Source organism: Mchenga conophoros, linkage group LG16 (genome assembly GCF_057382185.1).
Source record: "Mchenga conophoros isolate Kocher_MC1m ecotype Shallow Benthic linkage group LG16, M_conophoros_male_GT1.1, whole genome shotgun sequence".
Lineage (NCBI taxonomy): Eukaryota > Metazoa > Chordata > Actinopteri > Cichliformes > Cichlidae > Mchenga > Mchenga conophoros.
The window spans coordinates 2476422-2548510 of NC_140541.1; the positions used below are offsets into that span (position 1 = coordinate 2476422).

The 72089-nt window shown below is 44.2% G+C and overlaps 2 protein-coding genes across 3 annotated transcripts; both read right to left on the reverse strand.

Annotated features, from left to right (window-relative positions):
• Window positions 1–7866: 7866 nt before the first annotated feature.
• LOC146556088 (trace amine-associated receptor 13c-like) lies at window positions 7867–9195 on the reverse strand. Its single transcript, XM_085249005.1, has 2 exons — window positions 9023–9195; window positions 7867–8686 (listed from the first exon to the last, which is right to left on the reverse strand). The coding sequence occupies exons 1-2, from the start codon at window positions 9193–9195 to the stop codon at window positions 7867–7869; spliced, it is 993 nt and encodes a 330-aa protein (XP_085105131.1).
• Window positions 9196–12989: 3794 nt separating this feature from the next.
• On the reverse strand, window positions 12990–54442 carry parp4 (poly (ADP-ribose) polymerase family, member 4). 2 transcript variants are annotated; one of them, XM_085248479.1, is made up of 35 exons: window positions 54045–54442; window positions 53210–53444; window positions 52692–52785; window positions 51797–51875; window positions 51598–51702; window positions 50647–50805; window positions 49833–49970; window positions 49522–49689; window positions 48490–48641; window positions 46332–46460; window positions 40842–40940; window positions 40105–40288; window positions 39795–39936; window positions 38836–38978; window positions 38609–38740; window positions 36315–36401; window positions 36014–36178; window positions 35887–35933; window positions 35635–35716; window positions 34666–34803; window positions 34389–34578; window positions 34042–34112; window positions 30071–30258; window positions 29265–29364; window positions 28983–29150; window positions 22907–22987; window positions 22696–22776; window positions 19063–19158; window positions 18839–18970; window positions 18560–18607; window positions 16863–18247; window positions 16704–16773; window positions 15284–15386; window positions 14031–14163; window positions 12990–13801 (listed from the first exon to the last, which is right to left on the reverse strand). In XM_085248479.1, the coding sequence occupies exons 1-35, from the start codon at window positions 54168–54170 to the stop codon at window positions 13594–13596; spliced, it is 5658 nt and encodes a 1885-aa protein (XP_085104605.1). In that variant the 5' UTR covers window positions 54171–54442; the 3' UTR covers window positions 12990–13593. The 2 variants fall into 2 exon arrangements, with proteins under 2 accessions (XP_085104605.1, XP_085104604.1); XM_085248478.1 differs by having other exon boundaries at window positions 46332–46463.
• Between the last annotated feature and the right edge of the window lie 17647 nt (window positions 54443–72089).

A 72089-nucleotide genomic window follows, 5' to 3' on the forward strand; every position in this document is an offset into this window, starting at 1 on the left:
ACTTTGTGTATGCATAGTTACTAATATGAGTAGGCTTGGCTTAAGTGTGTGTGTATCTTATATGACTGTGTGCGCTGTCTGACTGATGTAAATGTGCTGCCGTTGAGCGCATGATTGTGCGTGATCGTGTTGTGCGTATAATGTCGAAATAAAGGATGTTGTTTGTGGATGAGTCTGGAAGCAGGTGATCGAAGCAGTGAAAGAAAATAAAAAAGAAAGAAACCAAGGACAGGGGTGAGCAGCATAAAAACAAGAGGGGGAAAAGAGAGAGAGAAAAAAAACGAGAAGAAAAAAAAAACAAAACGTAAACATTCCAATTAAATCACTGACGGAGAGTGACGGTGTTAATTCTGCTATGAAATCACACTTTAAGATGCGATTTGATACTGGTAAGTTAAACAGATGTTAATGCAAGTTAGCGTGAGTGGATAGGGAAAGGGTGTAGCTGATTCTTATCTGGTGTGAGGTTAATACAGCCACGGAGTGATGTTGGGGTCGCGGTGGAGCTGTCCGTCCACGTACAGCCGGTCCACAGCGATGACAGCGCGGGAGCCCTTCTGGATGAAGCCGCGTCGGATTGGGAAGAGGACCCTGCGTCGTTCCAAGATCTCTTTGGGGAACTGGTCGTTCACACTGAAGTCCGTTCCTTCTAATTCCCTTCCGCGGCTTTTCACATGTTGCTTTTGTTTGAAGTGGCCGAATTTGACCACGATAGGACGTGGTCTCCCGGCCGTAGCCTGAATGGGGCCGAGGCGATGTACCCGATCGAAGACGATGTTCTTCACAGTGTCCTCCGGCAGCTTCAGGTGGGTTTTGATGACGCTTTTTACCGTGGTCTCCGCGTCCTCTCCATCGGCTTCTGGAATACCAGAAAATACCAGATTATCACGCATGCTACGAGCTTGTAGATCAATAACTGCTTCTTTTATTTTTTTATTTTCTCTATTGAGCTGGGTAACATTATCTGTGAGACATTTCACCGACTCCCTTAGCGTGGCATTTTCAGCAGCAAGCGTTTCCACCTGCTGCTGGCTGAACTCCAGGGATTCTCGCAAGCATTTAAATTCCCGGTGAAGAATCTCCACCAAGGACAGCCTTGCGTCGAAACTGGACAATCGTTGGTCGATTGACTCCAGTATGTCGGCAATATCTTTGCCGGCTGGCATCACGAGATCCTGGAAGCACTGATCAATGTAATCTTGGAGAGCCTCTAAACTCTCCCCGTTGTTCTCCAGGGTGTTGGAGATGATTTAGACAAATATTGTTAGTTATAAGACAATTGATAAGTGTATTTGGTAATACTGAAGCTTAAAGGAATTTGTTCATTTCTAAACTACCATTTGTTTTAATTTTCCACCAAAATCTCCAGGGTCTGACGTCAGTTACAACATGAGTCGCTTACCTTGTCCGTCACTTACCTCCATGTCTGACGAACACTACTGCTCCGTCTTGACCAGTAACAACTCCCTTCCACTTGGGGCAGTCCACTCGCTTGTAATACACCTTGTCTGTGGCAAGAATGATGGACCCAACCACATTCTGGCACTTTCAACACTTGATTACAAATCCTCCCCAACATCAGACACTTTCAAAACCTGTTTGAAAACCCATTTTTATTCCTGGGCTTTTAAATCAGAATGAGTTTGTATTACTTTTATTTGTCCTGTTACGAGTTCAAATATTGAGGGTGAGCACAAAAACAACAATGGTCCAGGAGAGTTAAGTCAAACGATGATTTAATGAACACACGCGTGGGGAGATGAACACTGCACACCGACAGCATCGATCGCCGCCCAATGATACACAAGCAGTTGTTTTTATACCATCAGGGTTTACTTTTATGACGCCCCCTCATGCGTCAAAGCAGATACAACACATGCATAAGTTTCAAAAGCACAGATGTTCTGTTGACAACTTTTGACACATTTAAAAGGACATCTTCTCCGTCTCGAGGCCAGGTGCTTCCTATTAATCTTCCAACTCTCGCTTATCTCCTGGAGCAAACTGTCCCTTATGCAGACATCATTTTGCAGCTACAAGCTTTTGCAAACTATTATTTGAACTCTTACCTAAACATGAGTCTAACTACTGTTTGCGTCTCGTGTGTCTCGACCTCAAAATGCACTCGGCCTCACCCCGCCCGTTGACGCTTCTGACCTTTTACCAGACAGAAGCTCTCTGTCTCCTCTATTATCAGAAAACAAGGTCCTGACTCTCTGAAAACAGTATTTCTTATAACTCAGCAGTATAATGCATCATAAACAATATCATTCATTCACAATAAATCAGCAGTCTAATGTAATACAAATCAGTTTAACAAATGTAATAGTTATCACCTTCTTCTAATTCAGGAGAATAATGCAAACTAAAACTACATAATAATTTCACAATCATTAATCAGGGGTATAACATGGCATTAGATAATATCACAATCTCACAATCCTTAGACTACAATGACCTGGATGACATAGAACCTTCACAGACATTTCATTTGTCTCATTTCTTACTCAAATCTTCTCATTTCATGCTTCTTTTGTTTAATTTTTTATCATGTCTTCCTATGTTTTTCTGTCTTTTGATTATCTTAAATGTACAGCACCTTTGTCAACATTTGTTTTTTTAAATGTGCTATATAAATAAATTTGACTTTGACTTTATTACGGTTGCTGTTCTCACACTCGGCTGCAGCTCTCCAGCTGTCAGCCACACATACGTAACAACAACAGCTCAGGACTGAGTTCATTCTTTTTAAGCAGATGAGGCATGATTGCTGATGTGCTCCAGTGTGTCGGTTTCCCCTGCAGCTGCACCACAAACCACGCCTGCCACATACCCACATTGCCCAACTGAGACCCGCAAGCAGGAGAGGGAATCAGCCACCACCGTCGGCATCCCCAGGTCATGGACCATTAGCAGGGATGAATGGGATCTGGGGGCCGCCCATGGAGCTGGACCGGAGGCCACCGCGTGGCAGAGACAGGGTTCACAGGCTGCAAGGGGTTAGAGGGGTTAGCGCGGGGCAACACAGGGCACTGATCTCTGGCAGAACTGTGGGAGGTCCAGATGGCGTGCTGGCCTCTGGTGAGGATGGCACAGCGACCTCCGACTCAGGCAGAGCAGGTCCTCCTCTTCATGTGCTGACCACAGGCCCAGCCTGGACAGGTCCCTCCGGAAAGATGCGGGGGTCTCCTCCCTCCCCCATGTGGTTAAAAGACGCTGGTGGGGCCGGCAGGAGTGTTGGCAAGGAACAGAACCGACCAAGCCAAACTCCCTATCAGCTGCTTGGACCGGTCCTGCAGCTGTTCCGCCTGTCGGCGAGAGACCGCCGCCTACTCCCCCCATGTGGGTGCTAGCTCAGCCACCATTCAGGCTAACACCTCCGCTGGCTGGCCCGGTCGTGGTTCCGCCATGCTGCCTCCTGGGTTTCAGTACCAATGACGGACCCAACCACATTCTAGCTCTTTTGACACTTTATTACAGTTGCTGTTCTCACACATGCTGTATCTCATACCTTAAGGCTCATCAGTCACTGCTGTTAAAAACAAGCAAACAAACAAACAAAAACACTCTGCACTCAGAAAAATAAAGGTGCCAACTGGAACCAAAAGTGGTTCTTTAGACTGATGCCATAGAAGAACCTTTTTTGGTGCCACAAAGAACCTTTCAAACAATGGTTCTTTGAAGAACCTTTAAAGGTGCCCCAAAGAGCCATCAAGAAGTGGTTCTTTGGGGCACCTTTAATGTTTTTTCAAAGAACCTTTTTTAAAATGGTTCTTTACGAGCTGTGCTCGTAAAATAAATACGAGCACAGCATAGACATATATTAATGGTTTATTGCCATTTCGTAGTTACCAAAAGACAAAAAGGCATTTTAACCCTCAGCACAACATCACTACTAATACATGTCACATATTAGTCATTTAAACAGTAATAATTCAATATTTTTACTATATTATAAATAAATATATATAAATACTATATCTATAGATAACGCAACAATTAATACATGTATTGTTTAATTAATAAAACATCAGAAAGTGATAAAACACATTAGAAATAGCAATAGCTTCATAACAGACCATTAAATCAACACATTTTCATCAGCAGATGCTTGTATGTTCAGTAAAAATATTTCAACAACAAGTTTTTGATTAAAATTATCAATGAACTTCAGCATTATGTAAGGTAAGTTTCATGTCCTTTGTTAGACCAGTTTAGGATAATGTCTCTGACGTATGTATCATATCAAATATATCTCATATCAAAACAAGCCCACACCTGCAGTTGTTTCGGTTTTTCACTGGTGTTTCCTGTCAGCTGGTCAACCTCACTCAGGCGGACATCCATATCAGCCAACCAAACGACAAGTTCCTCCCTTTGTGCTTCAAATCCCTCCCACTCTGAGACAAGGAGCTGAGAGAGAGAGAAAAAGAGTCAATTATAAAGAAGAGAGAAAAGTGAAACCCTCCTCAGAAGGTCTGACTCGCATACCTGCAGTTGACCTGTGATGGACTCCAGTTTGGCGTTCACGTCATCCCTCGTTGTCGCCAGCAGCCAAGTCTGCAGGGTGCCCTGGAAGAGCTGAGTTAATGTTCGACTCCTCCTGGTCAGGCTCTCCAGCTGGATGTGCCGAGGTCTCCCCTCTCGCCGCCGCCTCTGAACACACAAACACAAATTGCATGTGAAGCAGGAGGTGCAGATTTTTTGCTATTCTTTTCTAAATCCAGGCTTGATCACGTGGAGGTATTTGGAAAACTTTTTTGGCCAGCGGACAACTGTTGTCTTGCAGAAAGTCAAATCAAACATATGCGATACACAATCAATTCACAAGAACACATTATAAAAAATAAGTCCAGTTCTTGCCTGATTTCAAGTGAATTCTGCATCAAAACAGGGTAAATCGAGTGTTTGCAGCAAATGTGAGCACAAAGCCTCACTTTGTACAATTAAAGTTCTCCTCTGTGCAGACGACTTTCCTGTTTTCAAGGCACAACTTGGATCTGCTGTATAAATCTTATGGATACACAATAAATGAAACAATAGTGTGCACGACTCCAGATTCTGATCCCTCGTCCTAATATGGTCCCAAAAGGCTCACAAAAAAACAACATAGCGATAAAGCAAATGTTGAGGCTTCAAAATACAAAGTCCATAAACCAATGGCTGACATGGGTTTTATCATAAGGGTGATAGATATATATATATATATTAATTTGTGCAAACAAGAAAAATCTACAGCTTTTCGGTCAGAGGTGCTCTTGTGATTTAAGCCGGGTAGATTTATGTGTTGATGCTTCAGCTCTACGACTGGCTGCTGAGTGATATTTACACCCCGGCTGGATTACAAACTTTAACCACGTGCTGAACTTTGGTCCGGCTTTTATACCTCCTGCTAGTATAATGACCTCTTCTTGGCTTAATGCAGTGGTTGCCAGACTTTTTACAGGAAAAATGTTGCCCCCCCACCCCCCGCGTGCACAAACACATCCTCCAACCACGCGCCCATATTTTGCTCGTTTGCGGTTTATTTCTCACCTCAAACATTTAGTAAACAATTAAGCAAATACCAGTAATCTGCAAAAAATTACAGGTAGTAATAAAATTAACTACTAACTCTTTTACGCTGCGTCCGCACCTACACGGGTATTTTTGAACACGCAGCTGTTTCGTCCACGTAAACGGCGTTTCGAATCACCGAAAACAGAGATTTTTTAAAACTCCTTTTTTACGTTTACGTGTGGACGAGGAATACAGAGTTCATCACGCAGTGTCACAGGTATGTGCCTTTTTTCACGTCAGCTGTGCGCCACGTTATTGTTTACATGAGATGAATTGCAGAATGGCAGATAGAGACAAAATACTGTTAATCTGACTGTCTGCAGTTTCTACCTCAGAATTAGGGAGACATTCAAAAGGGCTGTTGGGGGGGGATAAATATATTTTACAGGGTTTATTTATCGGATAAAATACGTTAAATGTCACCGTTATTATTGGCCAGCCCGGAAACAGCGGGGGTGTCCAAGTTCAGAGGCCGCTTCCACCTGAGGACCGGCCTTCGTGGTCTAAAGAAAGTCGGGTAGTACGTCACGAGCTCCCTCGGTGGAGTGAAACTGCCGTCTGCTCCTTGCTATCTCAAATATAACCGGGCGCTGGCGTAAACTCTCGACCATCTCACACTTTCTTTAATCAGTTTTCTGTTTAACGTTTACTCAGCTGTGTGAAAACCCCAGAGGACCCCTCCCAATGGGTTAATAAAATTAAATTTAATCTAATCTAATAACTTGGGAGAAATTCGGGATTCTCCCGGAAAAATCGGGAGGGTTGGCATGTATGGTTGTGGCAACATTAACCTCGTCAAACACCTCAGAGTAAATCATATCACAGAATATAACGAGCGTATGTTGAGACGAACTGAAGAGGAGGACAGGGACAGGTGCTGCTACGGCGAGACAGACGTCTCTCACGGAGTCCTTTAGTGCTGCAGGCAAGCAACGTGTTCAAATAGCAAATAGTCCAAATAACAACTTCAGTTTTTTATTTCTATATGATGAACTCTGCATCATTAAGTGATAAGAACAAGTAATCTGATGTCCTGTAATCATTATGATGGTATAGTTTGAGATACAATAAATAAAATAAGTTTTTGTACAAAGTATCGGATCAGTATCGTCGATACCACCCTGGATATTACTTGGTATCGGATCGGAAAGGAAATCAGTGGCATCACACATCACTAGTGTTCGCACGATCTGCCTGCGCATCCCAACGACTGACCCCCTCCGTCCCTCCCGGGAGGTTGCCATAGTACGACGTGTTCTGACGTCTCTCTCTCTCCCTGTCATTTGGGTTAAAAACACATATTAACAAATTGCTCAGTGATGAACAAGTGCTCAGATCCTTTACCTAAGCAGTGCGCTTTGTCATAACTCATTGACATTCTGTTGTGCAATTGTTATTTACTTGTATTTTATAATTTGACTTTACATACTGCTGGGTGGTTTGTAAAGTTTACAATAACTAGTATTATCATTATGCTATATTTTCTAAGATATATAATAATCTCAAAAGTAATGCCTTGAAGCAGAAAATAGTAATACTTTATTAAAACTTAAAACTAAAGTACAGTGTTTGAATGTGTGTATTGTGTCTACTGTTTGTTAACTCACCATATTCATAAACATCTTAATAATAAATTTCATATTCTATTACCACATTATTTGTGATCAATGGGTTTGCTGGGTTAGGTGTGTGTGTGTGTGTGTGTGTGGGGGGGGGGGGGGGGGGGGTCTTTAGGCTTTGGCCTCCACACCTGCCACCAGTATATTTTTAAGCAAGTATTTCTAACTTTATTTGAATATTCAGTTTCCTACCATCTGCTCTTAAAGGGTAATCACCAGGTAACCCGCCCTCCCCCCTCGCACACACATGCACACAAACAAAACACACAGTATAATTCACAGCCTCGTTATAGTGAGTAAATATTTATGCCATTTACACCACCAACTTAGACAGCTAAGGATGAAGAACCTTTTGTTCTTTAAAGAACCATTTGTAATAGCTAAGGAACCATCTACAAAATAAAAAGGTTCTTTGACGAGAGTGGAGTGAATGAAGATGAGACACAAGTCTTCATAGTGACTCTGGAGTATGCATGTGCATTTTTCATGAAGAAGTTAAAGGATCTTGATGAATTCTTGATTAATATTGTTTATTACAGCTGGTAATAATCAATATTGATACATTATTACAAATAATTGATGCAATTTTTCATTAACAGCTGAAGAAGATGTCAGATATCAACTTATTTTTTCACATTTTGACCTTTACAGTGTATTTGACTAACTGAGGAGTGATAGGATTTTAATTCTACAGTATGTTGGCATCACAAGAGTCAGGCTGCAAAATCTGCAATGTAACTATCAGTTTAACAGTCTTCCTAAACCAGGGATAGAAAAACGCATAGATAAGTGGATTTAGACAGGAATTACAATAAAGTAACCAGACCCCAAAAACTGAAAATACCACACTGGTTGATGTGTCCTGCCCTGCGAGAGAGGGATAAAAGTAAGGACAGAAACACATCAGAAACACAGCCACAACAACACCAATAGTTGTAGCTGCTTTTCTCTCAGACTTCTTAATGGCAACGTGAACTGAACCCTTTGAAGTAACAAAGGCAACATGAGATCTCATAGCCTGAGCCTGAGACACAGCCACCAGAAATACTCTCATGTACAGAAATATGATCACAGCAGTGGGGCCGATGAAGGTAACTACGACATCAAAAGCACCAGTTATGAAATTAATTACAACTATGCATTCCCCGTCACAAGAATTATATCTGTCTGGCTGCTTCAGAAAGTTGTTTAGTATTGTGCCGTTATACAGCAGTGAACAGGCCCAACACAGACAGACACTGATTTGGACTTTTCTCTCAGTAACTGTGGTGGGGTAGGACAAGGGGTCACAAATAGCTACATACCGGTCAAATGAAATAAGCACCATGTTTCCTACTGAGGCAGATGTGAGAACAAAAGAGGCATAGTAAAACAGTCCACACATGAAGGTGCCCAAAAACCAGCAGCCCCCTAAAAGGAGGATTCGAGGCGGCATCAGCAGGAGGCCAACAAGGAGGTCTGAGACAGCGAGAGAGAGGAGGAAGAGGTTGGTTTGGTTGTGAAGCTGCCTGAGAAGAAAAAAACAGAAAGAAAGATGTAACATAATATTAATAAACCTGCAGCAGGTGGAAGGCTACAGTAATGCACCAGTTCTGAAAGTAAAACAACATACAATAAACAATCCAGTGCAACAAAGTAGGGCAAACCTCTCGTTTCCACATCATTCTGAGAGGAGGAGGTCAGAATATAAAATCATTTCAGTTAAATAGTACAAACATTTATCACATCAGCTGTTCCTTTGTAAAAGAGAGCTATCACAGTTTAGTAAATGTGAAGTACTCTGTAGCTAATCCAAGTATGCTCAAGTCAAACACAATATATCACAGTAAAGTTTACTTTAACACCTGAAGTGGGAGATAGAGATGATGACCAGGACGTTGAGAGTCACTGTGAGCAGAGAGATGCAGCAAAGCAGAATGTAGAGAAAAATGGTCTGATTGTGATGTTGCAGCGGCTTCCTACAGGAGGTGTTGAGGAGCTGTGGAAAGCAGAATTGTTGTCCATACACGTTCTCCATGAGCAGAAAGGGAAAAGAAGATGAAAGCTGCTGAACACTGGCACCTTTCTGACTAAAGCTATCCGTGTAATGTGACTTACCTTACTCCTCCTACTCCTTTTCTCCATCCACCACAGAAAATCTCTTGTGTGATATTCTCTAACGCTTTCACTGGAAATGCACGTCCTGAGATTTACTTATGTTTCACAGCTTGACAAAAATAAAAACACACCTATTCCACCGATACATCATTTCATTTCCTGCTGTTTCTCCTGGATTTCAGGAGCACGAGTCTAAGAAGGGATGCCTATGCCTCCTGTCCAGCCACCTATGCTTCTTTTTCTGGGCTCCAAAGACATAATGTCACCAGCATGTCATGGGTCTACCACAGGGTCTTGTGATAAACATTCCCCAAACACCTCATCCAAGTGTCCGAGAAGCATCATATCCAGATGTCTGACCCATTTCACCGGCTTCCTTTTGCTGTGAAGGAGTAACAGTTCTCTTCTCAATCAGAATCAAAATCAGAAAACTTTATTAATCCCGAAGTAAATAATGTTGTTACAGTTGCTCCAAGAGAAAAAGAACAGTAACAGACTGAACTAATTAAATAATACAATATATTACAAAGTTACAAAATAAAAGAAATAGGTCTAATATAGCTCAATTACAAATATAAATACCAAAAGTACTGCACAAAGTTCTTCTTTTTTAGAGTCTTTTCACTAGAAAACTAAAATATCTTTGATATCAGCAGTAGCTCCCACTCGATCCTTGCAAAACCGCACAAGGACACCCAGAAGGCTGTTGTTGATATGCCTTGCATAAACTATTGTCTCATCCCAGGTCAATTCTTCAGCATTCGACTGAGTGAAGCAAGAGGGTGGCTGGCTTGCTGTCTGTTGTTGGGGAGTCGTGGTCTTGGAGAATGAAAAGGTGGTGGCGCTACCCAACTATTTGTTTCATCCTGGTAGAAATGCTTTTCAGCTATTTTGAGGAAGGCCAGCTCTTTTATGGAGTAAAACCCTTTTTCATCTGTTTGTGTCTCCCACTTTATCAAACGACCTATTATATGTTCCAGACTTGGAAGAGTTTGTCACTGAGCAACCTTGAGAGCTGAAGCTTTCCTTTACTGGGATGCTGTTTTGACATGGTAAGAAATAGCTCGATTTGCTGTTTCTTTTGAAAACAAACATACTGGACAACTGGACCCTCTGTGTTGGATTTGTGGGCTCCCATCTGGAACACTTGCCTTGGGGGTGTCAGGGCTCGGTAGCCAGCAGTGAGAAATGAAACCAAAAGCAGAGCTTAGTGATTAGAAGATTTTATTTACAGAAACAAAGTACAACACAATGACCAAGAACTAAGGCTATGAAACCGGATTCGAGCAAATGAACTATGAATGTGCAAGTGTGGGGATTATATCATTTTATATCAGGTTGATTCTTTTACATCTTTTTATTTAGCTTTGAGCAGTGTCATTTATTCCATTTATTAAACATAGTTTCAATCAGGTTATTACGCACATTGCATTTGTGCTCATGATAGAGTTGAGCATACAGTCTAAGGAAGGCTCAGCGCCATGTCTGAACTGATATGTTGATGCAATGACCTGCATGCTGTGAATGAAGGCCTAACACGCTTACATACACGTATGAAGTATCATTTCTAGGGTAAAGGTGAAAGACTTTGTCTCTGCTTAGCAACTAGTGATCCGGGGTCCACAGGAAACATCTGGGGGGACCAGACAACCAAATAAGGAGGAAATGCTGTTGAACACGGAAACTTGTTGAACTGTCGTTAATTATAACCTGTACATGTGATGTTTTTTCTGACGCCAGAAGGGGCGTTAACCCTGACATAATAAAACCACGCTGAAAGTATGTTTTGATGGAAGATCTGCATTGACAATATAGAGCTGTATCTTTCCACACACGTGTTTAATAAAATCATTGTTTTGACGCACTTGGACCAGTGGTCGTTTGTCTCACACCTCAATCACGGATCGGGACACAAGCTAGAGTATTAAACACATCTAACATGGACTATGAAACTCCAGACCAGGCAGACATGAGCTTAAACTGGCCAGCAGGAAAAGTGTGGTTCAAGAATCAGCGGTCTAGGGCACTGAAACACAGGGAAAGGAGAGTCAGGGTGGTTGTGGGAAGTGGTGAGCAAAGTTCAGCTGAAAACGTCTAAGCCTTAGTTGCCTCAGAAAATGGATATGACTCTGGCCCTTCCTGTAAAGTGCAGTGGTGTTTTTAACCAGTCCAGTTTACTATCAGTGTGTACTCGAGGTATTTATAGCCCTCCACAATGTCCACATCGACCCGCTGGATTGAAACAGGGGTCACAGTTTTCCTGGTCTTCCTGAAGTCCACTATCAATTCCTTGGTCTTTGCCACGTTGAGCTGCAGCTGATTCTGATCGCACCACCTGACAAAGGAGTCGACCACAGCCCGGTACTCTGTCTCATCACTCTCAGTGATGCATCCAACCACCGCAGAGTCATCAGAAAACCTCTGAAGGTGGCAGGACTCTGTGCAGTGTAGATGGTGAAGAGGAAGGGGTGCCCCTGTGTTATTGGTCACCTTATCAGACACACAATAAAGAAGACGCACATACTGTGACTTTCCTGTCACATACTCAACAATCCAGGACAAGACAAGCATCCACATTCATTGCTGTTAGCTTATCACCCAGGAGAGTTGGCACAGTGCTCGCCTTCTGGTCCAGTCTTCATGAGCCTGGACATGAGTGAAAGTGACAGGTGGGGGGAGGGGTGTCAGGACTCACAGGAGGCTGTGGCCATGTCCACACTAATACGTTTTCGTTTGAAAACATCTTTTTGTCTCCGTTTTGGCCTCCACACTGAGGTTTTCGGTCAAGGAAAACGGAGCTTTTTGAAAAAGCAGAAACAATTGAAAACGCTGTTTTCACGTGGCCGCAGACTTTTGGAAAGATGACGCATTTTAGTTATATGATGCAGTCATGTGACCAATTAAACTGAGACAGCGGAGCAGCAGTTGTTCTGTTAGCTCTCAGGTTTGACAGCCCTGTTAAAGATTAATATCAGTCTGCACATGCTCCAGAGAGCTTTTCTTCAAATGCTTTAATTCTCACTCGCTTTTGCAATTTGTGCTTTTGTGTTCCTCGCAGCAACAACTCCACCTCATTGTTAGTCCATTTAAAAAAACTCGGTGCTTTTCCTCCACATTTGGCCAATTTTCAAAGAGCCGGAAAGAAAATAAACGGCAGACAGAAATGAGGCGGGTCGAATCTTCTTACTTTACATGCATGCGCAGGACTGGAATGTAAGCATTTTAGGTCGTTTCAGTGTGGATGCACAACTCTTTGAAAATGATAGTGTGGACGCGGAGTGTTTCAGATTTATCCGGATTAGTGTAGACGTAGCCTGAGGTGCAAAGTGGAGAGAGAGTGGCATGGACTGAAGGATGACTACAGGTAAATCAGGAGGGAGGTGAGCATTTCAATCTGTTGAAAAACACATTCAACTCATTGCCTCTGTTCTCAGCACAGATGGGACGGCCTGACCATAGTGATGGTTTTCATGCCAGTCAACACCTCTCTCACCTAAATGACTGAGCTCCTTACTATGACCATCTTGGTGTCAGCCGGATGTGATAGCTTGGTGAACCTAAGAAAACCACTTCATCTTCAAAAAGCAGTGATAAGATCCCGAGACCCTCAAACCTGGTACCCTTTGCATGTATTCAATTTATTCAGCCTCCCTCAGCAACTTAACACGGCAGAAGCTGTAAAAGGCAGCAAGGTAAAGCACCGGCACAAACAGGTCACAGTAGCAATTTATTAACAACAACCCTTGTTACATGTAAATAAGTATCAAGTCACTGACTGTGTTACAATGTGCATCAAACACAAAGGACACAAACCTGGCTGATGCCCGTAACCAGGGGAGACTCCTACATTCTGCTACCCAATCACTGGAGAGTCAACATCGGTCCTCCAGCATCAGAGGTATTTACCCTCCACCATTATCCCACTGCACAAACAACAACTGCTGCCACCAACACCAACAGCTATGAAGTGTTTTAAAAAACCGATACTGTGCTATGCAATAAAAAAAATAACAACTTGTGTCTCAAATTAAGTACATTTTACCACCTGACCTGGATCAAACACCAGTTTGCTTTTCGGGCAAACTTCACAGATGACAAAACAACTGCTCTATGTGCAGTAAATGCTCCGTGTAAATGACCTGTATTTGTAACATTTGAGAAATTAGATTACAGCAGATTTGAGATTATCCATACATGTATAAACACACAGAGTACACAATTCTTAAAAGGAAAAGGAATACATGCATATTCATCTACAAGCATATCTAAAGCTACTGTAATCCCCTCTGAAAGGCTACGCGGTGTCCACAGCATCTTCTCACTGGACCAGTACTCGGGCCGTTGTCCTCTGTAGATCAAGACCACAGAGAGGCGAGAAGGGAGGGAGGCTTTCATAACCCAGTAGCTGACGGGTGGCGGACTCCCAGCTCAAACCAAACTCTAGCCGACAATAGACACAGGGGTACTGTCGGTCAGCCCAGCAAACCCAGTCCACCGCCTTCTTCACCTGCTCCCATCGTTCAGGCCTGAATGAAAAAGACAGTCACAGTAGTGAACAACCTTGTTAAAACCATCGTGGTGCAAATATTTCCAGACCTGCATTTCTAAAGTCATGCAAGGCATAGTGAAATAAGCTTCATTAATACATCAAATCACATTTTGTACAAAATGTTTTTCAAGCTTAATTTCAGCTGATTTGTAACAACTGCAGAGAAATTTTACTCTAAGCTGTTGTGCATCCTGTGTTGGACAGACCTGGACTGAGAAGCTTCTTCCAGACAGAACAGGGTGCGGAGCAGTTTGCCTTCTTCCAGTTTGTCCACTTTCATCAGCTGCAGAACCAGAAGAGTCGCCACCAGCCTCAGGATATCTTTGTGGGCTGTCACGCCTTCAAACACACATGCAAAAAAGATCCCAAAGTAAATCACAAAATGGTCCTTTTATAACCGAAGTGTTCCAGACGCAACGTCCAGACGAACAGAATCAACATAATGAATCAATCTCAAACAACAGCTGCCCATTTAAACGTCGCGCTGGGGAATAATCTACAGGTTTAACATGTGCCTGATTTTTTTAAAGAAATAATGAAAAATAAGGTTAATTAACATCTGAGCTCCTAGAAAACAGCATATAACGGGTTATGGATGAAATCCAATAGAATGACGCTTCTGCCATGTATTCCAGCCCTAACCTGATCCCAAACCATAACCAGCACTTCAATGACGTTGGATCGTGTTTTCCAAAGCGAGTAAAACAAACGTGTAGATACATTCCAAATGGTTTCCTCATTTTTCCGATCTCGTAATATAGGGACGTGTTGAGTGATCGGAAGCGTAATATATCGATGATTTGTCACTTAGCGCAGAATGTTGCGCTTTGTGAGTGAGAACGTGTTGGTATAAAATGGTTATTGCAAAATTTTTCTTACAGACATCGAGGTAAAGGGTTAAGTGTGAGCTCATAATAATTATAAAACTAAGTAAATTTATGTTTTTAGTAAACTTACAATAACTTGAAAAACAAGAAGCACTCAGAGCACAAATCTGTGCACCCATCAGTCTCTGGGCTTGTTTTAAAGGACCAGCATCGGCTTTTGTTGGGAACCACTTTGTTTTCTGCTCTTTGTAAACTTTAAGAAGTGCCATGAAAACAAATGCAAAGAATTAGGTTTTATTTATGTGGATATGTGTCATTTCTTTTTACTGTTTAGTACTACTTAGGTCAGACCTCAAATGTAACATGATGCTGTAAATCTTTATATGGCACTTTATGTACTTTAACAAAACACACATGTAAGAACTGCAGTTTCTAAGTTATTCGAGGCTTTTTGTCAATTTTCCACCAATAAATCTTAAGTTGACCTTAAAGACCTTGGTGGATGTGAGTCACATTTTATATGCATTGTTAACATGATCCCAAGTAAGCATACATACTTGTTAACTTTCATAAAACTTGAAAGTACAAAGCTAGTTTTTCCACCTCCAGATCAGAATTGAACGAGCTCTCACCGAGAGAATGGATGCCTTTGTTCTTCAGGAACACGTTGGCAAACAGGTCCACGTTGACATTAAGTAGTTCCCCCAGCTCTGTGGTTAGTTCCCAGTACCCTTCCTACAACACGCATAAAAATAACGCCATTATATCAAAGTGACATTTACATTTTTTCCAGTTGCATGCACTCAGAGTACAAAGGTGTGTGTTACAGTTTTGTCCTTGGTCATTTTAATAATTCTGTCCAGCTTTTTTGAGCCTTGCTAACTCTACCAAAGCACAGGAGCTAACCACATGAAACGTTCACTACGATAAAACACTTTTAACTCTATGACCAACTTTGAGCATCACTGTCATGACATATATTACCAGTTTAATATCTGTGATGTAGATTGACAGAAACGTGGCTGTTTTATCTGTTTTCTGATAATTAACTGGATACCATTTGAAAAACTGCATTCTGGGTAAACGTGATAGCAAGGTCTTGTTTATATCCCCATTATGATCCCACACTCATCATTAGCTGCGATTCTTTCTGCGTCAAAATGATTTTCACCCCTCGGCTGTAAAAGTGTGATGGGGTACCGTCTCCACCCTGCTGGGCAGGTGGGCAGCATGGGCACTTGAGCTTGTGAATGCAGTAACTCAAAAACAGGTGCAGCCACTACAAACCTCAGACCAGTTTGAATACCAGTGGCCTTTAGTATAAGGTAAAGGTTGGAGGTCAAGTTTTATGGAAATCTTGTGAATGTGACGAGTTGAGAACGAGGTGAGGTAGAATTTTCAAATTGATACGACAGGTGTGTCTACAAGGAGGCAGAGGGGCATCACTGGAAGCTTTCTTTACATATTCCTATCATAAAACTCTGAAATGTAGCTTAAAGTTTCAAAACAGTGGATGTTTGCATGCTCTGTTAATATCACACAGACTAAAACCCTAGTCTGAGCCTAACCTGACAGTTATGTTTAACCTCGTAAGACCTGAACTCTTACACGGCATTTTTAATTTCTCTTCTCGTTATTTGGGCTGATTGAACCTGATGAATGTAAAAACAAAGAATTATGCGATTCTTTGTTTTTACCAAAATTTTGTATTTTGGTCTAGACAACCCAGAATATGATGTCCACATGTGGACGCCAGGTCCTAGGAGGTTAAATTCTCTGTGTTAGCCTTGCAATACACTAGCAGTCTCTCCAGGGTCTACTCCGCCTTTCGCCCCATGACAGCTGGAATAGGCTCCACCCACCCATGACCCTAACAATGACAAGTCCCATAGAAATAAAACAGATGTTAACAAGTGATTCAAGTAAAAAAATTAAGCTTCCTTCGCAGTTTTAACCTGTCAGAGAGCCAAAGGAAGCTGTTGCTTTGTCCGAGTGATAAACAGCTATGTTTGCTTAAGTGAACCCAAGACTATAAAACCACAAAAAGCTCACTGAATGTTGCATCTGGAAGATCTTCATCCATTTGAGCTTCAGCGCTTCAGGAGATTCTGCTGCATTCGGTCTAGTTAACATACAGTCATTTCCATCTGTTAGACAAACACTTCTCATAGTTAACAAACAGAATGTGTGTAGAAATGTTCAGAGACTCACGCAGCTGACTGATGACGCAGGACAGGGTTAGTCGGGAGATCCTGATGGCCAGCGACGAAAGCTATGACGCGCGTTCTTTGTCGAACATTGCTCTGAGCTTCAAGTTCATGGTGAGGTTGTGATGCACTCTTAACTTTGGATAAACTATAAGAGGGAGCCCTTCCTCTGCGATGAAGCTGAGCGGCCTTCTCAGGAGCCCTTGCAGGGCTTACAGGAACATCTTTGTCGGAACAGGTGGGAGATAAAGAGGACGCAAGATAAGAAGTTGTTCTCCCGCAGGGTCTTCCCCTTATCCGCCTTAATGATCGTAAGCACAAGTCCGGTTTTGCTTGGTGCTCTAAATCTGATGGAGCTGACGTCACAGGAACCACTGTATATCCCGGAGCACCATCATAGGTGGAGCTTGAGCTACCTAACTGAGAGTGAAAGCCACTGGAAGTAAACTTAGCTGACCCAAAATACGGCCCTCTGTCTCTGGCAGTCTGTGCAACAAACAGAGGAGCCGTTTCATCAGATTCAACAACCATCTGAGACGGTACTGCTGCAGGAGCAGTGTCAGGAAGACTCCCATTTGTGCTGAGGCCGCACAATTCGGGAGACAAATAGGACTTCTCAGGAAAGACTTTACTCTTAAACTCGGGTCTTTTCCCTGCCTGACCATATATTTGGAGGTGAGGTTTTGCTTGGTGCTCTAAATCCACTGGAGCTGACGTCTCAGGAAGTTGTTCTCTGACTTCAAAGAAAGAACTACAAGAAAGACGGCTGAAAGACGGACGCCTGGCTGCTCCGTCTTTGTATTTTTTAGGCTTTTTACAGGCCCTGTAAGAAACGCCTTCAACAGATGAACTCTGTTCTTCCTCATCAGACACAGAATCAAGTGCACTCAGTACCCGATTACTCATCGCTGAAGTGTAACCTTGAGTGTGGAGTGATGACCTGCTAATCTGAGTGCTACAGCTCTGGAATATTGGAATATCGATGTCCTTCACTGCCTGACTGTCTGATGATGATGAAATGCCAAATGAAAATGAATCCATGGATTGACTACGAGGATAGTAACCACAAAATGAAGAAGGGATGGACCGTCCTTGTGGAATAAGTCTTGAAACACCCTCTGAAGCACGCTTCATAAAAGAAGGAGGCGGAGGGGGAGCCGAGTGTCCAAGAAAAGAAAGGTGGGGAACATCGTCTGAAGCACGCTTCATAAAAGAAGGAGGCGGAGGGGGAGCCGGGTGTCCAGAAAAAGAATACATTGAAGCACCCTCCTTAAAAGAAGGAGGCGGAGGGGGAGCCGGATGTCCAAGAAAAGAAAGGTGGGGAACATCGTCTGAAGCAAGCTCCTTAAAAGAAGAAGGAGGTGGAGCTGGAGGAGAGGAGTCGGGACTCTATGAAAGGAGAGAAATAAGCAGAAATTTAAACTCCGACTCTACAAACCTCTAAATGTGTTGAGATGAATTCTATCAGAAATACTGTTGGTAATGTATTTTGACAGGTTTCACAATATAAGAAAAGTTCTACATCAACATTAACTCAACAAAAGAATCACATAGTTTGTTTGCCTGCAGGACATCTGCTACATGCCATTTAGATATTTCTGAAATTGAACTGAATTGATTATTGTTCCATATATTTGTTAAATTTCTTGAATTTGTTTTACTGAATGTGCAGCATCAGCGTCTTAGTGTAAGGGGACTAACCGTGAGTGAACCACAAATCTCAAACAAATCAAAGCCGCAATCTTCCTCCTGCAGCAGCAAGACAAAAGCATGAAATCATAAACGTCAGCATTTGTGAAGATTGCAGCAGCAACACAGTCAGTACGATCAATGACATGATGATCACATGTTTAGTAAAGGACAGGAACACAGATGTGTTGCTCCCTCGGCCGCTGAAACAAAATCTTTGGCAAAACTACAGCTCCAGTTTATGCGCATGAGGACTAGTCATGTATGAACAACAGTTTAAAAAATTCATACCAAAGAGTATGCCTCTATTAGGTCTTCATCATCCTCGGGAGAAATCCAGTTAATGTAGGGAAGGAAGTCCACATCTTCCTCTGCAATCAGCTTGGGGATGTCTGTAAAACCAGGCTGTGGTTGCTCTGAATCCTAAAAATAAGATCAGTTAAATAAATATTTGATAAAAAAGCTAAAAGAATGGAAAACAAACTGTAAATGTGAAAAAGGCTGATTTGACAAACCCGTTCCTCAATGGCCACGAAGCTGGTAAACTGAGACAGGATGGAAAACTCTTTGCTTAACTCGATGATGAAGGACTTCAACTCTGCTTTCTTACCCTGTAAAAGTAAAAAAGTCAGTTTCCAGAGTTTCTCCCTCACAGCCCACCCAGGTATGCTAACAATCAGCCTGTCGTCACCTCTGAAGATATCCATGAGGAATGTATTGTTAAACAATCCCAGCACTGTTAACTAGAGAGCCTAAGCCAACTTCTGTCAGTTTGGACAGCAGTGGGAACGAATGGGATCATTGTCCTGCTGCTTGACATCATTTAGGCCAGAGATAAGCTGTTGTACAGATACAGCCACTTATACAGGCTGCCTTATTCCTGACAGGCCCATGACAGGCACCTGGTGGGTCCATGGCCAAGTACCGGCTGATCCGTCATGTAATAATATCCCCCTAAGGTGGGAAGTAAGTAAGAAGTAAGTACAAATACTTTGTTACTGTAATGAAGTACGATTTTTAGGTATCAGTACTAGTAGGGCTGGGCCGTATCATACCGTTCACGGTAACACCGGTGTAATGTTGGGCAATGATAAGAAAATTAAATATCGTGATAGAATATGGGTGAAACGCGCATGCGCAGTGCCTTTGTTTTCATACGCACATGGTGGAAGAAGCACGGCGGCAACAGAGAACGAGAAGGGCGAAAGCGGATCGTTGAATGAAACTGATGAACCTGAACTGGTTTGTAAAAATGCTGCAGCTTCACTGGTGTGGAACTGGTTTGGCTTTCGTCCCTCAGATACACAACAAAGCACTATTTTTGGTAGCGCATGCTAGCGGGCCGTCGTTATTACCGTGTTGTTTGGAAAATACGGCGCACTTAAAATCAATCCTTTGATTTTTCTGAAAGTCGACAGAGCCCCTTATAATCCCGTGCGCCTTATGTATGAACTCTGGTTGTGTTTACTGACCTCGGAACGATTTTATGTGCACGGCGCTCGAAAATCTGTCAGATGTTTCAGTACGACTTTGCTAAGCTACGAAGCCGCACCGCTTGATGGATTATTGGAGCCAGTGTTGCCAACTCCTCAGTAAGGAAAATCGTTATTGGCTGTCCTAAAAGTCGCTAGAAGTTGCCAAATGACGTCATCGCTTAATTTGCATAATGCTAATGTAATTGTAACCTACAGTGTTGGAGAGAAAAATAACATCGTGGACATAAAGTGAGTAAAAAATTTATTTAGAACTACAAATTAAATTTCTTTTAGCAATTATTGTTTTTTTTAATGTCACAATTCCAACCCTGCTCCTTTACCCGGGCTTGGACCAGCAAAAGTGACCCAAGATAGGCACTCTGGTGGAGTTACAGTGTGTGTGTGTGTGTGTGTGTGTGTTTAAGTAGTTTTAAACCTGATCCACAAAACAGCATAACAATAAAAGAAGAACTGACTGCGTTACAGTCAGTGCGGGAGCAGCGGCTTCGCTCATGCGCGATTCATTTGCAGTTTGGACGCACAGGTGTGAACGTCTCCTGCCCTGATAGCAGCGGGGGGAGCACTATCCTCCGCCCGTGAGCGCTTTGGCATGGGCGAGGTGCCCACGGCAGCACCGCTGCTTGTTGAGAAGAGCGATACGTGCTTTCACGTCAAAAAGTGTTCATTAGTGATGTGCGATACCACTGATTGCCTTTCTGATCCGATACCAAGTAATATTCAGGGTGGTATCGACGATACTGATCCGATACTTTGTACAAAAACTTATTTTATTTATTGTATCTCAAATTATAGCGTCATAATGATCACAGGACATCAGATTACTTGTTCTTATCACTTAATAATGCAGAGTTCATCATATAGAAATAAAAAACTGAAGTTGTGCTATTTGAACACGTTGCCTGCCTGCAGCACTAAAGGACTCCGTGAGAGACGTCTGTCTCGCCCTACCAGCACCTGTCCCTGTCCTCCTCTTCAGTTCACCTCAACATGCGCTCATCATATTCTGTGATGTGATTTACTCTGAGGTGTTTGACGAGGTTAATGTTGCCACAACACTTCACTTTCTTGCCACATGTATCGCAAACCGCGTCTTGGCTGCCTGTGGAGGTAAAATACGTCCACACGACTCCAATTACACTCAGCCATTGTTGTGAGTGCGCACGCCAGAGGCTGCAACACATTTATACAGCCGTGTTTCACACATGACTATGAAAGGCGGAAGGGAAAATAGTTCCTTCCAAACATAGACAATCCAAATGTTATCGTTTCTTTCCAATGTGTTCCTGTTCATGATAAACTACAAATTTACTATAAAGTACTAAAATATCGATATTTTAATGTGAGAATCGATTCTAGAACATAAACGATTGGTATCGGAGGAATCGATATTTCAGGATCGATCTGCACATCATCTGTCGTCATAAATAAGTCTCCAATAACAACAGAAAAAGTCACCAGATTTGTCGCTAGTCACTTTTTAGAAAAAAAGTCGCTAAGGGGTCTGAAAACTCGCTAAGTATAGTGACAAAGTCGCTAAGTTGGCAACACTGGTCGGAGCATTACGGCTATCGTAGGCGGAGCCTCGCGGAGTGATGTGTACTGTGCTTCAACATAATGTTACCGTATTGTGTGTGTTTAACCTCTTTTTAAGTGTTGTGGATGTTATACATGGTTATGCTGAGGATGTGTCGTTCAGTTTCCACCGGAAATGCCTTTTGGTTAAACTGTCAGCGAGGAATTTGCACTGTTACATTTTTATATAACTTTAATGCAGATAAAAACAGCTGCTTGTTTAAGTGAAAATACATTGATGGGTTTTTTTTTGCACTAATAAAGTTGTGGAGTTTTAAAGTGTTTCGTCTCGTGTCAGTTATATCGTCAGTTATATCGTTATTGCAAATTTTCAAATGTATATGGTGATAAATATTTTTGGTCATATCGCCCTGCTCTAAGTACTAGTTTATCAGTAGTTTATTTTCTGACTGCTTTTTACTTTAACTCTCTACATTTCTAAACAAATATATGTACGTTCTACTAGGGACCAATCCAATATACAGTATCGGTCCGATCCTGACCTAAATTACTGAATCGGATATCATTTCCAGTTTCTGGCAGGCTGGAGCTTTGTTGGGTTGTTCCTGAACATCCTTACAAACTTCCTCTCATCTGAGGGGTTGTGTCTTCTTCCAGACCTTGGCAGAGTGGTGACACATCTGAATAATAATGTTCACCTGAACTGATGGTGCTGGAATCTGTAGTTGTTTAGAAAGGTCTGCAAGAGACCTTCCCAATGTGTCCAAATCTACAATTCTTCTTCACTGAGTTCTTTTCTGTTCTTCTACTGGTCAATCTAATCAGTGCTATCAAACACGACTTTATAGGCTGGTAAAGATAAGCATAACATCATTTTACAGCATCACTAAAATATGCTATAAGAAATGATTAACAGTTCACAATGTAGTACGAAATAGTACGAACATAATGTCCATGATGAGTAAACCTTTGACCACAGCTGTATTTATTGTAATAAGGATTTTGAAACTAAACTGAACTGGAAGAAAAATTTGAAGAACAACAAAATATATATATATCAGTAAAACAACAACAACTACTGTAAATTTCAATCTTTGGTCTCACTTATCTGCAAAGTACCTCGTGTTCAGCTTCACTGGTGTCCAGGTTCCCGTCTTCATAATCCCTGATGACGGCCCTCGCGGTGAGCTTGTGAAGAAACTAAACACATGACATAACAATTACCTCACTGTCCTGTGATGGCAGTCAGCCTGCGTGAGGATTGCAGGCTTAACAAGTGAGATGTATGCTCATACAGCAGCTACTGTTGAGTGTCAGTGTGCGTTCTTACTGTGCCCTTTGTTTTCTGCAGCTCGCTGGTTGACACCATTGTTTTGAGCTCCTGACCACTCAGATTTCCCAGTAGAGTCGCCTGTGTTAAAACAACGGCATTATCATTATTGTCTAACGGTGTTGTGCTGTAACTCTTTAATCAGGTCAAAAAGCCAGAGACTGCAAATTAAAATAAAGTTCAAATATTTTGCTCTTCACAGTTTCTAAGTCAGCAGTCACACTGATGCAGATTAGTGTTAACTCATTTGTTGTTCCCCTCAGGCCACTCGCAGTTACTGTTCAGCTGGTAGAAATATAACTATGCCTGAAGTTTCAACCAAAGCATTACTAACCAAAGAATAGTCCATCCATCCATCCATCCATCCATTCGCTTCCGCTTATCCTTTTCAGGGTCGCGGGGGGCGCTGGAGCCTATCCCAGCTGTCATAGGGCGAAAGGCGGGGTACACCCTGGACAGGTCGCCAGTCTGTCGCAGGGCCAACACACAGGGACAGACAACCATTCACTCTCACATTCACACCTAGTGGCAATTTGGATTATCCATAGAATAGTGACAGAGTGAAATTAGGTACTGGGAATAAGTTAAAGATCCACTTCCAATGTCTGTGAAGGTTCTCAGTCATCCAGGTCATCGTAGTCAAAGGAGCTTGCAAAGAAAAGCGTCTGGACTACTTTAAGTTACTTGAAGACGTTTCACCTCTCATCCGAGAAGCTTCTTCAGTTCTAAGGTCAAATGGTGGAGAGTCCCAGATATAAACCTAGTGGGAGTTTCCCCCCACAGAGGGACAAAAGGACCCCCTGATGATCCTCTAATCACATGAGCCAAGGTGTGAAAGCAGGTGTGGGTCACAATCAGCCAGAGTTTTGGGTGAGCTCATTGTGAAACCTGGCCCCACCCTATCATGTGATTTCCTGAGGTCAGATGGCCCAGGATGTGAGTGGGCGTTAAGGCGTCTGGGAAGGATCTCAAACTGGATTATAGATGGCAGACAGTTGGTTTCATAAGCCCCGCCCTCTGTTCAAAGCTGGTCGCTCACAGTGGATGTAAATAGCTTCTTTCACTCCTCTTTCAAACCATCTGTCTTCTCTGTCCAAAACGTGAACACTGGCATCCTCAAAGAGTGACCTTTGACCTTTAGATGCAGATGGACCGCCGAGTCTTGTCCCGTGGCGGTGGCTCTTCTGTGTTGTGGCGTGCGTTATGAAGTTGCTGTTTGGTCTCTCCAATGCAGAGGTCTGAGCATTCCTCGATACCCTGTACAGCAAACACTACAGTGTTAAGCCATTGTTGGAAACTTGAATTGGCTGGGCGGCGCTATGAATTCTGGGATATGGCAGGCCACGAAGGATACACCGACCCATTCTTGAAATCTGGGGAAAAGGAGGACGCATTTGTCGGCCAGATTCAGAGGGGTCTACGAATTCGGACAGCCTTTGCTGCGTCGCTGTGATGTTAAAAGGTCTACAAATGCAGCCTCAGGAGGATGCAGCCTACGTTTTGGGACACAGCTTATGCCACTTATTTATGTGCGAATGTTTAATAATGAAGAACATTAAAACATTACTGTTGGTCACATGTCGGGAAAGTTGTGTGATATTAGCGACGTTTGTACTAACTTGGTTTTAAAACCTTTACTTTAAAATATACGCCGTTCAATAGTCGACCTTAATCCTACAGAGAATGTGATGATTTTGTGGATAATTAAAGTCAGTCATATATCCACAAACACAACAAGCTGAAAGTCAGTGATGCTGCTCGGTTTGCAGTCCTGAACATCACGGCACAAGCAGGATTCACTGCACTGTTAATGTGAGCTGTGTTATATTGCTGCCTCTGTTCGGTGGTGTCGAGCCAAACGGACTTTAACGTGTGTTTGAACGAGCTGACGGTTCACTCGTTAAGCTGAAAGAAAGATGCTTTAATCACAGCAGTCACACATGTGTCCACTGCACCATCTGGGACTCTTCTTGTTTCGTAATAACACAAACACTAAATCCTGCTTCTCTGGTGCTGTTGTGTAGCAGTGTGTACACCTGAGACTGTCACCTGTCTGTCTGTCCTGCACTCTCTCTCTGTGTCTTTCTCTCTGATTGTGGAATAAAAGTATGAACATGTGTTTATAAGTTACACTTGTGTTTGAATCCTGCAGCTTATCACACATTTGATTTCCATGTGTGACGACTGCAAGTGTCCAGAGTGAGGACAGACTGAGGGACCCACTGCTGCACATCATCTGTGAGGCTTTGCACCCCTGATGATCCACCAGGACAAACTCAGCAGTAGGGATGGGTACCGGTGTCCGGTGCCATGATGGCACCGGTTCTGACATAAACGGTAGTAACCAGACCGAAAAGCAGCGCACATTTCGGTGCTTTATTTCGGTGCTTTTTTTTTCCTGAGCTGTGATACACTTTAGATTCTAGCCAATCATTTTATGTTTCCGAGGATAGTAGGCGGGGCCAGGTACGTACGTTCTGTTAGAGCAGAGCTACAGATTAGAAATGACCAAGGCGAAGCGGTCAAAAGTCTGGCTGTACTTCACAGCAAAATATGCAAACTCAGCAGCCTGCAACAAGTGCTTTAAGCTGATACTGTGCAAAGGAGGTAACACCTCGAATCCGATGAAACACCTGGCGACGCATAGCGTTTTTTTTTTAAAAGCCGAGAAATGCACCGTATTTGATGGCAGCAGCAGCCGTTCTTCTCTGTTGTTCGCGTGTAATTTACGCTGAGGAGGCTAACCACGTTATTACATTAATGCATGTAAGGTGAACTAGCAAACACCGTCGTAGTTACATGCGGCTGTCTTCTTGTTTGATGGCAGATACTCCCTTCACCCTGGCCAAAAAGGCTAAAATGACCAAAGAAAAAGAGGGAAACAGTTAAACATGAGAGGTTTTTGGATAAAGTTTGTGTTTTTTCCATTGTTTAAGCACTGCTTCCAGCTAAGAGTGATACCATATATGCCCCATAGCTGCAGAAAAGGCTAACATTGTTATCTTTTTACATAAAACCAGCTGAATATGAGAGGTTTTTGGACCAATTTTGTGTTCTCCATTCTTTAAGCACCGGTTTGAGCACCGTTTGAGCACCGGCACCGTTTCAAAAGTACCGATTTGGCACCGGTATCGGATAAAACCTAAACGATACCCATCCCTACTCAGCAGTGTGTGAGGAAGAGGAGGAGGAAGAGCCAGCAGCAGCTGACAGATGGAGAGAATAGACAGACTGTTCCCTGTTTGTGAAGGACTGCTAGGAAAGTTTAAAATAACTGTCTGTGCTGAATCAGTCTTATTAGGTAATGTTCAAATAATGTGATCATCCCAGTGTTTTCAGTGTGGGAGAAAGTACTCAGAGTACTCAGGGCCTTCAAGTTACACACTATGAAAGGCAGCAACAAGCTTAATGTTCAGAAACCTAAAGTCTGTATCAGCAGCAGGATGGAGCTAAAATAAATGTTGGTTTCGGTTCTATGAAGCTTTGAGTATTTTGGATCAGTAGCTGCTGTGTGTGTTGCATCATATTGCTGTAACTGTTTATATGCTTTATATATTCTGAGCTAAGTTGATCTATAGTGTTACATCATATTCTATAAGGATGTTATGTGTTTGTAGACTTTCTGCCCAGTTTGACCCATTTAGCAGACGTCAGCCTGTTTAAGGCTCTGATATCTATTCTGTGTGACTTACAGCAGTTATGACATGGTCTGATTTTCTCACCCAATAAAGGAATATTTCATATATCAGTCTACTCTTCATTCTATCAGACACAGTTATCACAGCTCGTACATTTGCTTTTTACACATGTATGTAAGCATTGAGCCAAATTCAGTAATGCCAACATATTAAACGAACAATATTTGTCTCTTATATATAATACATCTGTATACACACTGTCACAGATACTTGTCTTTGAGTGAAGATTTAAGGAGACAGGAAATATAAATAACTGCAACTTGAATCTTTACTGAGGCTCAGTGTTTGGCACAGTTCAAGCTCACTGCTGTAATAACTAATAATGGTGAAAATGATAACTTTAATATATTCGCCATATTATATTTATATTACCAAGGTGAGATGAGTCTCATGAACAACATTAGCTAGTAAACAGCTAATCTTAAAACTACAGTTGGATACAGAAATGAAGCCCAGCAATCATGTTTTACAGCATCGGGGTCTCAGCCTCAGATACTTATCAAATCAAAACATCTCATAAAAACAAACAAACCAACAAAAAAGTCTCCTTGTTAAGCTTGTGTGTCCTGAGTCTGAGTTTCGCTCTGTGTGTTTCCTGTTTTATTTTGATAGTCCTTGTCCGACGTCAGTGTTTCCACTTTAGCCAAGATAAAGCTGCCTCTTTCAGTTCACCCTGGTGTCTGTGAGTTCTGCGTTTGGGTCCAATCCTGTCTGCCACACAGCAAATCACAACACTGCCGATCATATTCTCACTTGTTACATGGACATTTTTAGCAGCAGCAAAACGTACTTTGTACATTTCTAAATGTAAGATGGCGTCACGTGAACAACACGAGGCTCAGTGTCCCTCCAGAATCTGCTATTTAGCGGGTTGTTTTAATCTACCGTATTTACCGCACTATAAGGCGCACGTAAAATCCTTAAATCTTCACAAAAATCGACAGTGCGCCTTATAGTGTGGTAAATACGGTATTTTTGACCGGATTCTTCATCCAGAATTGCTGTGCGTTGCTGACCTACAGCAGACAAGACCTTCTGGACATTTGGACTCATAACTCCAACAGTTTTATCGCCGATCTCCGACTCATCCCAGAGATCTCCAGAACACCGGAGGTTGGCTGAACAACAGCTGCCCGGACAATATGCTACTGAGTTAGCAGGACGCTACACACACCGAGCCGACAGGCTAGCAGATGACTCCGGCAAGACCAGAGGTGGAGGTTTGTGCACTTAAGAAAAAACAGAGCCGTCAGGTGCTAAAAAATAAACTTTGGACTCAAACTTTGAAAGAAAATGGTGTCCGTTACAACTTATGTCTAAAGGCTGGAGCCGAACAAAAACTCCCTGATAACGACTGTTTTGACTGTTCTTCCCACTCTATGCAAGGAACCTGGGTTGGCTGGGTTTACTTAGCCTGATAGGGCGAAGGACACTGTCTCAGCTGAACTATGGACACGCACACACTTACACTGATAAGCACTCACACATCCCCCTCCCCTTCCAACGCCTTCGATGCTTGTTGCCTCCTGGGAACACGAGGCGGGTCTGGGCCCGCGCTGGAGAGTCGGCGCAGTGGCAGGATGGCTGCTGTGTTGCCTGGGTGAACTCCTTATCCCCTACCCAACCCTGTTTGCTGGTCACGTGCTCTATAATGTTGTGCTGTGGACATTTATGTGCTTTTCTGTGCAGAGGAGTTTTTCTGTTTCCTGTGCTCATGCTGTCCTCCTGTAGCCCAGCATGAGCAGAGGTCTCTTTTTTTCCTCTTGTACTTTCCCATTGTAGTGTACATTTCAGTGTTTTCCTGTAATGCAACCGTTCTCCGACTTGTATCCCCATGTGATGTCTGTGTAGTGTGTGTAAGGTCGGGGGCGGGTTCATTCCACTGCAGGGCGACCTGTATAGTTTCATGCATCGGTTAAAACACTGGAGTCCAAGTAAAGGACGCCCAGCTGGAAAAGCTTCACACAAGTAAAGTTGTTCGAGATTCACAGAATTTACAGAAAATATTAAATTTTTGTGATTTATACCGTTGTCAGGACGATAAATGTCTTATAACGGGATATTAGATTTTTGTCATGTCGCACAGCCCTACTACAGCCTGTATATACTTATAGTTATTGCATATTCATAACATACCTTCATACCGTGTACACTGTAACACACCCATAATAGCCCCATTTTTGTAATATATCTTTATTATTGCTGATATATATTTTGTAATATACCTATATCATGGCTAAAGCACTTCTGCATGGATGCAAACTGCATTTCATGATATGTGCAATGACAATAAAGTTGAATTCTATTCTTTTCTATTCTAAAAGACAGAAAAGAAGGAAAAGGCAGGGCTGTGTTCAGAGAGTAGAGAAGCAGCTTACCTGAGTACAGTGTGGCACAAAGCCATAAACCAGAGTGTGACAGTCATTGAACAGAGCATGCAGCTGCTTGGGAGCCTGCAGAGGTGGACTTGTTGGGCTGAACTGCTGCCACTTGACAGACACTGAACTGCAGCCAGGAGATGCCATACGCTTCAGCTGACAGGCCACCTGTAAACAAAACAGACAGAGAAAATTTTGGGTGTTATTTATGATCTTCTTATAACGAGTCAACAACTGAATAACAACAATTAACAGCTGCTTATGTATGACATGAGCGCTCACCTTCTCTGCCCAGTTGTGTTTGGTTTTTGTGTCGAAGAACTCATAGGCTCCGCCCCCTGCTTGAGCCAGGGCTCTCAGCATGTGTTGGTTGGCCATTGTGCTAAAATCATCAGACACATAGATATACTTTATACATATTTAAAAGATCAAATGGATCAAATCAAGAAGAAGCTCAGTGTGCAGAGCATCACAGCGTCCATTACAATGATCCGTGTTGTTAATGTTGTTATTCAGGCCTTGTGCTTTGTAAATTCACGTCTCTTACTGGTGACTGTACCGTTTAAACAGCAGGACACACTTTAATGCGACAGTATACAGCTGTGGGCAAACGTTTACAAACTGTGTACCCACTTCTTGTTTTTTAAGCTCATTAAAGATGTAAACTGTATAATAATCTTGGAAAAAGAGCAGTTCAGAGAAATCATGAAAGCCTACTGTTACCATGACGATCATGTTCATGATAAATGGATGTAAACTTGTGACCACAGCTGTAGGACGACACAGCTGTGTAACACTTAAAAAAACAACAACTCTCAAATGACATCCTGTACTTGTGTACAACTTAGCTTAGAGAATAACTTCACAGGGCAACTATTTAAACACAAGGCTGCTACACAGTGTATAGATGTGTATAGATGATGCCCCAGGGCATCTGTGGCTACACCTGTAGCTGCCTCCACCAGTGTGTGAATGTGAGAGTGAATGAATAGTGGCATTGTAAAGCGCTTTGGGTGCCTTGAAAAGCGCTGTATAAATCCAATCCATTATTATTATTATTATTTTCCCACTCAGAACCCTTTTCAGACCTGAGGCCACAGGTGAAGAGGCGACTGTGCTGAGCATCGTCTCTGAGCAGCTTCAAGGTGAGCTCGGTGTTCTGGATGTGGCCGTCCGACAGCAGCAGCAGGTTCCTGATGCCGCGCGATGGAGGCAGCAGGCTGAGCGCTCGCAGGGGACGCCACAGCTCAGTGCCTCCCCCTAATGGAGCGGAGTGCTAATAGGAAAGAGAAGAATCGAGCTTGTTCAAAACTCTCTGTTGAGTTTGGCTTTAAACACAACATTACCAGTGCCATTAACATCAAAATATATTCACTAATACAACACAGTCACATTATAATAGAAGCTATACATAGAAAATCTGTGGAGGGAGCCGAAGGTTTTAGTTCATCAGCCACAAAACATTTCTGACTTGGAGAGGATCTGCAAACATGAGCGGGACAAACTGAGATGTGTGCAAAACCTGCAACTGCACGACACGCCTGACCTCTGTGATCACCAGAGGATCAAATACTTTTCCCTTCATGAAAATGAATGTGTAACGTTTTTCAAATGCATTTTTCTAGATGCTTTTCCTCATTGCTGTCTTTCACTGTTCACATGAACCCACCATAGAAACTGATCATTTCTTTGTCTGTGGGCAAGTTGCAAAATCTTTTGACGTGTTACTGGAGTCATAAAAGCAAAAACATGTAACAAACTGTAATAAAGGCCAATGTCCACCATTAGTTTCAGAGCTCATCACAGCACAGAAACAGCTTTAGTGGAGGTTACTGTCATGGCCTGGGTCTAAGTAAGCTAATGCATTTTTTGTATGTTTATTTTATATGTTGTGTTTTTGGTGGTTTTCCTCCTCCTCCCTGTGTGTGTGGTCATACGCGCTCCGGGGTACTTTGGGCCACTGAAGGGACTGCGACACCTGCCGCTCGTTAGCAGCTGCAGCTGATGGCCTCATCAAGAGAGTCCTTTTTAAGAAGGGGGCGGAGCTCCAGTCTATTCCAAACCTGTAGAGTACCTCCATTGATGAGCGTTTATGTGAACGACATCACTACTGTGGGTTTCCTGCTGAGCTGTGTGTGTTTTGTGCCACCAGGAGTCGGTAGTGTCGTCTCGAGGGGAAACCACGGAGCGCAATCGGGTTTTGGAGTTGTCACCTCTTCACTGTTTATGGACACGTGTGTCGGACTCGCAGAGGAATCGCCACGGGAGCCACAGTGCTGCATTTGTACATGTTGTTTTTTCCACTCACTATAAATAAATCCCGTCCTTCACGTCACACACGGGTAGTGTGTAGTGAGCTTTTTGGACATTAAGAAAATAATTCGAATTGTAACCGTGCTGAGGGCAAGTTCCAGCTTTGAGCCGTTTGGTTTGGGCGGTCCGGGCGAGGAGGATGCGGCTGCCTCCCTGGGAGCTCTTGTTGCCTGGTTTTTCTTCATAGGCGGACAGTTTCCCCACCGTCGTTTGCTGCTCACTTGTTGGACCCTCCACTTCAGGGAAGAAGGCTTCCTCGCCATCGGCACCCTACCCCATCTTTTCTAACTCCTTCAACGTCTGCTGAGTCAGCAGACAAAGTAACTCAGACTCCACCATAGTTGTAACACCACTTGCTATTAACAAGATGAAGGCCGTTTCTTCCCCACTCACTAGCAATGCTAAGCCAGCTGAAAGTAGAGAGAAAGGTTTTGTCTAACCCGTCCACTGTGGGTTTCTCTGGGCCAGTGGGCCTGGAGACTGTTAGTTCACTGTCAGCCGTCCCTGTAGTTACTAATTGTGAAGCTGTTGTGAGTAACCGAGGCATTTTGTCACTACCTGCTGAAACAGTGACTGTTCATTCTGGGCAGGAGTGTTCAGGGAGTGATGGAAACTATTTTTCTTGTGCTCATTCTGACTGGAGTGTTTAAACTAGAGCCCATTAACAGGCTGTGCATTCTCAGACTGTTTGTGTGGCTGTTAACCTGCTGCCTTAAAGTTAGTAACTGAGGCAGAACATGGTTCTGGAACAACCGCCTTCGACCTTGGCGAGGGGATCAAGTGAGCTAATTCAGCGGACTGTGTAGCTTTTTTAGTGGACTTTGAAACCGCACGTGCTGAATTAGAGCACTCTGATTTAGGGAACGCTGAGTTGTGGCCAGAGCACTCAGAGCTGCCAGCTCAGCATGAAACTCAGCAATTAGCTCAGTCAGCTGCTCAACTTCACCCATAAACGTCACTACAGTCAGTAGCTCAGTTTCCAAGAGCTCAGTTCCTAGTGCGGTCTTTTGCTCCTTACATCAAGATTCAAGGCTCTTTATTTGTTATATGCAGAGTCATACGAGTGCAACACAGTGAAATGTGTCCTGAACTCTCCTTTGACTGTGCAAAAAGACAATATATACAATAAATAAATTAAATAGCAAAAATGTGGAAATTTTAAATTCAAAATCTGAAAATGTACATTGTGTGAATACAATGTTAAAGTGTCTTGTGCCATATTAGCACCCCAATGTATTGTCACAGCAGTGCAAGTAAACAACTGACCAGAGTAGTGTAAATGTACAAAGTAATATGTGCAGTAGTGCTACTCACAAATGGCACCATTACAAACTCCAACTGCTGCAGCATCTCAGCGAGGATGACCCCGATCGGTGCACAGAATTTGCAGAATAATAACAAACAAAACCACCGCTATTGGTCTGACACTAACCCACAGTGGATGGATCCCTCCAAGACTGTTGGAACAACAAAAGTGATGGTTTGGTGTGGTATATGGGCACAACGATAGTGGGTCCATTCTTCATCAATGGAAACCTCAAGGCCACTGGATATTTGAAATTGCTAGATGATGATGTGTTTCCCTCTTTATGCACTGAAGCTGGCACGTTCCCTGAGTTTTTCCAGCAAGATGGTGCACCACCACATTATGGGTGCAGGTCCGAGCATTCCTAGATGAACAGTTTCCTGGAAAGTGGATTGGTCGTCGTGGGCCAGTTGAATGGCCCCCAAGGTCTCCCGATCTGACCCCCTTAGACTTTTATCTTTGGGGTCATCTGAAGGCAATTGTCTATGATGTGAAGATACGAGATGTGCAGCACCTGAAACTACGGATACTGGATGCCTGTGCTGGCATTTCTCCTGCGGTGTTGCTATCAGTGTGTGAAGAGTGGGAGAAGAGGGTTGCATTGACAATCCAACACAATGGGCAGCACATTGAACACATTTTATAAGTGGTCAGAAACTTGTAAATAACTCATGAAAGAATAAAGTTACGTTGAAACCAAGCACACCATTGTTTTTCTTGTGACATTACCAATAAGTCTGATGTGTCACAAGTTAAGTTTCCAGTCACCTTTCTCACTCACTATGTATTAATAGACCTCTCTGCATTGAATCATATCTGTTATTAACCTCTGTCTCTCTTCCACAGCATGTCTTTATCCTGTTTTCCTTCTCTCACCCCAACCAATCACAGCAGATGGCCCCGCCCCTCCCTGAGCCTGGTTCTGCTGGAGGTTTCTTCCTGTTAAAAGGAAGTTTTTCCTTCCCACTGTCGCCAAAGTGCTGCTCATAGGGGGTCATATGATTGTTGGGTTTTTCTCTGTATCTACTCTACAATATGAAGCGCCTTGAGGGACTTTTGTTGTGATTTGGTGCTATATAAATAAAAATGAATTGAAGCTTTTCAGAACAGTTGACCTCTGACCTTGAGATCATGGTCACTAAGATTCAAACATGTCTGACACTGTTGGTAGATACACCTATAGTAAGAATTTGAAAATCCTACATGGCTTCGTTCTCAAGTTATCACATTCACAAACTTGGGAGACGGCGTGGCCCACTCGGCAGGGTGGTGACAAAACCCCATCAGCCTTTTAGGGCTGAGGTGAAAGAAGGGCTTTTTCTGGATCATGTTAGCTAGTGTTAGCGTACCTGCTAAGATAAGAATAGAACAAATAGAGCAGCATGCAGCCATGCTACTCAGTACCCGGAGCTATAAGAGCACAGCAGATTTATAACTGACCTTGATGAATCTCTGGGCTTCTTCATAAACTTCACCAAGTGGCGTCACTGTTAGAAAAGCTTCTGTGTGATCTGAAAGGCAAACACAGTAAAAGTTAAGAAAGCTACCACTGGCTACAGCAAGCATTTGCAGGGTTTCCTCAGTAATATGTGATTAACAGCTTCATCCAAGTATTGTGTGGGAAAAATGCAAATATGACAAACTGTAAATGAAACTCTTGTGAGTGACACAGGTTTGCTCACAGAAAGACGTGCTGCTCTTGTTATTCACATCCTTCAGGTTGACTTGAGCTAACACTTTTTAAATGTTAGCCTAAAAGCTGCCTCAGGCTGCAAGTACAAACCGACCTGTTCCAAAGAAAACCACATTGAGTCTCAGGCTGCGATCCAGGCTTTTGAGAATCTGCAGGGCGATTCTGCGGGCCGAGTGGAGAGACTCTCCCTTCATGGACTCGGACGTGTCCAACAGCAGGATGACTTCATCTGCGTCTGAACTGGAGCTGACCTCAAAGTCTGGATAGAAAACCAACATGCAGGCCTAAAGGGACGGAAACGAGATGGCTGAACAAAAAAGCAGCATTTTTAGAGTGACAGGAGGAGAAGACAAAGAGAGCGACAGACAAACCTGGCTGTCCTTGTCAGGGTGTTTCTCCACCCACATCCTGGGCAGGTGGACGTCAGACAGCATGATGGACAGCTGGAATCCATCTGGACCCATGATCTGTCCTGGCAGCACGCTCACCACTGCCTTACAGTCGGTTTTCTACATGACCACAAACATTAAAGAGCAAAAAATGATTGGTTTGCATGCAATAAATCCATATTTGTAAACAGCAGTTTGGTTTAAACTTTGAGGTAAAACAATTAGTGGTATGGTCCACCCAGCCTTCCTCTGACTGGACACAGACAACAGGTCAAATAGAAATGATTTCCAACTAAAATAGAGTCACATTAAACAAATATTAACAATCGAAATCTTTAAATAGAATGAATGACGGTGTTTTGGAAAGCTGTAAATGAAGAACAAACGGCAACAAGTATAATAATGATTGTAATTATTGTTATTACTAGTAGCAGAATTCATTTTAATGACTTCTGATTCAATTCCAAATGCAGCCAGGTTGTCATTTGTTCACATGCTCGATCAGAGGGACTTAAATCCCAAAAGATTTGGATGATACGTAACTAATAATAATCTGCATGAACAGTTGCAGTCTGGTCTTCGCCGCCCCACAGCACTGAAACTGTGCTGATAAAAGTAACCAATGATCTTCTCATGGCAGCCGACTCTGGTTTACTCTCCATTCTTATTCTTCTCGATCTGACTGCTGCTTTTGATACCATTTCTCACTCAATTCTCCTCAGTAGGCTCGCCTCCTTCGGTCTCTCCCATATCCCACTAGCCAGGTTTAAATCACTCAGTTTATTCGACTTAAATCCTTCACTTCTCAGCCCTTTCCTCTGGTTGCAGGCGTGCAGGGATCTGTCCTGGGGCCTCTTCTTTTCATTATCTACCATCTTCCACTTGGACACATTTTTTGTAAATAAAATATTCAGTTTCACTGCTTAAATGTAAAATAAAAAGCCAAATGACCTTCATCTTGACTTGGTGAGTGATACATTGCAGGCTGGAGATCTCATAGGGCATTTCAGCTGACAGGTCCAAGGTGAACTCTCTGAGAGCAAAGGAACAGTGATTGAACAACCCCAAACCAAAAACATGACGATACACGAAATAATGAAGCTGTAAATACTGCAAAGCTGTTGTTCAGTTCTTAACAGTTTGGAGGTGGATATGAGCAGACGAGGTTCAGACTGGTTAACAGAAATGCTTCATTTCGCTCACCTCACACTCGCAGCTTCATCAGTTACACACACCTTCTCCACACTGACCTGTGGAGTGACGTTTAAAGTCATATTTGTCATCAAAGCAAACTCTGATTCAATCATGAGCCGGACAGGATCTCTGTTACCTGTGTGGTCTGGTTGAGGGATGCACTCTCCTGCCACGGAGCCACGCTGCCGGGCAGGGAGAAGAGAATTGTGCCGTCCCTGACGATCAGCTCGGAGACAAAGGTCACTTTGATGAGGACAGTTGCACCAGGGGGCAGGTTACCCACACTGATGGTGAACACATCCTGCAGTGAGGATACAGACCATGTCACAACCAGCGGCGGCTAAAAGGGCCTACATAACACCAGGAGACGCTAAACAGCTCTGGACCCGCATGATGACCGTGTGTGTGTGTGTGTGTGTGTGCGTGCTTAGACGTACAGGTGCATCCTGGTCCATGAGATAAGCTCCATGTCCTTTCTCAATAGCCTGTTTGTACTCCTTGCGAGCTTTTTCTTTCTCCTTCACCTGAGAAACAAACATCCATTGGTTTGCTCACGTTGTGTTGAACAGCACAGGCTTTATATACACGATAGACGTAGTGCCTCAAACTGAGCAGCTTTACTATTCATCGTTCATCTTTTGAATCCAAATGTCACGAGCACAGGGCTGTGACTGTGAAATGAGAGAACCCACGTGCTTATTGGTCAACAAATTGTGACTCACAAATCATTAGCCAATGAGCTCATGAGAACTTCAATGTCCAAAATAAACCTAAATGTTGCATTTGATAGATCAAACTAGCAAAAGAGCGAGTGAGCTGAAGGGTGATGTAGTCACAGCCTGAAGTCTTTTACAAACCCGGCTGCTTCAAGGCTCGTTGATGTTGGCAGAACTTTGTGGAAAACACTAAAGAATGCTTTTCTACTCCCTCCAGCGTCAGAGTACTGGGTATTATCAACAGACTGCTGGGCTTTGACAACAACAACAGGAATAATAAAAGATCCTGTTATGCTTTGGTCACATTTTCATGAATAAAAAAATAAAATAAAATATATATATATATATATATATATATATATATATATATATATATATATATATATATATATATATATATATATATATATATATATATATACATATATATTTATTAGGGGTGCAACGATACTTGTATAGATATTGAACCACTCGATACAGTGCTTTCGGTTCGGTACGCATATGTATCGAACAATACAACATTTTTAATTTATTTTATCAACTTTCCTTCTGACGATGCTGTCTGTGTTGAGAGCTCAGTGAATCTGCGCTCGACTACTCCGCCTAGGCTGCACTGTCGAGCGCAGATCCACTGAGTGCTCCACACAGACAGCATCGTCAGAAGGAAGAGCGCAGGGCAAGCTAGCGAGACAGAAGTTAAGCTCTACTTGCAACATGGCAAATTGAACCTCCCCGACCCTCATTCAGATCTGGCGTTTGGAATTATTTTGGTTTTCATGTGACGTATGACCCTGAAGGTAAGCGAGTCATGGACTAAAGTAAAACCCGACGTCCCGGGGCTAGCGATTTTGCCAGTCAGGCTACCAAAATCTATCTCTGCCCTGCCCGTCGGGCTATTGTAGGAAGGAAAAATATATGTCAATGCTTTTGCATTCTCTCGGAAATGTAGCTGGGTAATTATGTCATTGGCATCGGTGAGCCACTGTCAATATGTGACATATTGAAATCGCGTTTGAATTTGCGCTTGTTTTTTGCTTTCACTTTGCAATCGTGCGAACTGTGTATAGAGAGCGACAGCACTGATCTGTGAGTGATGATAATTTGTGCACCAATTCCTCTGACATCGTCTTATTAATCGTTAGCTTACTATGCAAACATGACAAGTGAAATCTCCCGCAGCTTAAACATGTGAGAGGTTGATCGCAGAGAATCGCTGAGCTTATGTGAGTGCGGCAGGATATATATTTGACTACGATGACCTGGATGACTGAGAACCTTCACAGACAGATATATATTTTAGTTCTGCTGAGCCAAATAAGACAGGTCAGGGTGAAGAAGTGACAGCCAAAGAAAAGCTTACCACAAAACGGAGAAGTTATGACAAATCAGACTATAAGGCAAAAAGAAAGTGCAGCTTTATGGTTTCATGGACAAAAGAATTTCTGTGGCTGCAACATGACGAGCTAAATAACCAGGGCTGCACATAAGTGGTCCGCAGGTGCGCATTCGCTGTCAAAACAAAAGACGCGCACAAGATAAGAAGTTGCAACGCGTGTTTGCGTACATAAGATTTTCTGGAGGAGGACAGACATTTGTTTAGAACTCTTAAAGATGTCGAAGAAGCTCCTTTAAGCAATTACTGTGATGTTCCTCCACCTCCAAAGAAATGTCAGAAGGAGTCCGAACCACAAAAGAAGCGCGTATTCTCGGAAAAGTGTTTGCAGGAGGTGAGCTGGCTTCAAACAAATGATGAACGCACAGAGATGTGGTGTGGAATGTGCCGTGAAAATTTAATAAATGACAAATTAAAAAGGCATGAACATTTTTTTTTGTATCGAAAAAATATTGAACCGTGACACCAAAGTATCGAACCGAACCGTGAATTTTGTGTATCGTTGCACCCCTAATATATATATAAATAGAGAGAGTTTGACAGGTGTTTATATTGTAATTCACAGAAACAGGAAATGAAAACTTTCAGACGGTGAACTAGTATTTGAATAACGCTCCGTTACCTGTCCCACGACATGCTTCCCGTTGATGAAAGCTTCAAACCCACACACTGCAGCTGAATCATCTAGAGGGAAAACATACTTTGCCTCAATGGGCACTGAGCTCAGATTTGTGTATTTCTGGAAGATGATGACCTAACAAGGACACAGACGATCACATCAAATGTCAAATCGTATGTCAGCAAGCTAACAATGAAAAACACTGAAACGACTCGATGTGCCACCGTTACCTGCGAAAGCAGATCCATCAGTTTACACTTCACATGAACGGCCTGCAGAGGGAGCTGCTGACCAGCGCTGTCCAACAGTCCGGCGGTCACCTCTTCCAAGGGGTTTTTACTGCTTTCAAACATATCATCGCCTAAACTGAGCTCTACACACAGAAACAAGAGACGAAACAGTGCAGAATGACGTGGTTAGCTTCATTTCTATCTTTCAGCTTCATAATTATAATTCGCACATAGCAGACCGTGCTGACAAAGGATTTCCACTAATCTCATAGCTGTTCAGAGACTGTCAGTCCCATCCTGACCAATAAACACAGTCCTCTCACATAGACGAAGCCACCGGAGCAGGATCTCGACACTTCTTTAGACTCGGCCTGCATGGCAACAAACCTGTAGCTCAGGGCCCAACCAACATCCTGCACGTGCAAACAAACACTTTGAAGAGCTTGACAAAAAACTGTTGTTGTGTAGTTTCACCAACTCTACATGCAAAGGTTTTGTGTCTTTCTACGATAAACTAAAAAGTGCTTTGAGTAAAGAAGTCCATCTGTAAATTATAAGCTGCATCTAATGAATGACGTCACTGTTTACCTTTAAAGACAGCTGTGCAGCAGTGACATGTTATATCTGGTGGTGTTACTGGTTAACCCCACTGGGATCAGTCTGGGCTTAATGTGAGTAAGTGTCATAATCCTGGGTGGCTTCCTTTTGGAGTTTTCAGACCTATGAACTTGATCTTGAGGTCAAGGGTCACTGATGATTTTTAGCACTTGAGGTTCAAATTTAATTCTCAGCTTACTGGAATTATAAACGTGGTGACGATGCTACCACATGAGCCTTTTACAGCTGAGGGGTAAAAACGTATGAAAGCTCAAGTTCAACCACTAAGCTGAGCGCACTGTACTCTCACGTTCATCGCCATAAATAAGAGCCGATCAAAGGCGCAGCTGTCCAGTGCTCACCTTCAGCAGAACAAGGAAGACAGAGCTCAGGTGACATGTCCACGGCAGGAGTGAAGGCCTTTAGCTGGTCTCCTTGGATGCTGAACTGAACCACATACTTGAGTTTCACCTGATCAGGACTGTATACCACATACTCATCATCCTGGAGGACACAAGAGTGGATGCATGTTTGTGTGCGTTAGTGAAGTGAACCTAGTGTGACAACAGTTAAATATTCAGCAAAGAACAATAATTCAGCTTATGGGCAGGAAGTGTTTTCTTCTGTCTGTTTATCCGTGTGCATGTAAACGCTCACACAGTCCTACTGTACCTCAAACTCAGAGGGAGTGTTTGGAGCGCGGCGGACTCCGCGCACGCTGTCGTATCCGTCGGGAGCCTGCTTCAGCAGGACGTCCGTCCTGTAGACCTGCCTGCAACGTCCCAACGCAACGTCACACACCAACAACAACCGGGAGCCATCCGTCACGCCGGGCTTGGAGTATTTCAGACTGGTGCTGTGGATGGAAAACGTGACTGTGTTGCTGCCATCTTGGTTCAGAGATATCAAAACTCCAATAATAACAAGTGAAAGCTTGTATTACTGCAGGTCAGTGTTTGCTTTACATTCAGAGGAAACTCTACAACCAGAGGACTGAAAACACTCCACAGCGTATGAACCTCACAGCCCTTCTTAGGGAACCAAGGAGAAGATGCTGAGGCGTGCAGATTACACAAGATCACGTTAAAACAAGTGGCAACAAGTCTCATGATCTTATTCAAAGCGTTATTGGTTCAAAGCGTTGCCGATGCGCACGTAGTCGGGGGAGAGGTGCAAGACTGAGTTCAGTGGTGTTGGGAATCAAAATCAATGGAACCATCAGATTTGTGTCCAGATTGTAACACGTCTCTCGTCCTTGAACTAGTTCTTCATACTTGCCTTATGTGTCGTATTACACTTTTCACTCAATGGCAAACTGTCAATGAATGAGGGGCGGCTCAAGACTTTTGCACAGCAGCATATGTGTCAGACACACAAAGAAACTGGTCAAATTGGGATTTTCGACTAACCTCAGGGAATCACTAAAGTAGATCCCACCGCCCAGTTTGCCGACGTCGGTTCTTTCTATGCCGTGGTGCTCGACTCCCACACGGGGCAGCAGCAGGCCACTGAAGAGGAGGACACAAACACAGCTGCTGTTTCACTACACACATTAAAGACACACAATTCATATGAAAGTAAAGATATCGTTATGTAAAGGAGGTCTGCTCAAATCGAGCTAAATGATTGGACGGCGTTTCCTAATACAGATGGACACAAGACGTACAGCCGGAGCCAAGGCCAAGTCAGTCAGCTGATCTTAACCCAGCTGAGCGTTTCATTGGCTGAAGACTTTGGCTCACAAACAAACAGCGATTGAAAGCTGCTGCAGTGAAGGCACAGCATGACAAAGGAGGAGGCTCGCGTCTGGTGATGTCCATGAATTCAACACTTCAGGCTGTCAGTGCCAGAAAAGGCGTTTCAACAATTACTTTCACTTGTTTCGTTTGTCCAATGACGTCTGAGCCCCTGAAATGATGAGATTGTGTTCCTCACATCTTTTTGTTCCACCCTCTGAATGAAAGCTGAAAGTCTGAACTTCATTACAAATTCATTGTGATAAAAAACCAAACCTGTCTCTGTCCAAATATTTATGGACATAATGTTTATCTAAAGTGAAAGAATAAGAGAGAGGACAGGTGAAAAAACGACATGTTTCAAAGTGATGTGATAAACACATCGTGCGTGTCTGTATACACGATAAATGTGAAACCACTAACAACATTTTCAGGTGACTGTTGTTGTGATTTGGGGCTGTAGAAATAAAGCACTAAACATCCAGAGACACGGTGTCCGGCTGAAATCCACCTGGCCAGTCAGTGTCCTTAACCCTTTAGGACCTACCATAGAACCAAGTCCACCAGAGCTTATATTATATTTTTACATGCTGTGGAGCCATTTTTGGGAGCATTTCAAGTTGATATACATCAATACAACCATTATAGCCCAGATTTTAATAATATGTCTGCATTAAGTGCATAGTAATTACATAAATTGCAAAAAAGTGCAATAAACTACAAAAAAACTGAAAATCGCTTTTGTTTTTTTAACATATATTTCTAGTTAGAGAAATTTAAGAGGCTTATCCCTCAAAACTGTAAATACAAAAAAGTTGCACAAAATAGTTTCCCACCACAGGAAATTTATTTTGAGTGTCTTCATAGTTTTGTTTTTGAAATACACCAATTTTTATACACTGCAGGAAAAACGAAAATAAATATTATACTGCAAATTTGCAAAAAAGGTCAAGGTCAAGGTCAAGGTCAGATTTATTTATATAGCACATTTCCAACAGCCGATGCTGCACAAAGTGCTTAACAATAACAATAAAATTAAAAACTACAGTGTAATACAATAATAACAATAGAAACAATAAAATAGAAGAATTGAAACAATACTAACTAATTCAGATAAATCCAAAATGCTTGGGTCATAATGTGTTAAAAGCCAGAGCGTAAAAGTGTGTCTTTAGTAAAGATTTAAATTGCTCAAGAGTTTGAGCAGATCTAATATTAAAGGGGAGACTATTCCAAAGTCTGGGACCTGCCACAGAGAAGGATCTATCACCACGAGATTTGAGGTTAGTCCGTGGAATGGACAACAATAGTTTTGAACTAGATCTCGTGGGTTTTCCTGGAGCATAGGCAGAGAGGAGCTCTGACAAGTAGGGGGGGCTCGGGCGTTGAGTGACTTAAAAACAAAAAGTAAGAGTTTAAATTGGATCCTGTAGGGGACAGGGAGCCAGTGTAAAGAGGCTAAAATTGGGGTTATATGCTCTCTCCGTTTGGTACCAGTTAGCAGGCGAGCAGCAGCATTTTGAACCATCTGAAGGCGATGGATGGTGGCCTGATCTAGACCATAACACAATGAATTGCAGTAGTCCAATCTGCAAGTAAGAAAAAGGTGGATGATACGCTCGAAGACGTCAGCCGGAAGGTATGGCTTTATCCTGGCTAGCTGTCTTAGCTGAAAAAAACAGGACTGAACTACTGCACTCACCTGCTTATTCAATTTAAAAGAACCATCAATGTAAACTCCGAGGTTTTTTACATGTGTTTTACAATACGAGGAGAGGGTACCCAACGTGCTGTCGATATGATTGAAATTGCCAAAAATGACAACCTCAGTTTTGTTTTCGTTTAGCTGTAAAAAATTTAATGATAACCACTGTTTAACATCGTCAAGGCAGCGTAATAAGAGCTGCGGTTGATCTGATCCTGATTTTAAAGGTAGATAAATCTGTAGATCATCCGCAAAGCAATGAAATGAAATGCTGTACCGCGAGAAGATGGAGCCCAATGGCAGCAAATAGAGTGCGAAGAGGGCGGGACCCAAAATAGAGCCTTGAGGAACGCCGTATTTAAGAGGAGCTAATTTGGAGTTGTGGGGGCCCATATTGACATAAAAGAACCTTTCTGTCAAGTAGGAGCGAAACCACTGAAGGGCAGATCCTTTTAGGCCAGCATGCGATTCTAGCCGTGATAACAGGATGTCGTGGTGAACCGTGTCAAAAGCTGCTGACAAGTCCAACAGTAAAAGGGCAGCAGGGCTGCCAGAATCCATAGTTAAGAGAATATCGTTAAAAATCCTTAAAAGTGCTGTCTCAGTGCTATGTAATGATTTAAAACCAGATTGAAATTTTTCTGAGATCATATTAGAATCGAGGTGTGCCTGCAACTGTAGATAGACCACTTTCTCCAAAACTTTAGATAGAAAAGGAAGCTTTGAGATGGGCCTGTAATTAGACAGAACAGTTGGGTCCAGGTTTTGTTTTTTAAGAAGAGGCTGAACTACAGCTTGTTTGAAGCATAGTGGGACGCAGCCTGTAGTAAGGGACGTATTAATCAATTTCAGAATAAAAGGGCCAACAATATTAAAAGTGTTTTTGAGCAGACTCGGGGGAAGAGAATCAGAGGGGCAGTGTGATGATCTTAGGCCACTAACTATCGCGGTCAGGTCCTTAAGGGAGACGGGATCAAACTGCTCTAAGACAGCTGAACACACAGGTGGAGGGCTTTGAACTGAGACAACAGACAACGAAACAAGGGCCCTAATCGATAAGATCTTGTTATTGAAAAATGCTAAAAAATCATCGCACATACTTGGTGAAGAAGTAACTCCAGGATTATCACATAAACTAAAAAAGCGATTAAGAATGTTAAAAAGTACCTGAGGCCTATGACCGTTTGCTGATACTAAGTTTGAGACAAATTGTGTTTTTGCAGTTTTTACAGCTTCTTGATAAGCAGAGAGACGAGTCCTTAAAATCTGTAAGGAAACATACAATCTGTCCTTTTTCCATCTCCTTTCAGCGCGTCTGTAGTCGCGTCTGAGGGAGCGGGTGTAATCGTTCAACCACGGTTCTGATGAATTCTTAGCGCGCACAGTTCTGAATGGTGCAATAGAGTCCAAGATATAAGTGCAAGTAGAATGAAGAATAGCCGAAAGGTCCTCAACATTTTTACAATTGGAGTTCAATATTCCAGAGTCCATAAAGGCAGCAGAAAAGGCAGGTGCTGTTAGTACATTAAGCGCTCGCTTTTTGCGCAGTGGGGCGTTCGACTTGTCCATCGAGCAGCGCAGTGTTAGAGTGAACAACACAGGAAGATGATCGGAAATGCGTAAAAAAGCAGCATGTGCATCAAAATAAACTATTTCCAGCAGTGCAATATGAGTCCTCAGCATCCCAGAAACGACACAGAAAGTCATAAAGTCAAAGATAACTTTTAAAAACACCAGTATAGGCTCATGAGGCCCTGATGGTAAAAACTACATTTCCGCGAAAAATGACGTCACTTCCGGTTTCGGGCAGGACATGGCGGCCATGTGATAGTTCACGCTGATGGACGTAGGAAGTGTTACAAACAGCTGATCGGATCGGCAAAGCATGTTTCTGGAATATTATGTTTTTGTTGCTGCAAGCGCTTTTTATGCAGTTTTTGCAAAGCTATATGTGGAAGGAAACTGTGACCGAGGACAAGCTGATGGCATCAGATGTAAGTACAACTCCTCCGGTTTCATATGCAAAAAAAATTATTGCGCTAGCTCACGTGGTTGCAGAGCTACCGGGATTTAAAAATAGTTACACAAAACAGAGCGTGCCCGCTCCGACCGGCTCTAAAGGGTTAAAGACGAATCACAGTTTCCTCTAACTGGTTAAAAAGCGAGACATGTCTCACAACAGACAACAAACCTTTGGTGTGACCCAAAGTGTCACAGTCCTGGGTCGTGTGTTTTGATTTTGGTATAATTATTGAGCTTTCATCGTGGTTTATCATTACCAGTCTTTTGGTTTAAGGTTCTGTATTTCGAGCTCTAGTAGTTCTTTGTTCTGTAATTTCTAGTCCTTAAGTTTTGTTTCTGTGTTTCCTGTTTTATTTTGATAGTCCCTGTCCTGTGTGCAGCGTGTTGGTTTTGCTTCTGTTGTCTAGTTAGGTCTGATTTGTCCCAGCTGTGTTTCCCTCTCCCATTCCCCGATTGCTCCGGTGTTTATTCGAGCCCTGTGTTTTTGTTGCTCTGTGTCGTGTTGTATCCTCATGCGAGTTCTGTCTGCCTGTTTATCTTCCCCAGTCTAGTTAGTTTTCTCTTCGTTTCCTGTCCAGCAAATAAAGTTGAGTTTTGGCACCTTGAGTCCTGCTGCACGCACACCATGACAGCAAGCTGTTGTTGCTCTTCTTAGAATCCAAGCACACGGGATTCTGTCCCATTAAGTTTCCATTCATTATTCCCACACAGCATCACAGATCTGCACTCGCAGCAGAACACAGGCAGAGATGTCCTGGTAGCTTATCAGTTAGATTACATGTAAATACCAAGCACAGAGTATTTATTGAAACACAATAAATACAGAAAACCTTTGTTTTTTCCTTCAGTCTTTGATCTGATTGGTCGACATATTAAATCAAACGTGTTCATGCAAACGGACTAAGACGTCCACACGGTTGTGTTTTATCCCCAAAAGTTGAATAAAATTAAATACTGACGGCCACAAGTCGCCCCCTCCCCAAAGACGCATCTATGGCATAAATGTTCCTCATTAACTCTCAGTTGACCTCTGACCTTCAGGTCAAGGTCACTACTACATGCAGCTATGGTATCAATTAAAGTTATCATGAAGTTTCCAGACAACTTTGACCTCGAGGTCAACGTCACTGAGATCCAGACTCATCGAGATATTTGGTAGCTGCAGCTAAAGTGTTTAAATTCCCCACAGCGCCACGTTCTTGACTTGTTGTTCACGCCACCCGCCTGCCTGCCCACGGCGGGTGACTACAACACCCTGACGACATTCAGACTTTGTTTCAGTGTATATGAGAGTGTCAACCACAGCTCGATGCGACGAGCTAAGTCTCTGAATGGACGGCTTTACAGAAGAGTTTTGTCGATGTGGGTTCAGCTTGAAGTCCGTTTTCTTACAGTAAATCAGGTATGAGACAAACGACAGGATCAGTTGTTCTCACCGAGACAGGATTCCCACAAAGTTGTTGGGACTGGAGGAATGGAGGAGTGGCTTAACATTCCCCAGCTCGCTCTTAAAGGTCTGAAGCTCCACCCCTCGGCCGACACGCACAATCTGCTGGATCTGCACCCTGCTGCGAAACACAGATTAAAGCGAGGGAACATCTGTGAAAGAGATCTTTGTGTCGTTGCATACAGAAGACATGCGCCAGAAAACTGAAGACAGATCATTGTGAACACGTTGGCTCGTTTACCTCTGCAACGACCGGCTTCTGACAGCAGGGATAATAATACATTTGATTTAAAAGCGCCTGTCAAAACACCCAAGGACGCTGTACAGCAAATAAACAGGCATAAAAACATGAAATATACACAATAATAAGAGCAGCAGACAGAAAGTTTAAGTTCATGGATGAGTTATATGGAGTAGGCAATTTTCAACAGGTGGGTTTTAAGGTTGGACTTAAAAAGAGGGAATAAAGTGTTTCTGAGGTCGGGGGAACTCCAAAGTGAAGGGGCAGAGCACCTAAAAGCACTCCTCTCCCTTATCTTCCCTGCTTTGCTTCTTATGTCCTTGTCTTGTCTCGTGCTTTTTTCACTTCCCTGGAACACTCTCTCACAGTCTGTGTCTAAAACCTAAAAGAGAATTATGGCTTCGATCAACTGGTCTCTGGATGCTATTGACACCCTTTAACGAGAAGTCTGGGCTCGGGAGAGCCCGAGTGCCCTGGAGGGACTTTCCCTGCCGGATACACGATGGACGGGTGGCAGAGGATCGTGTGCTTGGCGGGACTGTCGATCGAGGACGCTAAAGATATCTACCTATTCGGAACCATGATAACAGGGTTCTTGCTGATCAGAGCTAGCTTGGCCCTGGCTTATCGGAGAATTAAGAGAGCGGAACCGGCTGTTCAAACCCCCACAAGGCTGCCCGCTGGGATTGGAACGACAGGTGCGACTTCTCAGAAAGGGCTCACTGAAGGCAGCATGGAGCTTGGAGGCGCTTACGGCTGCAGTGAATGCTCAGAATAACACCTCTGAGCGTATGTTGGAGTACATCAGGGAAGAATCCACTCGGAACAACACCTCTGGGTGGAAGCTGGATTACATCGCAGATCAGTTGGCTGCGGTTGTGAGGTCTCAGAATCTGCTATGTGAGCAAAAGACTGAAAAGATCACGGAACTGAAGGTAAATAACATCATGGAGAAACTCGCAGCTATCCAACGGGAGATTGAGACCAGTGTCGGTGTCGGAGTGTTAAAAACGGCTTGAAATTCTCATGAGTTGTTTGTAAAAGAAAAACCACCATTATAATGCGGAGACCCCTTCAGCGCCAGCTGTGGGCTCAAGGCCGGAGCCGAACAACACCCTGATAACGACTCTGTTGAGTCTGTTCCTTCCCATTCCCTACAAGGCCACCTGGGTTGGCTGGAAGACTGTTTACTTAGCCTGGCAGGGCGAAGGACACTGTCTCCGCTGAACTCTGGACACGCACACACATACACTTACACTGATAAGCACACACTCATCCCCCTCCTTTTCCAAACGCCTTCGATGCTTGTTTCCTGCGGGGGAACACGGCGGGTCTGAGCCCGCGCTGGAATGGTAGCACTGTGCAGGGCGGCTGCTGTGTTCGCTTCGGATTACTCCTCACCCCCCACCCAATCCTGTGGCTTGTCATGTCTTTCACAAAGTTGTGCTGTGGACATTTATGTGCTCTCTGTGCAGAGGAGTTTTTTTTGTTTCCTGTTCTCGTGCTGTCCTGCCATGGAAGCACAGCATGAGCAGAGGTCTCTTTTTTTCCTCTTGTACTTTCCCATTGTAGTGTACATTTCAGTGTTTTTCTGTAACGCTACCGATCTCCGACTTGTCTCCCCATGTGATGTCTGTGTTGTGTGTGTAAGGTCGGGGGGGGGGGGGTCCCATTTCACTGCAGGGCAACCTGCATGTGGCGAATAAAGCTTTGATCGATTGGTGTATATATAGTGACAGCGGAGATGGAGGAGGGTGTGTGGAATGCAGCAGCTATTCCTGAGTGACCACGAAACGTCAAAACAACATGAAATCCTGTGTGTTGGGTCCTTATCACAATATGTCACCATGAATTTGAATGTGTCACTGTTACTTAATCCTCGTTTGGAAAGTAGACGTGAAACTACCTGTCCTGCAGGAGATCGGTCACAGCCTGAAACTCGGAGCTACTGGGGGGAACCGTCTCAACGCTGCACCTCAGAGCTCGATACTTCCCCACAGTGGAAGGGGCGGGGCTCCTCAGAGTCATCTCACTTGCATTCAGAACATCTCGGATTAACTGGAGGAAATCAAATCGTTGTTTTGTGTTAGTCTAAAGATACAAAGAGAACACAGAGGCTGAGCTGATCGATATCATGGACTTGTGCACTGGAGTGGGGGGATTTGTGATGTTGTCCAATCATCATCCTCCTCTGGCCCTTCAAACACACTTTTAACCTTTGAAGTCGTCGTGTATTTTTTTTCTTTAATGTTTTCTACAAATGTGTGATGATATCTGAGACACAGGACAGAGCCAGGAAGCACTCAGCTTACACCAGTGCTGCGGCGCTAGCTCGGTTAGCATTTTACTGTGTTAATATGTTTTAGTAGCAAAACCTGAAAAGTTCTTAAGAGGAACAGTGAACCGGAATAGCTGAAGCCCAAACATTTCTGGATAAATGAAGAAATGCATGCTGGGATTGTTTTGGTCGTCTGTAGTGTATGTCGCAGTGCACAGGACGGTCAGGTTGACTAACGTTTATCCACCTGTTTGACATTTTCTAAACCAATTTTTTATATTTCAGCGTAAAAGCGATCAAAAAATTGTGAAAGGTTTTTGTGAAAAAGCTCCATCTCCTGGTGGAGTTAAAGGGTCGTAGTTCATAGTGCAACGTTCCTCCTTCAGAAACACTCCCAGCAGCTGGGAGAGGCCTTATGTATACTTTACATCACGTGCCTCACATTGACCTTTAAGATTTTATGGAACTGTTTCTTACATGTGTCAAAGCGGTGGAACCAGTCGGTGCTCTCGTGTTTTTGCAAGTTGTATTGTGATAGTTTTGTTGGCTTTTCTGTCCTGGCTCAGTCACACTGCATCTCTGACAGAAATCATTCTGCAGGATATTTTTCTCAGTACGTGTGACGTCAGTGGGCGTGTCTCAGAGCCGTGTGCGTGGTACCTGACAGAGGTCCAGTTTCTGAGAGATGAGCTTGGTGCTGGGAAATATGGAGAGTTGTCTGTGTGGCAGCAGAGTGTAGACGTCCTCCAGGAGACTCATCAGCTCAGTGTGGTTTCCCTCTGTCAGCTTCTTCTGAGCCTGAAGCAACAAGCCCTCTGCCCTGCTCACCTGCACACACACACACACACACACACACACACACACACACACACACACACACACACTATCAGGTCAGGCTGATGGGAAAGCTGCAGTTTCTCTCAGTGGTCACCGTCAGCAGCTCCACGTTTTACAAACAGAGAAACTCTTACATCATTCAGGCTGAGCTTGTCCACTGAAACTCTGAGGATGTTGTCGAGGCAGCCCAGCGCCTCGGTCCACAGCAGCTCCACAAACACACCCACTTCCTGTGATAAGCTTCCTGTGTTGAGCTTCTCTTCCAGGAGCAGCTGTCAATCAAACAGAGCATGTATCATCCAACTGCTGAGCAGCACAGATGGAGGTCTCAGATGTCAAACAGGATTTCCCACATGTTCTCTCGTCCAGAAACATGAATTCAGTCCTTTTAGTTTAAAGCAGATTTGGACACACGTCCAAAACGCTCGTGTTTTCCTTCTATGTTACTTTTAGGAAACTTTAATCTGAGCACAAATATAAAATGTGACACGAACACATAAAGCAGAGCATCTGATGTGACGGTGACATTCTTAATTAATCTGTACTGAACTGTTATTATTCATGGTGTGAGACCCGATCCACCCACAGCTTTGTACTGTAAACTGCTGCAATACAGTTTAACAGAGAGAAAGATCGCTGTAGTAAAGGTTGATGCTTCAGGCCACAGTGGTTGGTGGGAGTGTACTTTGTAATATTGTGTCCTCTTAATATGTCAAAAATTATAACCAGTGTTTTGGTCAGTGTTGATATTCAACAATATTCCTCATTGGAAAAACTGAAGATTCATTAAACCTCAGAAAGAAAGTGGAAAACATTTTGTATTGAAGAAAATTTCTTTAAACTTTAATTCTTCAAATAAAAAACGAGTGAAGTAAATAAAGGTGAGTCTAAAAGCTGAGAGCAAAGAGCAAAGATGTGATGCAATATTCATCAGTGAGTGTGTCAGACCTGCTGCAGGGGCGCAGAGCCCATCTCACAGGCAGAAGGAGGAAACCTGCTCTGCCTCCGGAGACCTGAAGCCTCCAGGCTGTCTCTCAGGGCCTGGAACACCTCCAGAGCTTCCTCTGAGGTGGACAAAAACACCAGCTTGTCCCTCACGGCCTTCTTCTGTGAAACACAAGTATGTGTGCAAAAAAAGACACAAAATCAAAGGTCTATGCAAGCAGTGACATGTGATTGTGCTGACAGTGCACTGTGGAACACGTCTTCCTGTTTTGCAGACAGTCCCTGCTTACTTGTCTCAGACCCGGCTGCACAGAGAACAGCAACACTGCCGTTAGTGCAGCTCGGAGGACGTCTCAAAGCTGCTCTCCATCTGAAGGACCTAGACTACGATAGTCGTCCTGACCCTCCTGCTGATCTTATCAGTCTGTCAGCTGTTTGAGGTCACACTGAATAAAAAGTCTATTTTGAAAATATTTGAAACATCTTTTATACTGTCTATGCACACAATCCTTCAGGTATGAGCAGTGACAGATGGTCTGCTATTGTACGGAGAAACAGGAAGTCACCAGGAGTTGGTCGTAACCCTTCTAGGTTTGGCACAGGACTCGTTTAAGCACTGCTGATGATTTCGAGCTCACCGAGCTCACCTGGGGCGCACTGACAGAGTGTGCACATGACACACAGTATTTCACCAGCACTGCGTGACACTGACACTACATTTGTGACTGATTGGTTTTTTCTGTCAGGAGATTTCATCGCACTAATATTTGTTGGACCTGAAGACGAGCAGCTAAAGAAGCAACACTACGCTCTCTGCAGGGATCCAGCTCAGCTCTCATTTCAAAAGACAAATGTACATTTATAGAGTTTCACATCAGGACACAGAAAACATGAACCAGAGTGGAGTCGCGTCAGTCTCACACATGTATACACACATGTAAAAACACTTCTTACCTCACAGAGTATATCATCCTTCCAGTATCTGACCACACGGTACTGCCGCCCCTCCTCCCCTTTGAAGCTCTGCAGCTCCAGCACACACCAACTGTTGCTGTTTACCTACAGCGCATATGTTTCATACCAGTAAGAGTCATTACAGTAATTATTGCTGTGGGAATGTCATTAGTGGTAAGCTACAAAAATGTTCTTTTACCTTTTCAAAGATCGAATACTTTGCCACTTGAAAGTCACTTTGGTCTGATGGAAGATCCGAATCAGTGTCTCTATAAATTCTGTCAAGATGAACATTTCAAACATCAGCTTTCTTCTGAGGCGCCATGACTGGAGGAAGCTTATCAGAGCAGTTATCTGCACTATTAAACCAATCTAATAACTACAGCAGCTTAGAGAACAAACAGTTCAGGTTTTTAACCAGGCCAATGTTTCCAGATCTGAAGCCAACGTGGGCGGGGCTGACAGAGAAAGCTGTCTGTGCTGCAGTTCAATGCAGTACCAGCAGATGGAGACACCTGATTTCAAGCCAACATGACAATAATCACAGTCACAATCTTTGTATTACTGTAGGCTCTACCTCACAATATAAAGACACCACTGTTGTTGTCATGTGGTGCTGTATAAACATGTAATTACATATTAGCAGCCCAGCTTTATCCTTTCTGGCACAGAAGGACGCTGGGATGTACTTCGTGCCTTTACTAGTGATTCTTGACTTTAAATATATTGTCTCCTCCTGCTGGTAAAGCAACTTCTGCTTGTGTGTCCACTTCACACTCGGCAGAGGCAAAGTGTGAAACGCACACGGTGCACCTATTACACGCCTATTACACGCCTATTACACGCGTAATCGCTCACATGAACCCAGTTTGTGTGTAAATCAGAGCAGAATGAACTTGGCTGTTAACCATGTACCACATCCAGGTTCTTGAACCAGAATCAGACACATCTGATCCAAAATATTAGATCAGTGCATCCCTGGTACTTTGTCCTGTACCGTGACAGGTCAGAGGTGTCTTCATAACTCAGGGCGTCGACATTAACAGACAGATGGTCCTAATGTAACTCACTAATAGACAGATGGCGTCTCTCACCTGAACCTGTCCAGCACATTCCCACTCCTCTCAGGACTCTCTGCCCTCTGAGTCCCACTGACACACTCCACAGGTTGGGCCCGGCCTTTTGACCCTGCAGTATGGACACACACACAGTTTAATAATTAACTCCATATCACGTTGTGCACAGATCTTTGCACACACCGAGTAGCAAACAGGTTCTTATCAATTTGCACAACAGTGCTGCATCAGCTTTAAACACAATGTGAATGTGTAACACTGCACACAGCTGCACACAGCTGCACACACCCATGTTCATCTGACCTAATAAAACTAGTTCAACCTGCTGGCTGAGTCTGCTGAACATTTTTAATGTGAATGTATTTCAATCAGCGTGGGGGGACGATGTTACTGAACAGTAAAGGAAATATCAGTCATTGTGCTGCATGTGGGTAGAATTAGCAGCTTGTCTGTGTCTGTAACGCAAATTAATGGAAAAAAAATACAGAAATAAATGAAACTGTAAAGATCTGCTTAGTGGTGCTTTCTATACAGACCTATCTGCTGAGGTGCGAGCGAAGCCAGTGGAGCCGCCTTGAAGGAGGAGCGATGAAGAGGAGCTGATAAGGCAGAGGACGTGTCCAGCTTGTATTCATCCACCTGCAGGAGAACTCCTCTCTCCACACACCTGTACACGTAATCCACCCCGACCACAGGTGTGTGGTGTTTCTGAATGCTACGCAGCCTGTTGGAGCTTAGGTTGGATACATCGGTTGTCACTACCAAAGAGCACTGTGGGAAATGTAGGAAGAAATGAGAGAGAAGTCTAAGATTTTTAAATGTATTTATTGGTTTTTGGTCTCTGAACATAAAGCTGCAGAATGCACACACTGCAGCTTTGTAGCTGAAAGCACAACACAATCCAAAAGGCGTTTTGCACTGCTGGCCTGTGTTGGTCAGTCAGTGTGCAAATATATACTTTTACAAAAATAATGAATTGCTGAAGCTTCCCATCAGAAGAGAACCTAGTTCTATTAGGTCAGACTTCAGCATCTGCACCATCGTCACTAACACAGGGACGTCCTTCTGCAGAACGAGCGCTTTTGCTCACTTGTGCGCTTCTGTTGGTACCAGACAGTCCTGTGAGGCTCCATGGAAGTGCAGCCGATTCATAACCAACTATTAACTACATGTTTCTATAGATGTGGGAGAATGACTTCGATCATTCGTGGTGCAGCTCTGGCATGTTGTGAACATTATACTGAAATAGTCACGTGCTGCAGCAGGTACCAAAGAAAAAAGCTCTTTTTAAGTAAAGTTGTTTAGTAAAGTTTCATTTGAGCATTCAGCCGTGAGGAGTGCCCCCTCCCCCCGCGCTGACAGCTCACTGACCTGTTTGTTGACCACAAACGAAAGGTTGCCTCCGTGACCTGTGACTGCTGATTTCACCGTCTTCTTCTCCTTGAACGACAAACCTCTGAGCTCGAACAGCACCGAGCAGTTGTCGAACACCGCCATGTCTGGAGACGAGTGTCACACAGCTGCGCTGAGAAAACCCTGCTGGCGCTCCCACCAACTCCTGTTAAAATGCGGAAGTAACTCTCAGCAAAAAGTATCCAACGTAACAGATCAGTTAGAGAACAGCCACGCGGGACTCGTGCTCGTTAGTAAACGACGAATACAACAAAGCATCGACACGATCAGAAACAGCAAAGTAAAGGTACTGACGAAACACCCGAAGCACGCACTCGTCCAGTGACTAACTTAAAGCGAGCAGCAACATTTAACTTCCTGTCTGGTTCGGTTTTCAAAATAAAGGTCGTGACGTTAACAGAGGCGTTTCCGTTTCCGTCCTCGAACACCTCCACGACAAATCAGTGTCGAATCAGACTGAAATGTCACATATTCAGACCTTAACACAGTGGTTCCCAAAGTTTTTTGCTGGGCCCCCTTTGTTTTACAAGAAAAATGTTCGCCCCCCGCGTGCACGCGCGCACACACACGCACAAACACATCCTCCAACCACACACGCCCATATTTTGCTCCACTGCGGTTTATTTCACACCTCAAACATTTAGTAAACAATTAAGCAAATACCAGTAATCTGCAATAAATTACAGGTAGTAATGAAATAAACTACTAACTCTTTTACGCTGCGTCCGCACCTACACGGGTATTTTTGAAAACGCAGCTGTTTTTCTAGTCTTTGGCTTGAAATGAAGTTGGTTTGGAAACATATTCAGCGATGCTTCATCTCCTGCTTTGCCTTTCTGTAGGCGCCCAGTGCTAGCAGTGTCCAAGCATTTTGTTTTCCCCCCCCCCTTTTCATACCGCGCCCCCCCTAGGGCACGGGCCCCACACTTTGGGAAGGTCTGCATTAACACATGTCACCAGATATGACAGAAACAACCTGTTTTCAACTTGATCATGTGGAGCCATCCATGTGCTAATAATGAATGTGTCAAATATCCGTATTCTGCACTAATCTGTTGCACTGTGAACTGTGATAACCTGTTTCTATGTCACATCTCTGTCCTTGCAGTTTTAAGCATGTACAGAGTTTCTGACTGTTGTCTACAGTTGCTTTATTATACAATGAACTGGCTTATACTGAGCTTGCTTCCTCTCATATTGCTGTTTAAAAAAATGTAAACAGATTTTTGTAAATTTTAACAGGAACAGGCAAGGCCCCATATAAACATGAAAACTCTTTTTGATGGCTTTCTACAATAGACATCAAATATTCTCCCACATCTGTAGCAGAAGTTCCCACGAATGTGGACCTTGTAGGCTGCTTTGCTTTCCCTCTTCTGTCCAGTTCAAACCAGCTCGATGGGGTTTCAGTCTGGAGGCTGTACTGGACACTCCGTGTTTCAAGCTCACCATCTTGTTCTTCTTCCTGAGGTAGTTGTGGCACAGCTTGGACCTCTTTTTGGTGTCATTATCCTGCTGTAGGATGAAGCCCTGACAGACTAGGTGCATACCAGAGGGTGCTGCATGGCGCTGCAGAATGCGGCCATTTTGGCTCAGGGAGCCTCTCACTCTGTACAAGTCACCGAAAACAGCCCCAGACCATCACACTCCCTCCTCCACTTACTACGGCCACCATTAATCTGTGCTTGAAGCTGTTGTCCTGTGAGCCACTTATCACGCAAGCTGCTAACTACAGTGTGTCCATCACTGCAGAGGGGGTTGGAACAGCTGTAGGAGTTAGTAGCAGCAGCTTTCAAGGCCTCATCCGCCCCCATTACTGCAGAACAGCTTTAAACTGTTAACCAACATTGTGTTCCCTGAAAAGGCATTTTTGTATAATTCTGAAATGTACATTATTTTACAGTTTTGGGTAACCTTACCCTTTTTTAACCTAGTTCACCACATTTGTACCATTTCAAACTATTCATTGGAAAATATAACTTGGAGAATTGGGCAGTTCTGAAAGTTTTGACCGGTTGTGTATATTCTTTAAAGTTTTCATACAAAAAATCAGGATGGATGACTTTTGCTCCTAAAGTATTTCTTGATGATAATAATAATGATGATTTTTATAAGTATTGTAACGATTGTTGAGGTTATTTTACTTTGACAGGTTCACTGTCTGTGCACTGTTACTGTTTCTTTAAGAGAAGTGTTTGGGTTGCAGGAAAGTGTGTGCGGGAAGGGGAGGGGGCTCTTGTTGTTGTTGGGTAGCGGGGGAGTGAGTTGATTGGTGGTGGTCAGAGGGCCCGGTGGGCCAGTGTCCGGCAGCCTCGCCTCTGTAAGTGCGCCCCAGGGTGGCTGTGGCTACAATGTAGCTGCCATCACCAGTGTGTGAATGTGTGTGTGAATGGGTGGATGACTGGATGTGTAAAGCGCTTTGGGGTCCTTAGGGACTAGTGAAGCGCTGTACAAATACAGGCCATTTGACTCTCCTCGGGATTTTCCTGTGCCCTCTTTCCTGTACCTCCCCAATAAACCGTGTTGCGAACAAAACTCTGGTGCTTGAGAGCAAATGTTACAAAAGATTAAGAAAAAAGAAATCTTTTTAATCCTATTGGGCCAACAAAATCGTTTTTAAATGGCAAATGAGGGATTATCACTGTTGACATTGGAAATACAGGTACTGGGGTCCGTTCTTCGTACCTCGCTAAGTAAGTTAGCTGGATTTGATTGTTGACGATTTCGCGTGATCTTGGATCGTTCGGTTCTCCGAAGCTCATCCGGGACTTGCTGTCATAGCAACAGATCCGTAAGCGTAAACCTGCTCGGGAGCAGGTTTACTTTATGTAAACAGGATTAGATCGCGGCCACGCAGGTATGTCCGCGTCATTCATACGAAAGCAACAGCGATATTTTTCCACTGTTTCACCATAAATAAATATTATCAATGTAACTAAAGATAATGCAGCACTTGATCCTTTTATTGATTCCATACAGATACATACAGGTCATTTCCTAAAAAAGGGAAATGTACTATTAACATTCTATTACATGTATGTGATTATTACAGATGTAATTCATATTTCACAGTAGTAATTGTAAATTACTTCGTGTAATCAAGATGAGAGACCACGGCTATAAAAGCGAAGGTGGATTTGGGAAGTCTGTCGCAGTCATATCCTGTCCGTATACGCGAGCAACCCATTGCGGAAGGTGCAAGATTGATAAGGAGAGTCCTCAGAATTCAGCGTATATTGCGGGACAGACAGGATCCTTTAGCTCAGCCCGACAGTGTGCTCATAGAGAGATATCGATTTTCCCGTGAGGCTATTATTTACTTAACCAACTTGTTGATGAGGGGGTGCAGGACCACCACCTGTCTTTTTTTGCTCTGCCCTTATTTATTATTTCAGGGTCTCTTTTCAAGAGACTAAAAGCAACATAAGTGATAAATATTACCATTCTGTAGAATATTCTTATATTTCACTTTTACTTGTTCCCATGTTCTAGTGGGTCCTGTCGTGGCTCTAATGTGAAAGAGGATATAATGTAATATAATATAATATAATATAATATAATATAATATAATATAATATAATATAATATAATATAATATAGTGTAATATAATAAATTTACCCTACCGCCTACTGGTGTTGGCCAGAGGGGCTGATGGCGTGATATGGCAGCCTGGCTTCTGTCAGTCTGCCCCAGGGCAGCTGTGGCTACAACCGTAGCTGCCTCCACCAGTGTATGAATGTGAGAGTGAATGAATAGTGGTATTGTAAAGCGCTTTGGGTGCCTTGAAAAGCGCTATATAAATCCAATCCATTATTATTATTATTATTAAATTACTTACGAGTTTAATTTGTCAGCAACTTTCTGCCAGCCCTCTCTCCTTGCTTTTGCAGCCTTTGCAGTGTTCCCTTGCGTTTTAATTAAACTCTGAAACTCCTGAAATCCCTCAATCAAGAGTTCTTGCTCTGCTGCCGAAAAAAAGTACGAAGAATGGACCCCTGGACTGAGTCTGTGAGCCTGATCCACAGCTGTCAGCTGGCTTTCTGCTTGTAAATGAAAACAGTCTCTGGACTGCTTCGTTACACAGAGTCATGCTGCCCTCCTCTGGATGAAGAGATGTAGTACAAAAAATGTTCACTTTGCATTGTTGTGTTTGCTCAATAGGCCCCAGTTTGACACATCTCCAATTAAATCAAAGACATCTTTTTCTACACTCAAAAAAGGAAATTGGGTGGTTGTTACATTTACAAAAGTCTAACTTGTAATTTGAACAAAATAATTTCATGTTTCTATGGTGAACATAATTAAATCACGTAGGCTCTGCATGAAATTCAGCAACTTAATTCGTTTTTGTTGAGATGACGTGATACAGTCTAGTTCAGGGGTCACAACCTTTAAGACCCAAAGAGCCATTTGGACACAGTTTCCACGCAAAAGAAAACTCTGGGAGCCACAAATACTTGTTGACATCTAAAATGAAGATAACACTGTACATATTGTTTTTTACCTTTATGCTTTGTGTGAACAACTAAGGTGTGTTGCTTATGAAATCCATGACAGAGAAAATTACATTTTATTTATGTAATTAACACATTTTGAACTCTTAAAGAAATATAACAAAAGGAAAGACGCTGAACTAAAATGATCCAGCAAAGAAAAACTGTTGTGAGCCACCCTTATATCTCCTTTGGGCTTTTGGAGCCTTGACCTGACTTTTAAAAAAATAATTGGAAAAAAGCTCGATGCTGCTAAAAAAAAAAGTAGATATTTGCAAAATTCTGCCTAAATATGTATTTAACCTGGTTAATGTGTGCGGCGGGGTGTGGTCTGCAGCGCCGCTGCAGGGGGGGCGGACTCATCTGAGCGGCACCCGCAATCACGCATCGCCGCCTTAACGTCTGTGCTCTCTCTACTGTTGTGTTGGTGTGTTGGTGTGTGTCGGGCTGTGAGCTGCAAAGCTACAGCCGGCTGTGTGCGTACAGCAACCGTGTGTGAAAAGCGTGTTCATGCAAACATCGTCGGGTCTGCCGTGATATGTTTACAACGGGACTTCTGCTCCTGAACCTCTGCGCACAGCATCTGCAGGTCAGGGCTGTACGAAGTCAGAGGCGGAGCCAGACATTTGAAACACCCGGGGCTTAGCCCAAAAGGGTAGTATGCATGTGGGATTTGTTTTTTGTTTTTTTTGGGGGGGGGTAGAAATGACTGAAAGATTGTTAGGAGGTGGTGGGTAGGTGTATTGTTGTTGTTTGGGTTTTGTTTTCCTTTTTGTTATAGGTTGGCGAGGCGGGGCTTGATGGCATTCCAACACACCTGCGACGCATCGGACGTCATCAGTGAGCGCTTTTAGGGAACAGAGTCACGGACGTCTGGTGTCGGAGTATTGTCGCTGTCACAAGTGCCTGTTCCATTGCCTGTCCGTCTACCTAGGATTTTGTGTTGGCTATTGTGGATCCGCGACGGAGTGCTACGTTCCATCAGGCTGCGGTCACTGCAGCAGCTGTGGTTTGTGTGTCAAGTAAGCTCTCCAACTCTCTCTGTCCACTTGTGTTTAACGTTCGGCTATCAACGGTATGCCGTAAACTCTGTTTTGTTCCTTGTTGTCAGGTAGCTCCGGTGCGTCATCTGCCTACCTGCATACCTCGGCTCCGTCTCATCTCCTCGGTGTTAATCTCCTGGCACATTTTTATCTGTCACTGTATATAGCCCCTTCCCTTGTAAATATCCCCTACTCGTGTATATAAACTTGCATCACAAACTATTTTGTGTCCGTGTGTGTTTCTGCCACGTAATCCATCCGTGTCAGTCTACCTAACAGAATACTCCGACCACTTTGATGGATTCGGCAGAACACACAGGTCCCGCTTCCGGTGATTTACTCCAGAAACACGAGGAGTCTTTGTCAAGCTTGTCTCGGCAGTTGGCGGCGTCCGAGCAATGGGCGGGCCGGGTTAATGAGACCCTGTCAGCCATTCAAAAGACTTTGGCTCGGTTAGTTCCTCCTACTGTTCCTGCTGTTTCTGCCCCCCCGCCTGTACCGTCTGCCTCACGGGGTTCGGGCTCTGTTCGTGACCCCGCTCCCTCGGCTCTGGTGCCTTTTACGGGAGAGTTGGGCCATTGCGGGGGTTTTTTGATTCAGGTTTCCCTGCTTTTTCAGCGGTTTCCCCAAGCGTTTTCCGATGATGCTTCTAAGATTTCTCATGTTATCGGTGCCCTTCGTGATCGTGCTTTGGACTGGGCCGAGTCTTATCTCGCTCTGCATCCCTTGGAGACTGTCACGTATGAGCAGTTTGTTCGGGATTTTAAGGCTGTTTTTCATCACCCCCTGCGCTCGGATGAGGCCGCGCGGCAACTGCACGGGCTCCGCCAAGGGGGCCAGTCGGTGGCGGAGTTTTCTATTGATTTCCGGGTTAAGGCCGCGGAGACGGGGTGGGGTGATGACGCGTTGCGCGGGGCTTTCGTCATCGGGTTGAACGATCGCATGAAAGATGAGCTCGCCACTCGTGACGAACCGGAGAGTTTCGAGGCTCTAGTTAATCTGGCTATTCGTATCGATAATCGCCTTCGCGAGCGTGAGAGGGAGAGGGGTGGCCGGTTCCGTGCTGGGAGTGGAGAGCGCACTGCTGTGCGCACAGTATCCCGTCCCCCTCCTCCCGGTCCGGCCCACGCACGGTCTCCTCCGGCGGCCGCCGCTGAAGAGCCTATGCAGTTGGGTCGTACGCGGCTGACGCTGGAGGAGCATCGGAGGCGGTTTGAGGGACGGTTGTGTTTGTATTGTGGCCAGTCGGGCCATTTTGTGTCCACCTGCCCGTTGCGGTCAAAAGGCGGTGCCCACCAGTAACTGTGGGAGTACTGGTGGGTGGCACTTCCTCTCTTTCCCATTTTCCCCAATGCAGCTTCCTGCTATCGTGAACGCCGCTTCTGGTACTTTCTCCACTAACGCACTTTTGGATTCTGGCGCTGAGCAGAATTTTATTGACAGCGGTCTCACGCGGCGTCTCGGTATTGAGACGAAACCCCTGCAGGTTCCCGTCTCCGTTGTGGCTCTCACCGGTCAGTTACTGCCCTCCGTCACTCACGAGACTGAACCGGTTTCGTTGATTCTTTCTGGTAATCATCGTGAGCTTCTTCGTTTCTTTGTTTTTTCCTCCCCGGAGTCTCCCATCGTTTTAGGTTACCCGTGGTTCGAGCGTCATAATCTTCATATCAATTGGTCCTCCCGTTGCATTGAGAGTTGGAGTAGCCACTGCTTGTCTCACTGTTTACAGTCTGCTCTTCCGCCTTCGCCTGTCTGCTCGTCTAAGCTGGCGCCCGAGGAGGTGGATCTTTCGTCTGTACCTGAACAATATCATGATCTAGGGGCGGTTTTCAGTAAACGCTGTGCGCTCTCGCTTCCCCCCCATCGTCCTTATGATTGTGGCATTGAACTGTTACCTGGAGCTCCGTTGCCCACCAGCCGGCTGTATAACCTCTCTGGTCCGGAGAAGGCGGCCATGGAGAGGTATATCACGGAGTCACTGGAGGCGGGCTTGATTCGTCCGTCGTCTTCGCCGTTGGCGGCGGGTTTTTTCTTTGTGGATAAGAAAGATGGATCTCTCCGACCCTGCATTGATTTTCGGGGTCTTAATGACATTACTGTGAAGAACAAATACCCTCTTCCCCTGATCTCTTCTGCTTTTGAACCTTTACGAAGCTGGACCTTCGCAATGCGTACCATCTGGTGTGCATGCGCCAGGGAGATGAGTGGAAAACGGCCTTTAACACTCACCGTGGACATTACGAATATCTGGTAATGCCTTTTGGGCTGACGAATGCGCCGGCGGTGTTTCAAGCATTGATTAATGATGTGCTTCGGGACTTTTTGAATCGGTGTGTGTTCGTTTATTTGGATGACATCCTTGTTTTTTCGCGGTCTTTTGAGGACCATGTTCAGCAGGTGCGCAGCGTTTTGCAGCAGCTTCTGGAAAACAAACTTTTCGTGAAAGCGGAGAAGTGTGAGTTTCATGCTCGTTCTGTGTCGTTCCTGGGCTATGTCCTTGCTGAGGGGCGGGTGGGACCCGATCCTGGTAAAATCAGAGCGATCGCTGATTGGCCGACTCCTTCCTCGCGCAAACACCTGCAGAGGTTTTTGGGGTTTGCTAATTTTTATCGCAGATTTATTAAGAACTTCAGTCAGATCACCCTTCCGCTCACACGGCTTACGTCCCCGGCTCGAGTTTTCAGTTGGTCTCCTGAGGCCGAGCAGGCGTTTGCTCGGTTGAAGGAGTTGTTTTGTTCCGCGCCCGTTCTCGCCCACCCAGATGGTGCCAGACAGTTTGTTGTGGAGGTGGATGCTTCTGATGTGGGTGCGGGGGCGGTGTTGTCGCAGCGCTCGCCCGATGATGGCCGTCTCCATCCGTGCGCGTTTTTTTCGCGGCGGTTTTCTCCGGCTGAGCGGAACTATGACGTGGGTAATCGTGAGCTGCTGGCGGTTAAGCTGGCTTTGGAAGAGTGGCGTCACTGGTTGGAGGGGGCGGAACAGCCGTTTGTGGTTTGGACAGACCATAAGAATCTCTCTTACATTCGGAGTGCGAAGCGGCTTAACTCCAGGCAGGCCAGGTGGCAGCTGTTTTTTAGCCGGTTCCATTTTACTATCTCGTTTCGCCCGGATTCTCGCAATGTTAAGCCGGACACCTTGTCCCGTCAATTTTCCCCCGCGTCTGAGTCTACGGGGGTGGTTCCGATCATTCCCTCGTCTTGCGTAGTGGGGGCCGTGACATGGGAGATCGAGAGCCTGGTGCGTCAGGCGCAGCGGCAGGATCCGGACCCGGGTTCGGGCCCGCTGGGTAAACTGTTTGTTCTGGCGGCCGTGCGTGCGCGTGTCTTGCACTGGGTGCACGCGTCTCGTTTTGCTTGTCATCCTGGCGTGCGTCGTACGGTTTCCCTGTTACGGCGCTTCTTTTGGTGGCCCGCTTTGGCGAGTGATGCCCGCGAGTATGTGCTGGCCTGTGACACCTGTGCGCGCAATAAGAGCCGTCATCTGGCCCCTCCCGGGCTGCTGCATCCCCTGCCTGTCCTTGGTCGACCTTGGTCGCATATTGCAGTTGACTTTGTTACCGGGTTGCCGCGTTCCGCTGGTCACTCGGTGATCCTCACCATTGTGGACAGGTTCTCCAAGGCGGCGCATTTTGTTCCTTTGTCTAAGCTCCCTTCTGCCCTGGAAACTGCTCACTTGCTTGTGGATCACGTTTTTCAGTTACATGGGATTCCTTTGGACATTGTGTCTGACAGGGGGCCTCAGTTTGTTTCTCGGGTGTGGAAGGCTTTTTGTACTGCGTTGGGGGTGGGGGTGAGCCTTTCCTCGGGCTATCACCCACAGTCTAATGGACAGACTGAAAGGGCCAATCAGCAGCTGGAGTCCGCCTTGCACTGTGTGGCCTCCTCTGACCCCCGCTTCCTGGAGTGGTCATCTTGCTTGGATTGAGTATGCTTATAACTCTCTCACCTCGGCAGCTACTGGTTTTTCTCCGTTTGAGGTCTGTCTGGGATATCAGCCGCCGTTGTTTCCTTCTCAGGAGGCGGAGATTGCGGTTCCGGCCGTGCAGGATCATTTACGTCGCAGTCGGAGGATTTGGCGCCGGACTAAGGCAGCGCTGCTCCGGACCGTGTCTCAGACTCGCCGGGCTGCTGATCGGAGGAGAACGCCTGCGCCTCAATACGCCGTGGGCCAACAGGTCTGGCTGTCCTCTGCAAATGTTCCTTTGAAGTGCGTGTCCAGGAAGCTTGCCCCTCGCTTCCTGGGTCCTTTCACCATCCAACGCATCATCAATCCTGTTTCCGTGAGGCTGCAACTGCCGGCCTCCATGAGGGTTCATCCTACGTTCCACGTTTCTCAACTGCAGCCAGTCTCTCGCAGTCCGCTGTGCCCACCCGTGGAACCTCCTCCGCCTGCCCGGGTGGTGGACGGCGGTCCTGTCTATTCGGTCCGGCGGCTGCTGGATGTGCGCCGTCGTGGCTCCCAGTTTCTGGTGGACTGGGAGGGGTATGGCCCGGAGGAGCACTCCTGGGTCTCTAGGGCCTTTATTGTGGACCCGGCGCTTATTGTGGATTTTTACAGGAGGCATCCTGACAAGCCTGGAGGACCGCCGGGTGGCGTTCCTTGAGGGGGGGATACTGTTAGGAGGTGGTGGGTAGGTGTATTGTTGTTGTTTGGGTTTTGTTTTCCTTTTTGTTATAGGTAGGCGAGGCGGGGCTTGATGGCATTCCAACACACCTGCGACGCATCGGACGTCATCAGTGAGCGCTTTTAGGGAGCAGAGTCACGGACGTCTGGTGTCGGAGTATTGTCGCTGTCACAAGTGCCTGTTCCATTGCCTGTCCGCCTACCTAGGATTTTGTGTTGGCTATTGTGGATCCGCGACGGAGTGCTACGTTCCATCAGGCTGCGGTCACTGCAGCAGCTGTGGTTTGTGTGTCAAGTAAGCTCTCCAACTCTCTCCGTCCACTTGTGTTTAACGTTCGGCTATCAACGGTATGCCGTAAACTCTGTTTTGTTCCTTGTTGTCAGGTAGCTCCGGTGCGTCATCTGCCTACCTGCATACCTCGGCTCTGTCTCATCTCCTCGGTGTTAATCTCCTGGCACATTTTTATCTGTCACTGTATATAGCCCCTTCCCTTGTAAATATCCCCTACTCGTGTATATAAACTTGCATCACAAACTATTTTGTGTCCGTGTGTGTTTCTGCCACGTAATCCATCCGTGTCAGTCTACCTAACAAAGATTAATTGGCTCTGTTTTGAGTTTTGTTCAAAAAAGAATGACTTCATATAGGGAAAAATATATATCACATGTGCAGGACACCTTAAACTAGTATTTTAATTAAGCAGCAAGGCAGAACAAAGTCAGGGCTGTATCAAGACACGAGGACTAAACCCCAATTCAACCAGACCCAGAACTGATCCAGAATTAAAACAGGACTACAACAGTTCAAAATCAGGACTACTTGGGACTTAACCAAGACAGAACCACAATCAGAACTAGATGATAGTAGCACTAAAAATCATCATATACCTGCACTACACTTATTTTTTAATTCTACCAAAGTACAATATTTAGATTGAGAAAAGTTTATATAATTATTTAGCCTTGTTGTGCAAACAAGCCTGCAGAACTTAATAAATATAGAATTTGAAAAATAACAAACCTAAAAAGAAACACTAGGTACGAGATATGTCTGTGAAGGTTCTCAGTCATCCAGGTCATCGTAGTCAAAGGAGCTTGCAAAGAAAAGCGTCTGGACTTCTTTAAGTTACTTGAAGATGTTTCATTTCTCATCCGAGAAGCTTCTTCAGTTCTAAGGTCAAATGGTGGAGAGTCCCAGATATAAACCTAGTAGGAGTAACCCCCCACAGAGGGACAAAAGGACCCCCTGATGATCCTCTAATCGCCTGAGCCAAGGTGTGAAACTGGGTGTGGGTCAGCCAGAGTTTCGGGTTCACTCTACTAACCTATCAGAAGCTTCTTCAGCTCAGAATGGAATCGTCTGGAGTTTCTTATTAATTAACAATAAACTTAGTGTACATGTACTCCTACATTTGATGAAAGTGATAAAAAAACAGACAGCTCTGTCTCTCTTTATTCTGACATTTAACTAATTCAAAATATATTTCAATATTTATCTAAAACAAAAGTTTACTCTAAATTGATGTTGTAAAGTAAAAATGTTTTATGTTTTCTACCTAAAGTGTATGTAAATATCTGGTTACAAATGTGAATATCCTGCTGTGTACTGAAATCCCTCTTGGGCTACGTCCACACGTACACGGGTATTTTTGAAAACAGAGATTTTCCGTTTTCGTTTTAAAAAATAATCCCGTCCACACGTAAAGGCAGAAATGAAGGAAAACACTGCTAGGAACATGCCAAAGCAGCAGGTGACGCTATATTCCTAACCGTGTAGAAATGTTGGCCAATCAGAAGTCTAGAAGCCTCGGCGGGAAAAAGTAAACAAAGCTGGGGCATAGAAGCAGAACCGAGTCGTATGTGTGGAGGGACAGTAACTGTGTGTATATGTAAGCATTTAAACACTGCAGAGAGTAAAATTAACAGTAACAGTATTGTAGAAATTCATTTCACCGAAACAATAACGTGGCGCACACTGTGACGTCAAAAAAGGCGCACACCTTTGACGCTGCGTTTTCTCCGTTTTTTTCGTCCACACGTAAATGCAAAAACTGAGTTTTAGAAAATATCCACCCTGCACAGAGTTTTTAAAAATCTCCATTTTCAGTGACTAAAAACGCCGTTTACGTGTGGACGAAAGGTGCAAACGTGTAGAAAAATCTGCGTTTTCAAAAATACCCGGGTACGTGTGGACATAGCCTTGTTTTGCATAGAAATATACTGAACAACATACAAAGCATAATATATAAAATAACATTTACCTGAGTTTTTTCTTTGAAAGAACCCTCTAATTTACATTCTTATATTTCAGTACATAACTGAAACTGATTTAGTCGGGGAGGGTAAGAACTGAAAATGTGAAATAAACACACGTAAGCTAAGACTCTAAAAAAAATAGCATTTGTTCGGCTTTTCATTTCGCCATTTGTTGATTCACTTGAAGAGCAAGTAACGTAATATTGGTCAAGTGATCAGTTTGATATCAATCTTTCGTGATACACCGTCATAGTTACATTATTTGTACAGTACGAATGATTTGCTTTGGTACCTGCTCAAACTTAAGCTCTCCTTAGTATGGCTGGCTCCGTTTCTCCAACAGTGCACTCACAGGCAGCAGCTGCCCCGCCACCTCGCGCTTAGTGTCTGAGCTCGGATCATACCAATATCAGGGGGGATTCACGCACAGTCGTAAATTCCCACAGTGTGCACTATGTGCTTTGAACATTGTGTGTACTTTTTGTTTTATACAGTTGTCAGCCAGGCATCTAACTATGAAAAAATTACACTCCAAAAGAGCTTCTGACAAAACAACCTGGGCTTAAGCCCAGTAAGCCACCCCCACGCTCCGCCCCTGTACGAAGTCACTTTCATCTCTACAGGACTGTAAGCTGTCATCTGTGAGGCGTGAGCGCTGTTTGTTTTAACATAGTTCACGGTGGAGCTGCTGACATAATGTGGATCCGAAGATCCATAATTGGCCTACGTGGGGTTGAAAGTCTCGATAAATGCACGCCGTTTCGGCGGGTATACCGGCTTCCGCCAGTGTGACGCTTATTATGAGCGATGAAAAAATAATAGAATATAATTTAATTTTTATATTTCGATATCACAATAATCTTCCAATTTAGAACTACAAGGTAAAAAATAACTAACATAAATAAAATACACTTCAGCTAAATACTTCTAATTTATTTTCCCAAACCACATCCCAACTGTTACTGTGTTACAATATTGTTATAAATTCATACAGAACATGACTTTTTCTTCTAGATCTGCCGGATGTAAAACAGTACAGTACGCTTTGTCAGGGACAAAGGTACCATATTGACATATAAGCAGTTTCATGGATAGGTGAATTCAGTTAAAGATATGGACTTGATTTCAAGTGTTGAAATCGCATTTGGTAGCTTTTCACTGGACCTGTTAATATAAAGTCCAAAGAGATATTGCAGGTAAAGGATAAAGCATAATAATAAAGGGTAAAGGAGGCTGAAAGCTTTGTGTTTGTTCTGTATAAAAGAACGAGCGTATTCACTAGCTGGGGAAAAAAGAACCAAATGATCATGTAGTATAACAAACTCCAGTCAAGAGATGCCTTCATTAATGTTAATACAGAATGTTTATAACAAGGTGGTTATACATTAGTGATGGGATTTCCGGCTCTTTTTAGAGAACCGGCTCTTTCGGCTCCGAACCGGCTCTTCAGGTTGTTTTGTTGCTTTAATTTATTTATTATTAACAATAATATAAAATTATGCACAAAATGAATTACTAATGTTAAAAAAAGAAGTGGTTTTATTTATATATGTTTATATATAAATATATGCGGTGGCCCCTAGAGACAAAACATGTACAAACTCCAAAGCACATTTCTAGCATGAACTGAACTTCGAAACAGAGCTACTAGATCACTTAAATCACACAATTGAAAGCATATGTGTATTGTTTGTGTATTTATACACAAGCACTTATATATATTCAAATAATTTTAAAAAAAAGTTCATGTACCCTTTTACTACCACACACCAAATCTGGTCGTTGGTACTTGCTGGCTTGTGTAGCCACAAGATAACAAAAGCTCAACACTGCCCCCTAGCATCCTGGAGCACTTCTGTTGTGTTTTTTTACGTGCTTCTGAGTTATTACGTTAAATATAAATTAAAATATGAAAACAAAAAGAAGATGCATATTCTCTGTCATATGGACCTACATGAATAAACCTTCTGAATCCTTTATCATCTGCAACTGAAAATAGTTGTGGATGATTACTATACCTTTCTAATGTGACGTTGTTGTCCCTGGCTCTCTTTCTCTCTCTCTCTCTCTGTTCCTGTGCTACTGAGTGTAACTACCGCCCCCCCTCTCTTCCCAGCATAAAGCACAAGGCTGGCGTGCGGAGTGACGCGGAAAAAAAGTGCGAGAGAGAGAGGGAGGGTGAGAGAAAAAAAAAAAAACCCACGGCTCGCGTCGTTCACGTCAAAGATCCGGCTCTAAGAGCCATTTCGTTCGCGACCGACACATCACTATTATACAGGAGACACAAATTAGCCTGAAAACAGAGACTGTCCAATTTTAAAGGCTTTAACTGGGCAGTAAGAATAGAAGTGCTATGTGATGCAGTCCCAAAAGTACTGAACAGCCACTGAAAATGTGCAATCTAACCTTTTTTGTGTCCGCCTACTGGTGTTGGCCAGAGGGGCCGATGGCGTGATATGGCAGCCTTGCTTCTGTCAGTCTGCCCCAGGGCAGCTGTGGCTACAACTGTGGTTTGCCTGCACCAGTGTGTGAATGTGAGAGTGAGTGAATAGTGGAACTGTAAAGCGCTTTGGGTACCTAGAAAAGCGCTATATAAATGCAATCCATTATAACCTTTCTCACAATTTTAAAGGAACTGATTCAAAGACAGATCACAATCGAACCATTCTTTGGTTTGCTCATGCTCAACGTCTCATCTAAGTTTAATAAACTGTGTAGCTTCATAAAGCAACTTTGAATATTTTTTAATATTTAAAAAAGTAATAAATGTAAACACTGTAATTTACAGCCACCAGGGAACCATGTGGCCTCATGGCCTGAGTCTGTACAGCCATTCATATTCTTCTCTTTGGGGTGAAATAACTACATAATCAAAGCTTCTGCTGCTTTTTCAACTGTGATAATGTAGTAATGAACCAAATCACACTCTCTGCAGTCTTTCTATGCATGTACGATATTCTGGACTGTTGTTGCTATGGCTACGTATTCCCATTGCTTTGGAAAAACATGTGCATCAAAGAAAAAAGAAAAATTGTTATTTTTTATATATTGTTATAAGAAAAAATGAAAACAAAAAATGTGATGGTAAAATTTCTAAATGTTTGATGTTTCAAACACGATCATTCCTTGTTGAGTCGTACAGAGATTTCGTCTGTTTCGTCTTTGTGAATGTGCCACTGAGTCAAATCAACAAAACTACAAAGTCAGAAAGCTGAATGTGGAACATTTCACACTAGGTCGCAGTGTTGGGTAAGCAGAAAGCCAATGTGTCGCCAACATTTTCAGACAGCGACAGAAGAGTCGCTGGACATGTGTCCGTCACCACGTGTCCGTCACCACGTGTCCGTCATCACGCGTCCATCACCACGTGTCCATCATCACGCCTCCATCATCATGCCTCCATCATCATGCGTCACATCATTCTGCGTCCATCACCATGTGTCCGTCATCACACGTCCATCACCACGCGTCCATCATCACGGGTCCATCACCATGCGTCCATCACCGTGCGTCCATCATTGTGTGTCCGTCACCACGTGTCCGTCATCACGCCTCCATCATCACACGTCCATCATCACACGTCTATCACCACGCGTCTATCATCATGTGTCCATCATCACGCGTCCATCATCACGCGTCCATCATCATTGCGTCCATCATCACGCGACCATCATCACGCGACCATCATCACGTCTCCATCATCATGCGTCACATCATTCTGCGTCCATCACCATGTGTCCGTCATCACGCGTCACATCATTCTGCGTCTATCACGACGCGTCCATCATTACGCATCTATCATCACGTGGCCATCATTGTGCGTCCATCACCGTGCGTCCATCACCATGCGTCCGTCATTCTGCGTCCATCACCATGTGTCTGTCACCACGCCTCCATCATTGCGCGTCTATCATCACGCGTCCATCATCACGCGTTCATCATCACGGGTCCATCACCATGCGTCCATCACCGTGCGTCCATCATTGTGCGTCCATCATTGTGCGTCCATCATCACGTGTCCATCACCATGGGTCCATCATCACGCGCCCATCACCACGCGCCCATCATCACGCCTCCATCATCATGCGTCACATCATTCTGCGTCCATCACCATGTGTCCGTCATCACGTGTCCATCACCATGCGTCCATCATTGTGCGTCCATCACCATGTGTCTGTCACCACGCCTCCATCATTGCGCGTCTATCATCACGCGTTCATCATCACGGGTCCATCACCATGCGTCCATGACCACGCCTCCATCATCATGCGTCACATCATTCTGCGTCCATCATGGGGATGGACATGTCCGTCATCACGTGTCCATCCCCATGCGTCCATCATTGTGCGTCCATGACCACGCCTCCATCATCATGCGTCACATCATTCTGCGTCTATCACCATGTGTCCGTCATAACACGTCCATCATTGTGCGTCCATCACCATGCGTCCGTCATCATGCGTCACATCATTCTGCGTCCATCACCATGTGTCCATCATCACGCGTCCATCATCAGGCATCCATCACCATGCGTCCATCATTGTGCGTCCATTACCATGTGTCCGTCACACGCCTCCATCATCACGCCTCCATCATTGTGCGTCCATCATCACATCATTCTGCGTCTATCACGACGCGTCCATCCTTAGGCATCTATCATCACGTGGCCATCATTGTGCGTCCATCATCACGCGTCACATCATTCTGCGTCTATCACGACGTGTCCATCATTACGCATCTATCATCACGTGTCCATCATTGTGCGTCCATCACCGTGCGTCCGTCATTCTGCGTCACATCATTCTGAGTCCATCACCACGCCTCCATCATCATGCATCACATCATTCTGCGTCCATCACCATGTGTCCGTCATCACGTGTCCATCACCATGCGTCCATCATTGTGCGTCCATCACCATGTGTCCGTCATCACGCGTCCATCATCACGGGTCCATCACCATGCGTCCATCACCGTGCGTCCATCATTGTGCGTCCATCATTGTGCGTCCATCACCACAGGTCCATCATCACGCGTCCATCACCGTGCGTCCATCATCACGCGTCCATTACTATGCGTCCATCACCATGCGTCCATCATTGTGTGTCCATCACCACGGGTCCATCATTGTGCGTCCATCACCATGTGTCCGTCACCACGCGTCCATCATTACGCATCTATCATCACGCGTCCATCACCATGGGTCCATCATCACGGGTCCATCACCACGGGTCCATCATCACGCGTCCATCATCACGCGTCTATCACCACGGGCCCATCATCATGCGTCACATCATTGTTCCTCCATCATTGTGCCTCCATCATTGTGCATCCATCACCACGGGTCCATCATCACGCGTCCATCATCACGCATCTATCACCACTGGTCCATCATCATGCGTCACATCATTGTTCCTCCATCATTGTGCCTCCATCATTGTGCGTCCATCACCACGGGTCCATCATCATGCGTCCATCACGACGCGTCCATCATCACGCGTCACATCATTCTGCGTCTATCACGACGCGTCCATCCTTACGCATCTATCATCACGTGGCCATCATTGTGCGTCCATCATCACGCGTCACA

Coding starts and splice junctions, on each gene's coding strand:
- parp4 (XM_085248478.1), bottom strand. CDS start 54,170: ATGGCGGTGTTCGACAACTGCTCGGTGCTGTTCGAGCTCAGAGGTTTG. Junction 34,579..34,665: donor ACCCTGACAAGGACAGCCAG/GTTTGTCTGTCG, acceptor CCGTCCCTTTAG/GCCTGCATGTTGGTTTTCTA. Junction 22,777..22,906: donor TGCAGAAAACAAAGGGCACA/GTAAGAACGCAC, acceptor TCATGTGTTTAG/TTTCTTCACAAGCTCACCGC.
- LOC146556088 (XM_085249005.1), bottom strand. CDS start 9,195: ATGGAGAACGTGTATGGACAACAATTCTGCTTTCCACAGCTCCTCAAC. Junction 8,687..9,022: donor ATCTCTATCTCCCACTTCAG/GTGTTAAAGTAA, acceptor TTTTCTTCTCAG/GCAGCTTCACAACCAAACCA.